Raw genomic sequence first — 60,526 nt, 5'->3', positions numbered from 1 at the left:
GAAGCCCATTTCTGGTGTCCAGCTAGTGATCCTGGTGGAATATTGCTTAAAGCAGAGTAAAACCCAACTCAATCAGTTAACACTCAACTTTATTGTCTCCCAGTTCACAGGTATGCAGAATTGCTCCCACTGCAGGAGCCAGAATCCCCTTTCCTTGAGATTTTGTCAAATCCCAGGGGGATTTGTTCTTGTTGGTTGTTAACTCCATGCATTCAGGTATGTATTTCAAATTGGTATCCTCCTGTATTGAACAAATGCTAATTTGTTAGTGTTGTTTATTGTGGCTGTTAACAATATCCCAGTTACAAGGGATTGGTCTGTAAAAAATCGAGTCTGGATCATACAATCCATTGATCAACAGAATGAACATTGTACATTACTGGGATGCATGGCATGCCGTCAGCCAGGTCAGCGAGTCTGCCCAGCCCACCCGGTCGTAGTCGCCTGTTGTGACAAACGTGGGAAGATCAAATCTAGTCAAAACCTTCACAGGTACCAAACTAAGTCATGGTGAACAACTGAAAGATATATTCATGCAGGGTCAACTTCAACAACCTGAAGTTCACGTTCTTTCGGGAATGCCCACTCTCAGTATTGTCGGTAGTGTGAGCAGTCTTGCAACGTTTTTGTCGTGTACATTGCATGACGAGTTCGGGAGAAAGAAAATTGGCCATTTTTAATCCAGGTCAGTTAAATATTCTTGAAGAATGAAGACACAGTACATCGGATATATGTTCCTATTGGATAGAAGGATCCTCGTTAATATGGCTCCGTACAACCCAGACTACTAACGAGACTTGGTGACAAGTATTTAGTTCATTGAAGGTCATATCAGTCACTGGATTGCCTGGTCATATCATCGTTTCTGAGTTACCGAGATCGATGTTCAAGATATCAATCACAGGATTGTTTGGTCCAGACACCATTATTTACAGATTGCCGTCAGAAAGAGGGATTATTGTGGAACATTTGTGGCGTGAAACAACAATGGGAGTACGTGAGAGTCGCAACGGCCTGTCTTCGTGAACGTTTTTTTTAAAAAACTTAACTGATAAACGGCAGTGTTATGAAATGGTTAAAGGTCACATGCAACCAAACATAATTAAAACACAGTTACCACTTATTCGCGATATCTAAAATGCATTACTGATTAAGAAGAAAAAAACAAACTATAAGCGTATAGTCGCAAATCAAAAGTGCAATATTTTATTCTTGGATTTACCTTCCTGGAAACGAAGCAGTCGCGATACCGAACCCAGTCAGAGCCGGTGGGTGTGCACTCAAGTGTAACGAAGCTTTTTCAATGGCCACTGGTTCATTTGCCGATACGCTTTGCCAGCTCTTTGTTTATGGCTTATGAGCCCGAGAGGTGTTAATTTCAAATTGCAAATGGTCAGTAATTGAAGTTGTGCATTGCACACTGTCATTAGCAGACAGGCAGACATATAAGTGTCAATAAACCCGACATTGAGTTTTTCTCTGTGAAAGAGTCTGCTTATCACAGTCAACATGGTGTTTTTACGTAATGACTAGCTTATTTGCTTATTTGTGTACACAACCAAGATTGTACTGCTGATTAGACCTCACACTCCGGGCAGGCATACTGTTTCAAGCTCCGCGTACCTATTCACTGCGCATGCGTATGAGCGCAGCGCAGCATAGCTGTTGGAACCACTTTTCCCCCCTGGGGAAACCACTTGGGGACATTAGTGAATCGTTTGAACTCGCAGCGTGTTTTCATCGCGTATTTTCATCTTTAGAGGTTGAATTGGCATTTTGGATGGTTTGGTTCTGCAAGTGCATTCCGAAAGGTATCAGAATCTGCAAAATTATTTAACACATGCTCATGTACAGCCGCTAATCTTCTGGAATTATGAGTGAGTGCTTTAAGTTTTACGCCGCACCACAGACATAGTGAAAGACGTCTTTCTCTATTTCTATGACTACACCCCTCTCTGCAGTATCCCAGCTGTATGGCGGCGGTCGGTATATAATCGAGTCGGGACCAGACAATCCAGTGATCATGGGCATTAATCTGCGCAACTGGGAACCGATGACATGCGTCAATCAAATCAGAAAGTCTGACCACTCCATTTTGTTAGTCGCCTCTTTCGACAAGCCCGCACTACTGAATATCACGGAATGATGGGAAGGTTTGGTATACGAGGAGCGTTCTTTAAAGATTTCCTCTGACCCATTTCTGGTTTTCACATGTGGCTGAAACTTCATGTGAGTAATGACACATATGTCTGTGGGTAATGTGGTAATTTGCAACATTGGACTATGTAAGCTATTTCTTTGACAAGCGTTGTACTGAAGGTGTGACATCAGAGCCAACTTTGCACCGGGCAGTGATCAGGTTTTTTCTACTTGGAAGGTCGCACACCAAACAAAACCTTTGATGAAATGAAAACAACGTACAGGGCCCTGTTTCACAAAACTCTCGTAAGCCTAGGATCTCGTAACTTTCCTCGTAGCACTTGCACCTCCTACGTTACAATATACCAGGTGCAAGTGCTACGAGAAAAGTTACGAGATCTTAGGCTTACGAGAGTTTTGTGAAACGGGGCCCTGGAGGATGTCCCATCGTATGACGTAACACCGGCATCACCAGTTTAAATGAGTTCGGAAATCTGTGCAAACTGCTTTCATTCCTTGTCGACCTCATACAGCCATTGCTGAAGACATTGTACGTCAAGTGGAGATCGCCGTTTCACTGTTTGCCAGTTAGACCATGGCGATAGCTGCATAACACGCTGGGAGATGTGTGTGACTCTTGGTGGTTGCTGTGTAGAGAAGGACTAATAAGTGTGCCAAGTGTCCACTGCAAGTGTTTCAGGCGGAAATCTTCAGTGAACGCCCCTCGTTTACATTATTAAAATTGTTTTGACCCCCCCCCCCAAAAAAAAAACAAACAAAACAAAACAAAAAAACCCCCCAAAACAACAAAAACCAAAAACAAAAACAAACAAACAACAACAAAAAACAAAACAAAAACAAACAAAACAAAACAAAAAAACCCCAACACAACATATGTATAAAAAATATAGGTACCTACAAATATATTTTGTAATACGATTTTCGACAATATTATTATATACAACTTAATATCCGTGAGACTGGCCAAATATTAAAGTAATTGTGTTGAAATATATATGAAAGTTTACAAAACATCCGACTACACTTACACGTAAACCTTCCAGCTTCCACACAAACTAGTGATGAATCAGTGATAACGATTATAAGACTGCCATTAGAGAAAACACGAGTAACTTTGCTTTCAGTATGAAATTTGTCGTTTCTGATTCTGATAATCAGTTCTTATCAAACCACAATAAAACAACGAAACTACCACTCTGATCTGGAAGAGCCGCTCTGACAAGAGCGAATATGCTATTTTCATATTAACAGAAATATGTTTAATCAATCATTTTTAAACAATTCTATTTGAAATTACACGTCACAAAATGTACAATTGTGGTTACTGCAATACTAAAAGGATCTTCACCCACATCTTCACTGAAAACACAGCATGTATTTTAATTACTACACGAGGACTACTAAAACATATGTAGCTTGTATACAAGGAGTTGCACTCCAATACAAATCAATAGCTTTCATCAACAATAAAAGTTCAAACGGGTTAGAATAAAACCTTTTCTCAGAAATTAAGACCAACGCACTGAAACCGCTAATCGCTGTATCTCTAACGGCACTCTGCTGGTTGTATAACGCTGGACTGACATCAGATTACACTCAGGTGACAGATTAAGCTGCGATTCTATTTTTGAAATACATTTAGATAAGTACCGTATAATAGATCAAAGATAACAATGCACCATATAAACAAATATATACTTTGAAATATTTTGGCAGAAAATAAGACGACTTGGCATCAATGACTGTCATGTTGGCGACTTTACGGGTGCCTCTTGTGAATCAGAAAAAAAACAAAACACATATGTTAACACAGGCCAGCATTTTAACTGTTCTAATATATTGAAAAAGTGTTAAAACATGTCTAAAATGTATTAAATATAGAAAATTTAAGAAAATATATAAAACATTAACAACATGTTTAACATTTCTAAAAATATCTAAAATATCTAAAATATCTAAAAGTTGTAACTGGATTTGTTTGGGTTTTTTTATCTGAGAGTTAAACAGCAAGAGATTTTTAAAAACGATTTCTTAAAATATCATAGTATGTTTTAAATTTAAATATCATGAATTGATATTTAAATTTAAAACATACTATAAAATGTTTAACTCTCAGATAAAAAACCCACGCAAATCCAGTTACAGGATAGTCTATATGTATTCACTGAATTTCAACCATCCTAGTCATCGAGCCTGACCACTCAACCCATCAGTCGCCCCTTACCGCGTGCATGGGTTGTCCAGGACCAGTTCTTGTCTGGGTCTTCACGTGTGTACGTAAACACAGTGCACACATAATAAATTTCGAAATATATAATTACATGTTCATGTTGATTATAACCTGTAACGAGACAAGTGACATGTCCACGGAGTAACCTTGTCAAACGTTGCATCAGTTCCCACTGTAAGTCTGTAGTCGCCTTGGGTCGTGTCAATCAAACACTGTGAATAAAGATAAGCGACCATCACCACCCAGCGATATAATTACGACAATCGTCAAATGCAACGCTTAGTGCTAAAACAAACACCACTCTACTCTGTCTGCCATTGTATCGCCGAACCACACATGTCCTTCAAGTCTGAAGATTTTTAAACACAAATGGATTACATGTTCACTGCGTCCATGGGCCGCTGACCAGAATGCCGGTCAACCAGCTGCTGTGAGATCAGTCACCTGTGGGTGTCACCTGGAGATAGTCCCTACCTGGAGATAGCCACAAGGAGCGAGATTTGGGGAGAAAGTACGGATATACACAAAATGGCTGGTAAGATCTAAAACACCCATCATTTGAGCAATGCCTATATTTTTATTTTGTATTTTCAGATATGTGTGTGTACCTATGTATGTTCCCTGAGATGACAGCTTGCTTCACACGCTCTGACCACTGGGAGAGGGCTAAAGAACACCCGTGTGATTTTGACAAACTTACTGGATAGCATAATGATGAAATAAACGATAGAAACCATAGAAACCTATAAACGTGTAAACTATAAATAGGTTTAGTTCGGGAAATAAAAGTATTTGTACCGATATGTTGCACTCACGAAATCAAAATTGTTATCCATAACTTTTGTCAATATGGAACTTTCCCAATTCTAAAATGCCACTCAAAGAAGTAAATACCTGTATGTAAACATTCGTCTTTATTTTTCATGGGTTATTTTATACATTTTCTGTATTAGTATATAGAACTATATTAAAAACTAAATTCGTAGAATTTTACACTTACACAAGTCCCCTAAATACCTGTTACTCGTCGATTTATATGTTGAAACAATAGGTTGAAATCAGTACGTCTTCGAAACCAACAAACAACACAGAAATCGTGTGTGATGGTATTGTAAAATGTACTAGGCTTATAAATCAATAAAATTAGAACAAAGGAGTACAGTGACAGCACATCATGTCGTGGCAAAACAAATGAAAATGGCACCAAAACACAACATGAAAACAGTGACAACAGTTTAAAGTCAACCACCAAGCTTGGTCAGGTCTTGGCTAAGGAACCAGGGCGAGAACTGATCTACACACAACTGAGGGTCTTGATCTGACTGTAAAAGCGTCCACAAATTGCCTTACTTAGCTGAACCATTCCAGTTTAATAACTCTGTCAACTGTAACTATTACTGTAGGCTATTCTGAATTTAGAAAAATGATGCAAGGGAGGGTCACAATGGTCTTGTAAACATAAAAAAAGTATGTGCAGGTTAAACACATAATCGCGACAGTCGAGTGATGAACAGAATGAGCATCGATCTGAGCAACTCGGATACGATGGCGTGAGTCAACCGATTCAGCAAATCTGAGCCGATTCCGTTAATCGCTTGTTACGACACCCACGTGTCCATTCTAACCTGGATCACGGGCAGATGTAATCCGAAAACTGGAACGTTTACGCTGTGGAAGAGGGGAATCGAACTGACAATTTCTTGATTTGTCAGGAACCCTAACCGTTAGATCACTGAACTGCTTGAAGGTGAAGATTGTAGAATGTTCGTTTTAAGCGGTGGCGAGAATTAAGATCTGCTTCTGTTGAGACCGGTTCAGCGTAAATGGCCAAACGAAAAATATTTTACGAGCGTTTCATTAGACGTGGCATCACACTTTCACACGAACGTTTATTTGCTTCTTAGGGGACAATAGCTACATCAGGTTAATAATAATTCTTTGTAATTATTCGAATCTGGACCCTGTAATCCACTGATCAACAGCATGAGCAATGGCCTCGGCAATTGGGATACGATGACATGTGTGACAAAAGTCAGCGAGCTTGACCACCCGATCACGTTTATAAGTCGCCTCTTAGGACAAGAATGAGTTCCTGAAGACCAGTTCTATCCCGGATCGCAATGGACATATAGATTTGTTAATATAATAAATTTACGATTAATAATTCTGTAGATTTAACTTTCAGCTAGTGGAGGTGACACAAGACTGTCGGATGTCAAGTCATTCCTAACATATTATGACAAATTATTTGTTCAGGTACCTCAGCCCATACAAATATAACAAAAAACAAGACGACGCTCACTCACTCACTCACTCACTCACTCACTCACTCACTCACTCACTCACTCACTGATATGTATCAGGGCATGGCACTGACCACTACCGGAAACTCCTGGACCGCAGTGACGACGAGTTAGAACTGGACACGGCTGATCGCACCCTGAACTCTCCGTACCACCCACCAGCGGTAGAGTTGCATGACTTGAAGAACAAGACCCGCCGGGCTCGCCTCCATCTGGACATCGACCCACGGTACCGTGCCAGGCCTTGCTGCTCGCCTGCCATATGTGCCGTGGCGGTGGCGTCACTCCTCCTAGGGGTTGGGGTTGGGTACCTAGCCGGCATCTTCACCCGGGTATCACTACAGGCTGTGATGAAGCCGCGCATAGAAGTATTAGGGGCGTGGCGGACTAAGTTCACGGACTATGGTGAGTGAGTTGTTATGAGAGAGAGAGAGAGAGAGAGAGAGAGAGAGAGAGAGAGAGAGAGAGAGAGAGAGAGAGAGAGAGAGAGAGAGAGAGAGAGAGTATCCTGTGTATGACGTCACAGTTACCAATAAGTAAACGCATGCCGGTGATAACTTTGAAAGAGTGGTGCAGCACTGAGTATATTGATGCCGCGGCCGAGAAATTTGTGCTACGTGTGGTGGCGGTCTTCAATAATGGAGTTTGGATAAGACCATTCAGTGGTTAACATAATGAGCATGAGAAGACACGTTCCTCAAGGCGAATTGCAAACATTGTCACTTAAAGTCCCTCACTCAAATTATTAAATGTTGGATAATATTATTATCCCAGAGTGAAAATTATATTTTTGAGCATATCTGTTTGTATAAATATAATTTTAGATTAGATTGTTGAAAAGTGAAAAGATTATTATTTAACCATGGCTTTGGTAATGTGTTGGAAACGCGGTATGTGGAAAAAGGAAGCTTATATTAGATTTTAAGCTGGGGTGTATCGATATTTCTTATCAGCTGTATTCTGAGGCACTTAGTAAATATTCCAGTTTCTCATTCTATTGAAGTAGTAGAATACATTATTCTGTTGTAAAGTATTTGACAGAGTCAGATACTCAAGTTTATAAATATAATTTCGTTACCACAATTTCGTTATTCGGATCATAATCTTATAACAGCAGATATCAGAAAGACTAACATTTCAAGGATGGAAAGATTGTGCCCTCTTTGTAGTATACCAGAGCTGGAAACGAGAGTTGATTTTGGTTTTACATAAAAAAACTCATTACAGTCTAAACAGTTGTGATGACCTGTTTGAACCAAGTCGGCGAACCGGACCTTTCGATCCCGTTAGTCGCCCTACGACAAACACTTCTGAAAATCAAATCTAACCCGACTCGGTCGTGTAAACAAACTGATGGTGAATGGCCAAGTAGGTTGATAAAAATACCCCGTGAAATATGGCTTCATGTAATTTATTTACTGAAGCCATGACTACAGTGGGATGGGGAAAGCATTTATCTGATTTAAGTATTTTAATCCGAAACATCCAACTTCCTTTTTGGGTCCGACTTCATTGTACCCCATTGTGAAACTTTGACATCAAATTAACGAGTGGTTAGCTTTACAATATGGCTGTTAACTCGTGTCCCGTTTAAGTGGGTCATGTTCGTTGCCTTGGTGCTGAGTGGCCGGTGTGATATTGAACAGGCCGTGTAACATAGCTTCATTGACGGTGAGAAATATTCGATGGTACGAACGTGTCTACACAATTTCTCTGGTCGAGCCCTTTACTTATATACTCTCCATAAAAAGTTAAGCATCACAAATCTTTTGTTTAATTTCTTCATATATGTGCCTACCTCCTGAGCAATGCTTGTGTGGAGAGAATTCTGTTACTCTTCTCTGAGCGCCCCAGTTTCTTAAAACAATACAGCGAATTGTGTACTACTGCAACTGCCCTGTTGCATTAAAATGTGAGCTATTCTAAGAAATGAAACAGTTGAATCATAACATTTCCAGAGTTTGTTTTTTCTTCAAATAAATATGTAATAAATGTAACAGATAATACAACATATTTCAGTTTTCTTAACTAAGCGGAAATCTCATTGTCATCTCCCTTGTACAGAAACCTAGCGGAAACCTACATTATCCAAGATCCACAAGATCACCCGCAAGACCAGAATCTTACTCACTCCAGCTATAAAGGTTTCAGTGAACTGAAACTGAATGGAAACTTCCAACTACAGTTTCAGTTGACGGAAACATGACGGAAACTAAGACTTGTTAGTTTCAGTTGTGGAAACTATGCGGAAACTCTCATTGCGAAACTGAAACCTAGCGGAAACCTACATTACCCAATATCCATCAGGTTTCCGCAAGAACGGAAACCAAGTTAATTTTGCTGTGTTTCATCATATTTTCATTTATTGAAATAGCAATTCCTGGAATGGTGCAATAGAAAGGTGAAACATGTGTGCACGCGATTAACAACATTAAATTAAATGGTATTGAGCAATAATAGACTTACAGATCATCAAAAGCATGCGCCCAAACAAATTTCGCAAAAAATGGTCAGCAAAATGTTAACAATAAAGTTGAAGTCAGTGCTGGACAGCGAAGCACTGTCCAGTAACGCCTATGACGACCATTAGCACAACTGCAAGCTTGGCATTGGCCAAATGGCTTTAAAGTTGCTGTTGTGGAACTCTCTCCTTGTAACGCCTGTTCAAGGACATCCGGAGGCTTCCAGAGTCTGGGTGTGAACATGGAGACAGTAAACACGACTATCTATCATGTCCCAAGCATGTTCAGTGTGATTGAGATCAGGTGACTTTGCAGACCAGTCCACGTGTGTGATATCGATGTTGTTGATCTAAATAACATACTAAACAACTCCTCCTCAAGCATTTTCATCCTTGGATGGGCATTAATTAAATTTAATTAGAAATGGGGAAAGGTGAAGTTGTACCAGGGGAATGATTACAGGTAGGTTTTAACGGATGAGACTGTATGTGTGAAATGTGGAACACATTAATGCCACACATTCCGCATGTTGTTTCTGAAGATGGTTGTGTTCGGGTGATAACGTTAATGCCATCAGATAAATCAATTTAACACTATAGATTATGTATGTATTATGTAGGTTATGTATTCTTTGAATGTTTACACTTCAGTAACATGTCGGGAATAATTAATATCGAGATTGATCACGATATTATACTGAAACTGATTGTTGCTTATTTTTTGGTGAGGAGTATACATCTCCAGGTTCTGTAGTCAAGGTCATTATGAAGATATTTCCTCATTAGATCAGATAAAGGGAAAAAAATAAAGATAATTTGATAAAAATACAATAAAGAAAATAAATGAGAGCCAATTTGGAAAGTTTGTTTTGTTTGTTTATTGTTTAACGTCGCTTTCAGAAATATTCTTGGTATATGGTGTCACAAGCTCTCAAACACACCAACATATCAACGTTTCAGAGGCGAGAAATCGTCATTTTCGACATAATTACACCCAATTTCTAATTAACCGTAATATTTCACTGTTATTCTCCCGTATTAGGCACGGAGTCATGTATCCGTTTGGTAGACGCGGATGGTGACGGGTACGATGACGTCATCATTGGCCTCGCATTCGGTAAGGACGTCAGCTTCATGCTGACCGAAGACACAATGGACCAGTTCTGCAAGGACCAAGGTAATATACTTTATAACTCACGTGTCACAACGTTTATAGCACACCCAAATGACGTCACAATTATTATAAGGGTATTTATATGGCGCTCCGTACCTCATTCAGTGTTCTAGGTATGGAGACACCGTGTCACTCACTCACTCTCCTGCACCGTTCTAGGTATGGAGACACCGTGTGCCGGTGCTGTCGTCGCCCTGCGGGGCTACGACGGGAAGCTGCTGTGGCAGGCCAAGACCTATGCTGAAATCTTTGAGCTCAACTGTCACACCATGGACGTGAACAGGGACGGAGTGAACGACTGCATTGCCACGGGACGCCTTGGGGACATCAGAGCCATCAACATCAGAAATGGTAAAATACTGCTACTGATTCTTGATTTTTAGTCTGCAGAGAAATGTCTTAACATACTTTAGTGTTATGCCAAAAATATTAATTTGCTTCGTCGTTTTCTTCTACTACTACTGCTACTGCTACTACTACTACTGCTACTGCTACTACTACTACTACTACTACTACTGCTGCTGCTGCTGCTGCTGCTGCTGCTGCTGCTGCTGCTGCTGCTGCTGCTGCTGCTGCTGCTGCTGCTGCTGCTGCTACTACTACTACTACTGCTGCTGCTACTGCTGTTGCTGCTGTTGCTGCTGCTGCTACTACTACTACCACTGGGGCGGTGGGGTAGCCTAGTGGTTAAAGCGTTCGTTCGTCACGCCGAAAACACGGGTTCGATTCCCCACATGGGTACAATGTGTGAGGCCCATTTTCTGGTGTCCCCCGCCGTGATATCGCTGGAATATTGCTAAAAGCGGCGTAAAACCAAACTCACTCACTCACTACTGCTGCTACTACTACGACTACTTCTACTGCTGCTGCTGCTGCTGCTGCTACTACTACTACTACTCTTGCTACTATTACTACCACTACTACTACTGCTGCTGCTGCTACTAGTGCTGCTGCTGCTACTACTACTACTGCTATTACTACTCCTGCTACTACTACTACTATTACTACCACTACTACTACTGCTGCTGCTGCTACTACTACTACTACTACCACTACTACTACTACTACTGCTTTTACTACTCCTGCTACTACTACTACTACTACTACTACTACTACTACTACTACTACCACTACTACTGCTACTGCTACTACTAGTGCTGCTACTACTACTACTGCTATTACTACTCCTGCTACTACTACTACTGCTGCTGCTACTGCTACTGCTACTGCTACTGCTACTGCTGCTACTACTCAGTCCCTGAAATAAATATATTGACGAAAACCCAGCAATGCTAGAATACATAAAGCAAAGTGCGGAACTTGCGGAAAATAAAGACCCACGCTGCGTCTACTGCATTAATGTAGTGTAATTATTACGTGTATTGTCGATATTCATAATTATAAAAACATTTTCTTTCAACTGATACAATTATAAAATCCCCGACCCGAGAAGGTCCTAGGGTAGAACAGGCCTTCATCAACTCATGCTTGCCATGAAAGGCGACTATGCTTGCCTTAGGAGGCGATTAACGGGATCGGGTGGTCAGGCTCGCTGACTTAGTTGACACATGTCATCGGTTCCCAATTGCGCAGATCGATGCTCATGTTGTTGATCACTGGATTGATGGTCCAGACTCGATTATTTACAGACCGCCGCCATATAGCTGGAATATTGCTGAGTGTGGCGTAAAACTTAACTCACTCACTCTTATTTCTTCAATGAGTGGGGGAATTTTACGCCGTTTTGCAAAATATTCCAGCAACACCACGGTGGGGGACACCAGAAATGGGCCTCACACATTGTAGGGAATCTTCAGCATGACGAGCGAACGTTTTACACCAATGGATTGTCTGGTTCAGACTCTAGTATTTGCAAACCGCGGCCATATAGCGGTAATATTGCTGAGTGCGGCGTAAAACTAAACTCACTCACTCACTGTAAAATCACCAGTGTCTTAACAGACAGTTATGACGCTTCAATCAATCCTGCTCACCAGCAATATTTAGTTCAAGGTAAGATCTTTGTAAATGAGGGTACAGCATAAATGTCTCGTTATATCAGTAAGTAGACTATTATATACCACCCTCCAATTCGGGCTTTAATGAGCATGTTCTCTTTTATGCTGTATATTGTTTTCTACTTAAAGAACTATCCTATTGAAAACTTCATAAGGCAATAGGATCCTCTGAATAATGGACACCGTATTTATGGTGATTGATACAATATATATCAAAAGCCTTCTGTGGAGTAACACCGACATGATTTGTGAAATATATGCAAAATTTGTTGTTAACTGCCAACTTGTCAGGGGCGGATACAGCTTTTTGAGGAAGTGGGGTTCATTTTCACCCTCGTTTCAATGGCTATTAATCAAAATTTTAGAAAAAAAGGGGGAAGAGGGGATTCGCCTATGCTTGTCTTTCATGATCCTCGACCATACCGTTTGTCAGATAAACTCGTCTTTTTGAAGATTGTCTTATTTGTACTGCAGGTGAGATTATCTGGGCCAGTGACGGCAACAACTTCAACCGCGGATGGAACATCTACCACTCGGTCGCTCTACCTGACTTTGATTTCGATGGCGTACCGGAAATTGTCATTGCGCATGGCGGAGATCCAACTGTAGCTGCCGAGGTTAATGGTTTGTTGTTGCTTATAAAGTATGGAAGCATGTTTACATCTAGACCAATACCCGCATAACCAAGACAGCTTAAATGCGTCATTGAAGTCTATTAGTGTACCTGACCGATGAACAGGTGTGTTAGGTTAGCGGAGTGGTCTAAGCCTTTGCTCGTCCTGCCAAAGCTCCGGGTTTGATTCCACACATGGAATTGTTTGTAGCCTATTACTAAGGTGCAATGCTGCAATATACTGCATAAAAGAATCTAAGAAACTCTCTTACAATCACTCTTGATAAACATATATTACTATGCTTTAACCCAAACTTCTGGTGTCATGGTTTATTGGAATACCACTCATTTCTGGGTCAGTACTGAGTACCCATGTTACTGGGAGTGCATAACCTTATGACGCTTTTTCGCCTGAAAAAATCCTTATATTCCCTGTATCGGCAGTATGTCAGTTTTCGCTATGAGTCACGAACTAATAAGAAATCGTTGTTGCCTGACGTCTCTAAAGAAACATAATTGCAGAATTATTTTTGTCAAAAGATTATTGTTTGTTACCGGTTCCTCATGATATTAGGCGCCATGTTGTCCTTTCAGGTCCATACTAGACACGCTGGTTGGCTGATGATGTTGTCAGGGGCAACAGGACAACCAATCGGACGTCCGCTAGAAATGCCCGAGAACAAGGAGACCTATTGCGCACCTGTTCTGCATACTTTGCGAGACGGATCCCAGTACATCTTGTACGGAAGCGGTGGCGAGACAGTGGGAGGTTGGTTAAACAATAGTCAAATCAACAAAAAGAGAATTTAATTTTGAATTTTGATTGACGTTTTGGATTTCTTTTTATCTGAAACCTGACGAAAAGTAATGTTTCCTGACATGAGACGTTTTTGAATAAGGTTTCGAGCCGCTTTTGGCAATATCTGTACCACCAGAAATGGGTTTCAGCCATGTTGGGAATGGAACTAGGGACTTCATAGTAATAAGCGAACACTCTAACTACCAGGCCACAATACCACCCCTCCCTGATGTTATAACACAAGAATACACCGCATACGTGAACCGTCTTTCTCCCTGGCTCAGGTATACTGGGGGTTATTTAAGAAGGGTTCAGCTATTTGTAACACTATTTCTTAAAAAGTGAAAACCTTCGCTCTCTTGTGAAATGTATGCAACTGACTGGTTTACAGACTTTCTTGACAGAATGAGAAAATTTTGAAATGCCATTATCACGTTATTTAACATCCGATACATTCTATTACATTTTTTTATTCAAATCGTCAACATGGAAATCCATCTGCCACTTACAGTCAATGATTTTCACGTGCAAGTGTCTCTATTCATAGAAAGCTGTTGACAATACATATTTGAAAATTGACAATTGAAAATTTGAAAATTGACAAAAGAAATGAGTACACCTTGGTTTATTGCAGCTTCTTAACCGGGCGGCCGGATAGGCTGGTGATTGAAGCGTTCACCTGTTACGCTGAAGATGGGTTCGATTCTCCACAATGTGTGAAGCCCATTTCTGGTGTCCCCTCCGTGATATTGCTGGAATATTGCTAAAAGCGATGGAAACTGACCTCACGGACTCACTTTATACGACTTTCATATTTCATGTTAAGACCCTTGATATTAGTACTCACTCTTAACATCCGCGGCTATGTAGCTTAGTGACGTAGACTCGATTCACTCCTTGGTCGGACTCCGCCACGATGTGACTGGGTTATCGCTAAACAGGCGTAAGACCCAACTCACTCACTCTTTCACTCACTCACTCTTTCACTCACTCACTCACTCACTCACTCTTTCACTCACTCACTCCAAGGTTAACACAGACAATGGAAGTAGAAGAACAGATAATTCCGGAAAGTATACCCGACTCTGGAATGACCAGAGCGACTGGATCCGTGCTACTAGTTCATGAATGAATGGGTGAGTTTAGTTTTCCGCCGATTTCAACAAAATTCCCGCGATATCACGGCGGGTACACCAGAAGTTGGCTTCACACATCGTACCTATGTTGGGGAATCGAACCCGGGTCTTCGACGTAAGGAGCGAACACTTTAACCACTAGAAGTAAGCCTTCTCAGACACTAAATATTCATGTCATCTGACGATTTTCAGGTTTGTTTCTGGCCATATCGGTCCCTGATTTCTACCGGTATGTACTGAAATACCCACGAGAACAGCTCGTGCCCAACGTCATAGGAGAGTACTCTCAATGGGGAGCGAGGAAAGCGGGCGATGACGGTGTAATTGAAATTTTCAGGTACCAGAATCTGTTTTGTGTTTTTAAGTGTGTGAATTAAATGCTATGGGGCCCGGGCGGTGTTGTTGCCCCCCAACCTGATTGAAACGTATTTATTTCCAATGAATGGAACCGGATTGTAAACAAGCATAAGCTTATATAAATACCGCTCCGGATACAGTGGAAAGGGGAGTAAGCATGCCACGATGAATGTACAGTGTGAGTGATATACACTGAATCTGTCCGATTTAGCAAATTTATCAAATAGTCACATCAAATGGAGCAAAAAGGTTAATCTATTTTGTTTTTCATTTATTATGTTTGAATGATTTCAGGTCGCCTCAAAAAGGCGTGATGGTTCCTCCAGTGCTGATCGACATGACAGGAGACGGGGTCAAGGACATTCTCATGTCAGCCTTTGACGGCACCGTGATATTGTTTGACGGCGAGACGTTAGAAAATCTGTGGAAGATAAAATTTAATGGACGAGAGTCTTACAGGTAATCTGAGTGCAATCTGAACTGTGGTTACAGAAATGTTAGATGGTGCACGAAAGACAACCGACTTGCTGAAATATTTGCCAATGGAATTTCAATATAACGCCCCTATTTCAACATACGCCTTTATATTGTTTCCCTGGAGCTGTAAGAAACTGAAAGCCTCTAGTTGAAACAGACCGTTTAAACTGCATCAAACGACTGGACATATCTTAATAGGGAAATGGTCTTGATGCAAATGAAAACTATAAAACCGTTCCTTTTTCCATTTTCCGAACAAAATCTTAAACAGCGTCCATTATTGTTCAGTTACGACTTTTTCTTCAGAATGAGCTCCATAACTATGGCTTCTTCTACTGTGACTTTGCCTAACTAAACTCATACCGATATGTACAGTTGGTTTTGCTGTGGACGTGATCACTATCTGCCTTAATAACCCCCCCTCCCTACACCCCCCACCCCACTCCACACCACCACATCACCACACCACCACCCCTATCTCATCCCCCCGCCCCCTTCTATTCCACGTCCCCTAATATTTCAATGACTAACACGCACTGTCAAAGAGTGAATATATTAGGAATCATTACCTTCCTGATTTGATGTTACATACAGAATTTGGGGTTCTGAAATGACAATTTTATCTATTGGTGGGCAGATTTGTTGCAAATAAACGTGTAGCACAGTCATGTCATAACACGACTGATCAATCATCTGTGTTAGTGTTAGGGACAGTGGTGTAGCCGCCACGTCGATGAACCGTGTTCGATTTCTCTTATCTGTACAATGTGTATAGTCTATTTCTGATGTTCCACGTGGTGATACTGCTGGAATATTGCTAACTGCGGCGTAAAACTACACTCATTGTCTATTTGTTATCTACAGTACACCCGCACCGGGACATTTTAATGACGATGACGTCATGGATTTTATGGTTCACTGGAGCCAAGGGGCGTGGCCGTACTTCAATACAACCGATGTAAGTAGAACATGGACATGTGCTGGAGCATGACATTGTAATCATGTGCCATTACGGAACAGATCAAGTGGAATTTGGTCGTGTGGCAGTCACTCTAGTCAACACTCATTTTGTATTAGTATTTAGCTTAGCAAAACTCACTCACTCACTCACTCACTCACTCGAAAACATCCACTTGTCCACTCACTCCAGTCAACACTCATTTAACACTGGATTTTAGCTAAGAACAACTCACTCACTCACTCGAAAACATCCACCCATCCGCTCACTCTGATCAACACCCATTTAGTATTTTTGTTTTGCTTGGCACAACTCACTCACGTGCTCGCTGGAACCCATCCACACTTTCGCTCACTCACTCTGGTCAAAATTCATTTCGTATTGCCTTTGTTAGCAGTACAACTCACTCGCTCACTCGAAAACGACCACCTGTCCACTCACTCTGGTCAACATCCATTTAGCATTGGGTTTTAGCTTGGCACAGCTCATTCACTCACTCACTCACTCTCTCACTGGAATCCACTCACCCACCCGTCCACTAATAACAATCTTTTACTTTCGGATTTTATCTTGGCACAACTCAATCAACACTCACATAATTTTGGATGTTAACTCAACTCAACTCACTCACTCGCTCGAACCCACCAGCCTTCCACTCTAGCGCTCTGTTCTAGTCCACGCTCACTCTTTGACTTCACCCTTTATCACTGCTAAATGGCTGCGTCCACAGCAACTATGCTATGAAACGTGTTACCACGATTAACCACTCATATGAAGCTTGAGGACACGAATTCAGTGTAGGTGGGGGTCAAAGGGCTAAATCACCACAGTGCTGTCTTTCAAAACCAACATATACGAGGCTAGTTGGCATAGCAACAGCGCACAGTTTGTCCGCAGGCCCGGTTTGGACGTACGCGTACTCACTCCTACTTTACCACGCTCTAATTTATGGGTTGTTCTCTTTGAATACGGGTCCTGGTGATATGTTATATTAGGCTTTAAGTTCAGCAAACAAACTGTTGACGTCTCTGGGTTCAGGTAACGGTCGTGACTAGTCGGTTGGAAGTGTCGATAAAGGATTGCTTTCATCCTGTCTGATGGTCATGTGCATCACGGAGACCCAGCATACACACTGACGAATTCGGGGCGGTGGTGTAAAGCGTTCGCTCGTCATGCTGAAGATTCCCTACAATGTGGGAAGCCCATTTCTGGTGTCCCACGCCGTGATATTGCTGGAATATTTTGCAAAACGGCGTAAAACTCCCTCACTCATTGAAGAAATAAGAGTGAGTGAGTTAAGTTTTACGCCGCACTCAGCAATATTCCACCTATATGACGGCGGTCTGTAGATAATCGAGTCTGGACCATCAATCCAGTGATCAACAACATGAGCATCGATCTGTGAAAACTGATGACATGTGTCAACCAAGTCAACGAGCCTGACCACCCGATCCCGTTAGTCGCCTGTTACGACAAGCACAGTCGCCTTTCATGGCAAGCATGGGTTGCTGAAGGCCTATTCTACCGTGGGACCTTCACGGGTCGACGAAATAAGAATCAATAATAAGCTACTTATTACAGTACTTAGATATCCGGTATTGCTTCATCTATTGTACCGGAACGCTACAAGAACATAATCGTAAAAAGGTGACTTGAAAGCGTGCCATTGTACCAAGACTCCTCGCTCATGATATGAATCATTGGTTTTTATAAGATTAATATGGTTCATTAATCCATGGTTCACTCCCATGAAGAAGGAAGGGGGCAGCGTTCGCTCGTACGCCAAAGACACATGTTCTATTCCATACATGGGTACCCTGCTATTATATTACTGGAGGATTGCTAAAAGAGAAGTAAAATTTAACTCACTCGCTTACTGACTCACCACATGATGACGAAGTAAGCACACTCTTCGAAACAGAAACTTCCATCAATTATCTCACGTGTTGTGAGTGAGTGAGTGAGTTTAGTTTTACGTCACGCTCAGTAATATTCCAGCAATATGGCGGCGGTCTGTAAATAATCGAGTCTGGACCAGACAATCCAGTGATCGACAGCATGAGCATCGAACAGCGCAATTGGGAACCGATGACATGAGTCAACCAAGTCAGCGAGCCTGACCACCCGATTCCGCCTCTTAAGACAAGCATAGTCGCCATTTATGGCAAGCATGAATTGATGAAGGCCTATTCTACCCCGGACCTTCACGGGTCGGGGATTTTATAATTGTATCAGTTGAAAGAAAATGTTTTTATAATTATGCAGTGCCTTTATAAACAACTTAATTTCTATGACTCATCATCATTGGATAACTGACAACCACAATCAATGGTTGTAGGTGTCTATGGTATTTTGTCCTAAGTAGTGGAGTGACTGAGTGAGTGAGTTTAGTTTTACCCCGCGTTGCAATATTCCAGCAATATCACAGCGGAAGACACCAGAAATGAGCTTCATATATTGTAACCACGTTAAGAATGGAACCCGACCTAGGAGCGAACGATTTACCCACGCTACCTTAACCTGTCTGGAATAACGAGGATCAGATCAGGACGTGCCAGTTACTAAGATGATGCGATTCCTACCTTACCGTCCTGTACGGAATAACGATGGTCACATTAGTGAGATTTCTCAGCATGCAATGTTGATGAGTTTGTGGACGTCAGTTACTAAGATCATGAGATTTCCTTCCAGATAGTCGTGCTTGACGGCCGTGATGGTTCCGTGCTCTGGAACATGACCACAAATAAGTACGACGTCAGCTCGGATTTGGTGGCTCGTACATCGACCAGAAACAGAGACGTTTTTTTGTTCCGTACCCAGGGGCGAAAAGGAGCTGATCCCCGGGGTGTTGGTGCTATACATGGGGCTACAGGAATACAGAGGGTGGTAAGGTGACGCGTGTTGTGTTGTAGGTCTAGGTGTCGTGCGCAAAGGTTTGAGTGAGTGAGTTTGGAAAGTTATATCAAAGCATCATGACGTTAGTGTGTTTAGTTTTACGCCGCACTCAACAATAATATCAGGTATATTTTGCGGCAGTCTCTATTCAGTCGACTCTCTCCCAGACAGTCCAATGATCAACAGCATGAGCATCGATCTACGAAACGTAGTTACGATGACATGTGCAACTATGTGCAATGTATCGAGTCTGACCACCCAATCCCGTTAGTCTCCTCTTACGGCAAGCACGGGTTGCTGAAAATCAATTCTAACATGGATCTTCATTGCCATGTAGGAATAACGTCCCATGATCCACCTGGCAAAACCGACGAGCTTGTATGGTACTAATAAACCTGGAAACATTCAGGTATTGCTTATACATGCTAAATTTGAGTACCTTGTCTTGTCCCGTGACTTAACTACTCACAATAGTAATATATAAGGGCGGTTGGGTAGCCTAACAGATAAAGCCTTCACTCCTCACACCGAAGGCCAGGTAAAAGTTGTATCATCTGACAATAGTTACAATATATATGGTAGACCTGTGAAATATCATCGATAAACCGACATATACCGGTCCAAGATCTCGAGATACGATTATCGCGATATTAGATTGTGCAATATATCGGGTCGTCCAGTGTTAGCTCCCTTGGAATTATCTGCCCTTGATTTCCATGGCAACAAAATGCTCTTTAAGTGGGTAGGGTAGCCTAGTGGTTAACGTATCCGCTCATCATACGAAAGACCGGGGTTCGATTTCCCACATTGGTACAATGTGTAAAGCTCATATCTGGTGTACCCGGCCTTGATATTGCTAGTATATTCTTAAAGCGGCGTAAACACTACCAGCCACCTTTCACTATTGATTTACAATAAAGTTTTTTTTCACTTGTATTATGATCGGACGCTTGCCTCATCTATTTACCAAACACTTTGGTGGGTGTGTCCTATGGTAAAGGCCTGTAAGGTGTCAGTGGGGTCGGGTCAGTTCTAATTCATGCCATGACATGAATTGCTTTCAAAGGATGTTCTTTGCTGCACATAGCTCGGTGTTCATCCCACCCGGTCTCCACGAGCCGAAATATTTTTAACGAAGGAAAACGCGCACTCCTCTACACAAACACTTGTTCGACCTCGTTCTGTGTGTTATTGAACGTGTGACAGCAAAATCACTTTCATCTTGACAAAAAGACACGGATTTCGGGTACAGAACTTGAAAATGTTGGATAATGTGTTTGAAAGGTTTCTATATAACAGCGTTTTGTCGCAGAGAGTTGATGTGACTGGGTGCATGTGGCGAATATATATGTTACATCAGACCTAGTTGATAAAAGCATATCAGCTTAACACATTTGCCACTATATCAGACACCAATGACAAAAGCCTTAGACACTATATGACACACAAATGATAAATGCATGTCAGCTTAATACCTGGGACATCATATCAGACACAGGTGATAAATACATGTTGGTTTCACACCTTGGACACTATGTCAGACACAGCTGATAGAGATATGACAGATGATGTCAGCTTAAGACCTTGGACACTATCAGACACAAATGATAAACGCATCTCAGCTGAAAAAAACCTTGGACACTATATCAGACACGGATAATACACACATGTCAGCTTAATACCCTGAGCACTATATCAGACACAGCTGATATACACATGACAGATAATGTCAGCTTAGTGCCTTGGACACTATATCAGACACAGATCGAGAGGGTCGAGAGGTGGCGTGGCGTGGGGAGGAGGGTCGAGAGGTGGCGTGGCGTGGCGTGGCGTGGGGAGGAGGGTCGAGAGGTGGCGTGGCGTGGCGTAGCGTGGGGAGGAGGGTCGAGAGGTGGCGTGCGGAGGAGGGTCGAGAGGTGGCGTGGCGTGGCGTGGGGAGGAGGGTCGAGAGGTGGCGTGGCGTGGCGTGCGGAGGAAGGTCGAGAGGTGGCGTGGCGTGGGTAGGAGGGTCGAGAGGTGGCGTGGCGTGGGGAGGAGGGTCGAGAGGTGGCGTGGCGTGGCGTGGGGAGGAGAGTCGAGAGGTGGCATGGCGTGGGGAGGAGGGTCGAGAGGTGGCGTGGCGTGGCGTGGCGTGGCGTGGGGAGGAAGGTCGAGAGGTGGCGTGGAGGTTGCGTGGCGTGGTATGCTAAGCTGCCTACGCTGTTTCAGTGCAGGACATGTGGGGAGGAGGGTGTTTCAGTGCAGGACATGTGGGGAGGAGGGTGTTTCAGTGCAGGACATGTGGGGAGGAGGGTGTTTCAGTGCGGGACATGTGGGGAGGAGGGTGGTGTTTCAGTGCAGGACATGTGGGGAGGAGGGTGTTTCAGTGCAGGACATGTGGGGAGGAGGGTGTTTCAGTGCAGGACATGTGGGGAGGAGGGTGTTTCAGTGCAGGACATGTGGGGAGGAAGGTGTTTCAGTGCAGGACATGTGGGGAGGAGGGGCGTGGCGTGGCATGCTAAGCTGTCTAGGCTGTTTCAGTGCAGGACATGTTTTTGCAGTCAAAGGCGTGAGGCGTGACTTAGTATGTTTGACTCTGATGATCTGATATTAAAGCTATAAATATCACCAAAACCATTGCAATAAAATGACCAGGTGATCATTCTGTTGAAAGATTTAAATTTGATATTTGCTTCAGATAAACAGAAGATCCCTGAATGGCAACTCTGAGCTTTATGAGCAGGAAATGAGTTCAGATTCCACCCTTGACGGAACTTTACTTCCGGAACATCACTTCCGGGACTTGCGCTCAGTGGATGAGAACTACATTGAATGTGAATCGGACCAAACAGTTTACATCGCTGAATCATTTGCCATGGACAGAACAATAATGAAACGTCCCCTTAAACTCTGGGATTTTGGTTCTCAAAGATATTATTACAGTACGTACAGGTTGTAATGTCTGACATCAACGCTTTAGTCATTTCCGGAAGGAGATGGTGACTAGTTGCGAAGACGTCCAGGTGTTCTCGCAGGGAGGGTGTAATTCTGTCATTTCTACAAAACATACTTCTAAACATATTACTCAAAACAAATACTGACTTATATATATATACTTCGTCACTTTGATATTTTGAAATTCAATATTAAGTCATATGTTAACTGATATTTCGTCATCCGCACATCACCAGTGTTATCTATACCCGTTCAAACGCGTTTGACCTTGACATTTCACTTTGCAGAACTAACAGATAAGGACAAACAACTAGTAGATGAGGTCATCAAGAAATATGGGGAGAACTTCACAGCAACTGAGAACGAGGTACCCTGGTCTCGTGGGAAACGAGAGGTCAACAATACATCAAATACTCCCCACTGTATTCTAATCCAGCCTGACGAGAGAACGACGGGTAAACGTCACTAAAAAATATAGTACAAGATGAAGGCCAAGATGCAAATGATTAAATCGAGAATATTTTAGGCGGATTAAGTAGTTTAACATTCGTTAGTAAATACCGAATGGATACAACATACCGCCTTTTTGCTTCTATGTGCGTTAAGGGAGATAAATGTCTGTATAAACATCTCAGGTTCCCGAAAATGAACGGCTGTTATATACTCATGGAAAGTGTAGCTTGGGAAACAACATGGAGTAGAATTCTGCTTATCGAGTAACGGGTTTATTCCCGTAGCATACCCTCATGTGGCGAGCATGCAATTTGGAATGGAAAACACACAACACAAAGTAGAAACATGCACTTAACATACTGTTAACCACGCCTGTTACACTTTATTCCTTTCCAGATTTCTCCAGAAAGTATGTATTGCACTGTGAGTAAAATTCTGGAAATTATTTAAGGAACATTTGTACTTTCATGTGTTCCCCTATTCGTTTCCCTGAGTATACTTTCACTGAAATCTACTTCCAGAACATGATTTCAGGGATATTGTCTCCGGATGGTAAAAAAATGTTGTCTGAATGATGTCTTTCAGTTTGTTAATACGTAAATAGATATACTGTTATGTTGTTGTTAATTGGGCGACTGTCATGTTTGCTTGCATCACCGTCGTCGTCATCTTGATATTATGCATTTTCACTCTAGGAGCTGTTGGCGACGTGGACGGCGACGGTAAACTCGATCTCATAATAAACGTCGTATCTGTTGGTGTTCTTCGCGACGACTACGCCAGATTTGTGAAGATGAAATTTAACGTGGATATCTTCAAGGTCACACTGAACGACCTTATAGACCAGGAACTGTATACCCCTATTAATGCAACAATGCATGACAAAATGAAGATGTTGAACAATGAAAATTCAATAACGTCATTGACGTTTTTGAAGAAGGAGCGTCAAACATGGGGAGGATATCTTGGAACGTTAGGGGACAGTATTTTCAGAGATAGCAACTAAGAAAGTGCGGTGGCATATAATATCAAGAGGTTTCACCATTCCACAGACTTTCAGGAATCTTGAAACAGAGCAATACTTGCCTGTAAACCTGACAAGACATGACGTGCGCGATGTTTGTTCTGCAAGATTTATGAGAGACTGACTGAGTGTTGTTTTATGCCACTTTTAGCAATATTATTGCAATAACCATTAGAGAAATATGGACTATAAATTATGATTGAGATGCGTATGATTCACTATAGTATACAATACAAATTTTCTACGTGGCACAAAATATGTGAATTAATATTTGTAAGAGGAAGAAGTAACTTACAAAGCAGGTTTTCAAGGTTGGTCATGGTTTCCAGTACTAATTTTATCGGACATTATTTTATTGCCAACTGACAAAGAGTATCATTTGATTTCATATCTGTTTTCCCTTGATAAGATATTCTACTCAAAGTAAAATGAGCAACGTGTGGCTTCAGATTTAACAGTATATGTCCGAATCTGGTGATCTTTAATTTCTTTTGAGTAGTAGTCAACATTAAGCTTTGAAGATGATCTTCACACATTGTACTCATGTGGGGAATTGAATCCTGGTCTTCGGCGTGACGAGCGAACGCTTTAACCAATAGGCTACCCCACCGCTCCGAGCCCACAGTGAGAGATATCATACAAATCTAGATGAATGCTGGCGGGTCATTTCATGAAGCTGTACAGATTTGAGTTTGTATTTGTTTGTTCTTTAACGTCGCGCTCAGCAATGTCTTAACTTTATGTATGTTCGAGTCTGGACAAGACACTCCAGTGACCAACAGCATGAGCATCTATCTCCGCCACTGGGATACGATGTCGTGTAAACCAAGTCTGACGACCCTTTTTATGATAAGTATTTTTTACTGAAGAATAATCCTTTCTATAAGCTTGTTTGCAGTGTATACCAAAAATAATCATTTCGTGGAATAAACGTACATCGCCATCTGTGTTTCTCTCCTCCTTCATATAGGAACTAATTCAAGTAAAACATATGAAATGCGCGTCCTCTTTAATAAAGACGAGGTGAAATGAGGTTTGACGTCGTTCTTAAGATTATTTACGAATTAACGAATGCACCTCTAATGATTTCCTACCAGTTATTCAGCAACGAGTTTTTGATCATGCTTATCAGTATGTCAGTAAGTCAACTGTCCTTACCATCTAAATGCATATCTATCTATCTATCTATCTATCTATCTATCTATCTATCTATCTATCTATCTATCTATATATATCTATATATCTATATGTATCTGTAATTATATATATACGCACGCACGTATGTATGTATGTACCTGATATTCTGATATTTGGAGAGAGAGAGAGAGAGAGAGAGAGAGAGAGAGAGAGAGGAGGTGTAAACCCGTGTTTGTAGCAACGGAGGAAGAGGAAAAGAGATTAGGTGGCAAGACTCAGTGACTTGGTGGACGCTTGTTGTCGTTGCCAACTGCTTAGATCGATTCGGTGTATAAATAGTATGGTATTCATGGGTGTAACAAAACCACTTTGTCCACAACCAAATAAAGCCCTTCTATTACCGGCAACGTAAAGGCCTTGTCTTGTCTAAGCATGTGGACGAGTCGACATAACGGTCCCGAGGGTGTGCTGGCAAGTCGGGCCGGGCCCTGAACCTGGACATTGTTCTGACATGAGTCCTGCTCTCAGGACTATTGCGTTCTCTTTTTGTGGCCATGACGGGTGCATTTTCAAGAAACCACAGCTACCCAACAAGGTAGGTCATGCCTCAGTACGTTTATTCAGTTGTTTCTATGTTTTTTGGAAGCATTGTCCTTGTTTGGGTGGCATTATTGAAGCTGTACGTACTGAACTGAACAATTTTTATGGATAACAATGCGTTTCAAGTAACATTCCTCCTTGACAACGGTACAAGAAACGTCGCACTCACGAGATAAAACGAAACCTTTCCTTTCAATGGTAGGTTCAATAGCAGATTTGACCCTAACAAGTCTATAATCTAAGCAATCGCTTTTCTGACAACAACGTATACTGCCTATGCTTATACACTGCGCTTTGGCTCAGTGTGCGCGTATTGACTGTGACTACACTTATTCTGTTCTACTTTCACTGTATTTGTCCGAAAAGATTTAGCTTACATTCCTTCCTGTTGCGGTCAGTGTTCCTGAATTGATTCTGCCTACATTCATTCTTATTTCACTCAAATTGTCACAACTTATCGTGTCTACATTCATTCCACTTTCACTCAGATTGTCTAAACTTATTCTGTATACACACATTCCACTTTCACTCAAATTGTCTCAACTTATTCTGTATACATTCATTCCACTTTCACACACACACACACACAGAGACAAATTCCGCTTTCCTAACATTGCTATCCATACATTCTGATACATTCTGAAAATCCATTTAGAGTTGATCTTCAGTAACCATGCTTGTCGTAAGACTCGCTCGGCGAGATCGGATGGTAGGCTCGCTGACCTGGTAAACACTGATCATCGTATCTCAGTTGGGTGGATCCATGTTGTTGATCACTGGTTGTCCGGTCCCGACTCGACTATTTACAGAACGCCACCATATAGCGGGAATATTGACTAACGCGGCGTAAAACCCAAGTCACTCACTCTTACCTTAAACAGGGCCCCGTTTCACAAAGCTCTCGTAAGGCTAAGATCTCGTTACTTTTCTCGTAGCATCCGTAGCTCCTGTGTTTCAGTTTAGGGGGGATAGTGGCTGTCAGAAAACTTACGAGATCTTAGGCTTTGAAACGGGGCACAGGACATCAGTGAATCACCGTATGTTTCGTGTACACCAGCTTATATATGTAGAGGAGGGCTACACAACAAGTAACTGATTTCAATACAAGACATGTAATTATGACTTAAGGGATAGTTTACAATAAACCTGAAATTAGAAAAGACAAAACTATTCCCACGTCCAATCTATGCTGGAGGTAAAATCGATTGAACGATTCTGACTGCATGTACATCATGAGCGTGTGTTTGAACCAGTAGTATTACAGCTTCACGACGTAGTTTGAAAACAATCGTGTCTCGACCAGACAATCGAGTGATTGACACTATGCGATATGTGAGTGTACATGTATCATTACCAATGATCATCATACAATGATCATTTTTATGTGTGCAACGTCTCTCTGTCTCATTCTCTCTCCCTTCTCCCTCTCTTTCTCCCTCTCCCCTTCTCTCTCTCGCTCTCTCTCAGAAGATCTGTAGTGAACACATACGTGTAAAAATGTAAATCTTACGTGGAGAATATAAAATCTGCACATCCAAAAATATATCCCATTCAGAAACGTACAGTTTACACACATAATATTCAGTAACGACGTGGGTAAAAACTCTGAAGTAAACCAACTCTCTTGGAGACAGCAATAAAATTTCATTTAAACTTACAAACACGACTCCTGTCACAGTCTCTCCGTAGCTGTAAAACTGAGCCAGAGTGAGTATGTAATTAGAACATTCTAGTTAGCTTATTTCCCCAGCATGACAATGCCCGCCCACTTACAAGGGAGTAAACGCCATACTCACCCATTCGCAGATCACAGTGTAATAACATGCTACGAGATTCCTTCTAATTTTTTAATCATGTATATGAATGTAAAAATAATGATGAACAATGATCAGTTTTTATTGGCATTTTCATAACATGCAACGTGTGTGCGCGTCTCTGTACGGCAAAATAGTCGGGGCTGCATGAAATACATTCAATTATATCGGTTATAATGGCCGAACGTCTGTTCAGTTACATTAATCAATAACCTTACCTCCACGGCATTGTATGCAACTGACGTACATACTCCAAGAAATAAACGTCTCTAGGTATGCTTTCAGTATTCGGATTGTTATTGATATAATAGACTGGAGGGATTATTCTTGTAGGCCAAACCATTCCGATTGTATTTGAAAAAGTCATTGCTGTCACGTGTACGCTAGTCTTTGCAACACTGAATGTCTTCCGAGCTTATTTGCTTTACAGTCACTTCACGTCCCACGCTCAGAGATAACACTAGCATTAGGTCTGCTGACAGCGGAAAACGATTAGAAGTTCTTTATCGCTCTTTCAAATGGATCGTTTCTACAATCAAATAATACATACATATCATTAACTGAAAAAAAACTCTTGCCTATATGACTTTGGCGGCTACTGACTGTTATTGCTATAGAACACTCCATGTTAAAGTGTTTTAACAACAACAACAACAACAACAACAACAACAACAACAACAACAACAACAACCAATTCAAACACTATTTTTAACATGTATCAAAATATTAAACCATGTGTCTGTAACGGCGGAAATTATTCTAATTTCTTCTTGTGTAAACGGGGTGTCCGCCAAGGAGAGAACTTGACCCCAGTTTTGTTTTCGTTATTCCTTAAATGATCTTGAAGATGCTTTAGCATCATGCTGTGGTTTACAACTTAAACCCGGTGATTTCAACAACCGTTTAGGTACGCTCATTACATTTTTTGCATTGCTGTATGCTGATGACACCGTCCTTATATTCTCAGACCCTTGTTATTTGCAAAATATGATAGATTCTTTCACAATTACTGTAAAATATGGAAGCTTAAAATTAACACATCCAAATCAAAAATCCTTATTTTCGGTGGATCCCCAAAAGAACATAAAAGCCGTTTCAATGTTGGAGATAATATCCTGGAAAATGTAAACTGTTATCCCTATCTTGACATTACACTACAAAAGAATAGCAAATTTACTAAAACCAAACGTATACTGAAGGAAAAGGCAACAAAGGCAATGTTTTTCGTATTAAACCAAGGTATCAAACTTAAACTTTAAATTGCTTGTCATTTGAAACTGTTTGATTGTATGGTCTTCCTTATTCTTTAATATGGATGTGAGGTCTGGGGTTCTGAAAACATCTGTTGCTTTCAAAGCGTTCATCTACGCTTTCTCAAATATTTAGTATCACTCAGGAAAAGTACACCTAACTCAGTGTTATATGGCGAGTTTGGCAGATTCCCCCGTGTAAATGTTATTAAAAGCAGAATGGTAATAACTATGCTTTTGGGCTAGACTTTTAATCGGAAAATCGTCAAAAGTGTCCTTGCTAATATATAAATTAATATTCAACGATTGTATATTTGGCAAATGTGAACATAAATGGATAATGTATCCCAAAAGCATTTTTGACGATCTTGGACAGAGCTTCATCTGGAAATCCCAAAAGTTTCAAAGTCTATCTTGGCTTAAAACTGTTATCAAAGGTAAATTAAGAGATATATATCAGCAAACGTGGATCTCAATAATTGAAACTTCCTCCAAAGGAAACATTTATAGCGTTTTGAAAAATCCATCTCTCAAATTTGAACCATACATCAATTTTCTGCATTATAATAGCGTGTTAGAACTTCCAGTCATTTCCTACCAATCGATACAGATATATGGCGACGAATCCCAGCAAATGATTGAAAATATACTCTGTGTAACCTACATGATATTGGTGATGAATTTCATTATTTATTTATATGTCCCAAATTGGAATTAGAAAGAGGAAAATATATTCAAAAGTATTATTAAATAAGACCAAATATACATAAAATGAATGTCCCTTTTAACACCAAGAAGCTAGGAACGTTAAGAAAACTTTCCATCTTACGGATATTACTTCACAGCTCACTTCAAGAAACGCTTGCACATGATGAAAATGGCGTAACGACAATTTGGAAATAACCAATACCAATACCGTTTGTCGCCTCTCACGACAAGCATAGTCGCCTTTTATGGCCAGCATGGGTTGCTGAAGGCCTATTCTACCTCGGACCTTCACGGGTCAGAAAATTAGTGGATAAATTACTAATACCTTTGAAGTCGTATTGCCACTCTCATACACACGCATGCACGACTTAAGAAGAGCGAAATATTTTTTGATGAAATGTTAGTGGTATTGTGGCTAAGGCGCCAGGCTAGTGATCCAGCGAGCTTGAGGTGCCGCGGTCCAGCCCACCGGTGACCAGGTGTGAAAACCTTGGATTCATCTTTCAGTATTGTCACAACCCCTAGTGTACAGTCCACAATCCTGTGAACTTAAGAGAATCCACGAATCTGTTGGTATATGACCAGATGATGGCCATATGACTACGTGCATACACCTAGTTGCGGGTACAGCAACGTGCAGTAAACTTGGACAAAGTACTGTGACTATGTGTTCCAGAGTGGGTACCTCTCAGGGAGGGGAAAGCTGCATTAACTCGGTCCGCCCAGTAGAGTTGAGTTGTATGGTCCCCATGAATGAATGAATGAATTAAATGAAAGAAAGAAAGAAAGAAAGAAAGAATGAATGAATGAATGAATAAATATTAATCCCATCACATGGCTTTGGACCGATTCCCGGTCAGTTGCTGCATTAGTTCCAACACTGAGATTCGAACCTCTAAAAGCTGCACTATGTTCAGTAGTTAGCGAACAAGCTGGCTATAACTGATGCGTACAACGAAGGGGCATATTTCACGAGAAAAGATCTTTCATTCACACCATTGAAACTTCTTCTTGAGAGCCTTCAAATATGTCTTACCGACTAGACTGCATATCAACCTGGTCACCTCGCCCCAACACACCCTAATAAAGGCGTCTTTATTATGAACGTCAAAGATATTGTCAACACGACAACATTGAACAGAGCAGGTGGAGGGCCATGACCAGTCGTCAGCCATATTCGCAGCCAGATATATCTTTTGTATGGTCAAAATGACTCTCAGGTCTGCTACTGAAAGAGCCCAATATACCAGGTACCCTCCAAAAGCAGCTATTGAAATCGTACTTATATTTGACTCCCTGTCTACAGCTTCATATATCTGTCTGTTGATACCTCTAGAAAAGATATTAGATGAATTTTCACCTTTTGTCAGATTCTTACTAACACGTCAAAATTAAATTTTGGACTCATAAAAGTCCAGAAACTCTCCGCACTGTGGCCAATGTCTCCTAAGTCAGTTGACAAATATAAACAGCTGTTATGAATACATGCTAAGGATGAAAAATATTTTTTCGAAAACTCAAAATTTCAAGTCGCTCTCCTATGGACATCGATTCACTCACATACTGGTACACGTGCCTTATTTCGTTGCCTGAGGGAACACATTTTACTTTGTTTTTTTAGAAAACCAGTGTCTAATTCCTTAAAACAGACAGACAGACAGACATGTTTTTAGAGGCCTCAGTGAGTGAGTGAGTTAATATTTAATGTCACATCAGCAATATCTCAGCCATATCGTGACGAGAACATTTACCACTTGAATGAAATATATTATAAATAATCTGTCAACAAAGGACAGTAAAACAACTAGAATATCACAATTTCAATAAAAACTAGCATGAAGAGTTAAAACTAATATCACTATTTAGACAATACAATATAAAAACAGGCCATAGATCTCCAACAACCGAAGGTAGATCACCATACTAGGGACCATGGGGGCTTACAGTACCTTTGCTACCTGCATGGACCCTAGTTGGATTTACTCCATCCCTTCAGCCGCTGGAGAGTGTACAGAATGCTAGCCAAAATTAAAATAACATGAATACTACGATTAAAAACCTGATAGACTTAAATTTACTTTGAATGTTTTGGGACTTACGTACCTATAGAGGCCTCAGGCCTCAAATGCAAACATACATGTAATTCAAATTCAGTCACTGAGCATATTTTACATTGATCCTCTTTTCAGCATGATAGAGGAAATGTGCAACATTATAAAGAGTGTTTGTGTTGGAAGCGTTTAAAATGTTAACAACAGACATAAGGTTCTGTGGATTCTTTAGCGTATTAGTAAGGTATTTCTCTCTAATATCTGCATACAGTGCGGCGCATTCCAGCAAAATATGATGTTCATCCTCAATGGCATTTACATTATACTTTTTGCAGAAGCTACACAGCCTTAGATGTCTATCAGTATTAGTGTATCTTCCCGTTTCTATGGCAATTTTAAAGTTTGAACATCTAAATCTGGAAATAGCAGTTCTTATATGAAGAGATAAATCATAACGTAAGTACTTTTCAACATCCAACAAAGATTTGTAGGATTTGTGGAGATAACATTTAGGTATAGACTCTAGAGAGGTGTACTATACCTGCTGAAATTTCACATAACCGCTGTTTGAGCATAGATATGAAAGCCTTTGAATCTCCAACACCGTGGCTTAACCAGGCGTAACCAAAACCAAAGTGAAATTGTAAATGTTTAACCTTACTTCAAATATACATACATATCTGCACACCTGTATTATTGGAAAATAGTTCTGGAGCATTTATCTTCAACCGTAACTGGTTACAACTTTCTGCCAGAGCAGAAACATCATCTGCAAACATTAAGGTGTAACACAAGTCATCTACATTGTGTGAAATAAACACTCCTCTTCCACCTACATCCTCCAATAATGTATATAAATGATTAATGAGTGTGATAAACATTTGAAGACTTAAAATACAACCGTATCGGGTACCGATATTACATGCAATTGATTGAGACAGACCAGTGCTTGTTCTCACACAGGCTGTCACACTGCTGTACATGGATGATACAATGTTGAAATGTTTACCTGACACGCCAACATGTTTCAAAGCATTTAAGAGAATATGGTGTTTCAAAGTTTCAAGTGCTTTACAAAAGTTAATATATAAACAGTAAAATCTCCCATTTCTTTTGCATGAATATTTTGTTGCAATAGCACTAAGGGTAAAGATATGATCTACTGATAGAATAGCCAGGTCTAAAACCTGCTTGAAAATCACCTAGCACATTATTTTCATCACACCATATCTGCAGCCTAGTGTTCATTATTGAAGTGAATAGTTTACACAGTGAGTCAATGAGGAAATGCCCCTGTAGTTGTTTGTATTTGGTTTGTTACCTGATTTAAATAATAGACATATAAATAATGATGCTTTTCCCACATGCACTTGGAAAGTGACCAGTACTGAGTATGCGAGTATATAATCTTGTAAGAAAAGGTGTAATGTAGTCTTTAGAAACTTTATGAAATTCATTTTGAATACCATCTGGTCCGGGTGGCTTATTGTTTTACTAACAGCTTAACGTGAGACATAACTTCCTCTTGTGTTTAGGCTGGTTGAGTGTACCTATAGAGGATTGAGTGTCAGTAGACTGCTGGCTGTGTTAGAGTTGACTAATGTTGTCTGCAGTGAGCAATGTTTCCAAGTGTTTGTTTACAAGTTATTTGTTGTGAGGTGCAACTGGACATTCTTATAAGTTTAATAAGTTTCCAAAACTGTCTAGGGTCTGATCTAGTTGCAGTTAATTTATCTTTCTGTGTTTGGAAATATTTCGTTTTTTCCTTTTAGTCCATTCAAACAACACCTTTGTCACTACACCAATTTTGACCTTGACTCAAAGCTAAGGTCTAATTTACAGAGCACTTACAGGACTACCCGGTAGACATCACTTGCTTGATAAGTTTAACAGCTACGCCGAAACTCCCACATTATCCGAGGCTGTATATTCGTTTTTCAAATTATCATGACTTTAACATATATTACTCTGTCATACGAATTCATAAGAGATTTTCAAGTTGTAATCCACAAACTGATTTCCAGTTTTTCATCATTCTGACTTCTATCTTCTATCTAACTCGCAAAGACAAAACCACTGAACGGAACGATTGCGTTTTCTGTTTCTCCGCGTTCAGTTACGTAATTAATTTTCCGCAATGCACCTACGACAATTTGCGCCGAAAAGTCGTGTCTAATCCGCTGGTCTTGTGTACTGGAGTAAAATAGCCGCCGCTTTCACGTGTATTTTACTTGTCATGTATATGCAATCCATCCATGGATCACACTGGATCATTAGGTGACACCAACTTTGAAATGAACAAGTGTTCGTGAGTGTATATGGATGAAAAAGACTGTGCATGGTTCATATCGATGACGTCGCATGCTTCATTTATATTTTGTATTATACCGGTGCGGTATTGATATGACCTGTAAAGCTTGTTCACCAATCCCAATCAGTGTTTCATAAATACACAAAAACACAACAACAACAAATTTATTTATACAACAATGAGTCGTTAGAAGCGCCTAACTTGACTTTACCTTGACTGTCGCCATATAGCTGGATATTCCAGAATACATCTTTGAACGTCTTCTCATAATGTGTAAATGAACAGTTTGGTGTCCAAAAAGGTTTGATATTGTTCTGGGTTCCGATCCGCAATGCACTACCATATTTGTAAACGTATGATAATCTATAGAGTTAAGACAGGTAGTATCAATGACGATGTTAACAACTGATGATGTCATTAGCCATTGATGACGTCATATGTACTGTCATTAAAAAGCGATGTGACTGTAGGTCTGAGGTCTTCATCTTAAGACATATGAAGTTTTATACAGCATATATGAAACATTTGCTTGTCATTGCATTCTTTCAGAATGATTTTCGGTTTTGGTTTAAACTGTTTGTATTTTTCAGAATGTTTAGGGGAAGCCGCAGTTTATGCATACTTGGTACTGTCTGTGTACTCATGATTTGGACTATAACGGATTATGTCGTTTCAAACAATTGGGCACGAGAAATATTCTCCACTAAGACAAATGAAAATCGTGCTGCAGTAACGTCCTCAGATGTAAACCTCAGTCCAGTATTAGGGAAGCATGAATGCCCGGATGTAAATACCGGCATGATGAAAGGAAGATGGAGGCCTCGAACTCTGACTACACAAGAGAAAGTAACTATTGACACATTTCTGAAGTCAGCTCGAACTCAACATGATCTACCGACGACAATGCAGAGAAACGACGGAAAATGTGGGATTTTCTCTTATCCAAATCTGGTCCACTTTCGTGCACTGTGTAACCCAGAAGGTGCCACACCATGTTGCTATGGCGATACATGTATAAACAAGAGCCCGGATGACTGTAAATGTCCGAACTGTTATGATCTTCGGAACGAGATTCATGCAGAGTATTCAACGTGGGAGCCTCAAGATTCCCGATGTCAGGTGAAAAACTTCACGGCCCAACAGGCATGTGATCTTCTACAGGGTTTGACGATAGCTTTCGTTGGAGATTCATTAATGCGCCACCTGTACACAGCCATGTTGTTGGTGCTGTCCAACAACAGCTTTGATGGTGCCCTTAAAGCCGATACCCCTAAAGGTATGTACATGTATATGCTTGTTACACTGAACGGTATGGTTGTGCCGGTAAGCTATGGGTCTGAAGCTGCCTTCTGACGTTGTTCGCCGATTTTGTAGATGCTTATTTTAAATGTCCAACCCTGATTAATTACCGACACAGTGAACTGACAGACGGTGATGCCAAACCCAAGACCATTGAAATATCCATGTATAGCTCCAGCTGTAGTAGGCGTTCTCGCTATACCTATGACTCGTGAAGGTCCCGGGGTAGAATAGGTCTTCAGCAATCCATGCTTGCCATAAAATACGACTATGTTTGTCGTAAGAGGCGACTAACGGGGTCGGGTGGTCAGGCTCTCTGACTTGAATGACATATGTCATCGATTCCCAACTGCACAGACCGATGCTCATGCCGTTGATCACTGGATTGTCTAGTCCAGACTCGATTATTTACAGAGCACCGCTATATACCTAGAATATTGCTAAACGCACTCACTAAACTCAGTCGTGTTACGCATATGGCCGTTAGATTTGTCCACTTATCAAACCACGTGTTAAGTGATGTTATACTACTTCTGAGAATATCTGGCCCGAATCAGAAACTGTGAAAAGAGGACAATATCAATATCGATCAAGGGGCATTTCTGTGTAAACGCAAGAAACCCCAACACCCTTTCAACATGTATAATTTTACTCGTCATCGCTCGCTCTAAGGAGACTCGTATGCTTGTCGGTCAGTTTTAAAGGAAGTGTTATTTTAATTGCTTATTGAAGACATATCATTTGCGAATCCTAAATGAATTTTGAAATGAACGTTTGAAACTATAAGATGAATAGCTGGTAATAATTACGTTAGAATATATTTTCAAGCAACATCCTCCTCCTCCTCGTCCTCGTCCTCCTCCTCCTCATCATCAACACTGTTAAGATGGGTTAAAATCTAGACCTTGTCGCCGGGCCTGACAAAGCCCGATCAGGTTTGTCGCCTCTTATAGGATCGTGTGGTCAGGCTCACTGCCTTGTTTGACACATGTCAGTGTATTCCTATTGCCTAGATCTATGCTCTTGGTATTGATCACTGGGTTGTCTGGTTCTGTCTAAGCAGCTTCAAGATAAGCACGCAATTGTAATTTCCGACAGTTTCTGTGAAATTTTGTATGCATTTCACGCAATGTGGTACGATGAAGACGAACAATTTCTTATTGATAGACAACTTAATCATTGCAATAGATGCGACGTTTTGGTGCAGATGGTAACACCGTTATCAGGCAAGTGACTAATTGCTTTTTAAAGGGTAGGTCAAAGATGACTATGTCAGTCACTGGATTATCCGGTCAGGACGCTGTAAATTTGTAGTGTTAAATTAAACAACACTCAAAAAGTCCTACGCCATGTAAGGCGTCAGTAAAATCAAACGCTGCTGTCGTACTCATCTCTAAATTGTGTCAAATTCGATCGTCCTTCACTGCCATGGTTTCATTCATTTGTGGTTTTATTTCGTGACAAGCCTAACGGCGATTCGTGTCCCCATCAGCGAATTCATATTGGCGTATGATCATCAGAACCAATTCAAACAAGAAATATAACTCTACTCCTGTTTCAGTGGGGCGGTTTTTTCTGTCCCTTCATCACAAGTCTCCTGACGGAGGCTCAGTAGAAATATGGGCCTTGATTTTCGAAGTTTTCTTAGCGCTAAGGTAGTCAGTTAGTGAGTGAGTGAGTTTGGTTTTACGCCACACTCAGCAATATTCCAGCTATACGGTGGTGGTCTGTAAATAATAGAGTCTGGACCAGACAATTCAGTGATCAACAACATGAGCATCGATCTGCGCAATTGGGAACCGATGACATGTGTCAACCAAGTCAGCGAGCCTTACCACCTGATCCCATTAGTCGCCTCTTACGACAAGCACAGTCGCCTTTTACGGCAAGCATGGGTGGCTGAAGGCCTATTCTACCCCGGGACCTTTACGGGTAGTCATAAGCAAGTGTTAATAGATGACACTTAAGACCGCCCTCAAATACCTGGATCTTTGCTGACAACAGCGTTAAACAACAAACAAACAATAAAGTTGCCTTACTTGAACATTGAAATATTTTATTCTGATTGTATTCCAGACATCCATGACCAGTGCACGGGAATGTACACTTTCACGGAAAAGGCGTGCAGAGCAAACATCAAGAGACAAGCATCATTCTGTGATGGAAAGGTGACTGTGAAAATGTTGGAGCGCTTTCATCTTGCTTCTGCGGCAAATTTTCATGACGATTGTCGTTCGTTTCTTCACAAAAGTAAAACAATTGTCCTAGTTGGTGTAGGTTACCACGATTCTTTTAATGCTGAGAGAGTGTTTATTGAGTACATATATCCAGTGATAGACGCTATAAGAAAGAACAAAGCGTCATGGCCAAAGTTGATCTGGTCTTCCAATCATAAATTTGGAATCCTGAAATCTCCAAAGACGCCAAGACAAGACAATGACCACGTATCAGCCTTCAACAAACTCATGTCTGATGGGCTAGGAAAATATCACATACCCGTATTTGACACTTTTAATTTAACTTCCGGTGTGATGAGCACGGACGGCGGGCATTTTGGAATTGGTGTAAATGTCATGAAAGCACAGATGTTTTTGAACTATTTGTTGGAACTGAAATCAAAACTGTATTGGTGAAGCCACACTGTAGTGGTTTTATGTCTACCGAAGTAAAAGGTTTGTGTACTTCATATAATGTGGTTTGATTGTCATTTCATTATAAATAACAACATAATCTTAAACATTCGTTCGATCCGTATTTCATGATACCAAAGTCATTGACAGAACCGTACGTTGTAACAGGAGACAAAGATACAAGATACTGGAAAACACCTGAATCTTATAGAGCATGTTTATGACAGTGGTAACAGCAAATACCAGAAAGACCCTCCAGTTCAAAACTGTGATGAACTGGGACCAGTTCTGCATAAAAAAGGGACGCAATATCTGAACGTCAAAGTCAGTGTCTGGTAAGTCAATGAGGAGGGGGGACGTTATTGAAGTTGACAGGGGTGACACTACAGTAGTGTCAGAAATAGAAACAAAGCGACTTAGTTGGTACAGATCATGGCTTTATGCAAATTAGTGTCTGACATCATATTGTATTACAAAAGGCACGTTTTACATGCCAGTTTTGATATTAGACTAAACGTTATTATAAACGATAGTTGGCTTAAAAAATATAACTTCCATGCTGAAATTATTAAGGATGTAGCTACCATGGAGTCTCACGATCACTATAAAAAGAAAAAGGTAGGAGGGGCCGTCTCAAAAGCAAGTCCATTGTACATGCAACTCCAGTCCTGTCGATCTACGGGTGGTCATGCCATCTATATATTTGAAGGCATTTAATACGATGCTTTTCTATGGGTATCGGGTATCATACTCTTTTACATATCTCAGCATACTTCATGAAAGAATGACAGGTAATGCTAATCAATAGTGAGTGACTTGAGCTTTACGCAGCGTTCAACAATATTCCAGCTATATGGCGATGGTCTGTAAATAATCGAGTTTGGACAGGCAGTCCAGTGATCAACGGCATGAGCATCGGTCTGTGCAGTTGGGAATCGATGACATATGTCAACACGTCAGTGTGCCTGACCACCCGACCCCGTTAGTCGCCTCTTACGACAAGCATAGTCGCCTTTTATGGCAAGCATGGATTGTGGAAGGCCTATTCTACCCCACATTCTTCAACACACATGAAAAAGCACAAGATATCTTGGAGATGACCACTTTTGTAAGTAGGCAGTGCATGCATTTCACTTTCCTTGGTCATACCTGACTCAACGACCTATCAGCCATCTACACTCTGATCTATCATTTTCACCTGCTACCCGTATTTTTTACCTAATTTTACGAGTAAATATGCTTTTCCGGATATCCTCTGACGCATCCCACTGAGTGCCCAGTTAGGCCGAAGTGACTCACATGGAAATATACTATTTGCAGTTGTGTAAATTTGATGGATGCAGAGTAACAGCCTAAAAACATATTTTCTTCTATGTCCGACATTGCTATTTCCGATATTGACATTGTACTGGGTTATCGATACTGATGTGAAATGCTTGAAAATTGTACACCATAATGATTAAAATAATCGCACCTTATCAGCACAATAAAAATGACTAAAAATATTTTGTTTTGCTATTTTCATTCCTCTGAATTAACTACATTTTTTCGTTATTTTTTGCCTTTAGATGTGTCAGTTAATTATTCTTTGAGGGTCAATTTATGAAGGTATGATTTTAGGAATTTCTGTGTTGCGGTTAATAGGAACATATCGATAGTATTAAAAATAGGAGGTGTTCCTATGTGTTTCTATGTATATAGCCGAGACACTAGCGCCTAGTATGTGGGAATGTGCAAATAATCATAGTATGTCAACATGTTTGCAGACAGCCCGTTTGTTAGTATTCTCGAACCGGTAACTGAAACTTCAAACAGAATCTGGAGCGGAGGGGTAGCCCAGTGATTAAAGCGTTTGCTCGCCACGTACAAAGGTTCGATTCTCCACATGGGTACAGTGTACAAAGACCATTTCTGGAATTGCCCGCCGTGATATTGCTGGAATATTGATAAAAGCTGCGCAAAACTAAACTCACTCACTCACTCACTCACTCAAACAGAAGCCCTTGTGCAGTACAGCAATGAACGAAGATGATATTAATATCGTTCAAACACAAATATTGTGCGGAAATATCAGAATATTGTTATAGAGTGTGACTGAAAGAGGACATGGCATGGTTTTGATTTTGGGGTACAACTTTTGAAGAAATAATATTGTACCAAATCGAAAGGATAAAAGCATGCTTCTCTGTTTGAGTGAGGGAAGATAACTTATCTCGATAGCGTTTACCGATAAGTTAATCTATGATTTATAAAGAAGGAATTTATTTGCCTCAATCCACTCATAATCAAACTTGACTTGATATCTTATCGACATGCTTTTACTGAGGCTGTCACCAAATCTAAGGAATTTCAATGCTTTTAAGATATCTGTTTTATAACCAGCATACAGAATCCAATGCCTTTTCAAAATCTACAAGCAGTAGCATACCGGGTATTTGTTTGGATTCTGTATGTAGTGGAAGATCATAGATATTCAAAGAAGATTATAAATCATACGAATATTATCCCCAATATATATGTTAGACATAAATCCTGTTTGTTCTTCATTAATGATATCGTGAGCCCTTGTTTCAGTCTGCAGTGACCGAGGACAGAAGTTTGTATGATGAGTTTAATAAAATAATTGTACGCCATATTTTTTTGAGAAATTGATTTATCTCCTTTTGGGGTGCATGTTATAATTTCTTGGTTTTGAGTTATAGACAGATGGCTGTAATTCACTGATCTCAAAAGGATATAGCCATGGTCAAGCCAGAAAAATGTAAAGCATTCGTAAGTGAAACCATCTGAGCCTGGACTCAGATTTTTTAATGCAGTTAAAAGCTCCTCTTTACTAACAGGTCCTTCAGTATTGCTTCGAGTACTGCGGTAGTTCTCAATCTTGCATATGTCTTGGACACAGAGTAATTATTCAGGTCTATATGTCTCTGGATGAGTATGGGTCCTGTAAAAACTCTGAAGCGTTACCACTGGGGTTGAGTACTTTTCCACTAGCTGTTACTATTTCCTTCGTGTTTTTACTTATATAATACTACCCATACAAAGTTTCGACTCACGTAAAACATTCACTGTATGTTACGTTTTATGCATGTGGTTACAATAAAGACGAATTACTCCACTAACTTGGGGGAGACAACTCCAAACCGCATTGTGATTGCACGAGGATTATGCATCAATATGCCCCAAAATATGTGAAAATGTCGTGCATGTGAACAGGTGTGATTGGGTGTAATTTTTTTAAAAAAAAAGAACCCGTCATTTTTGACCGATTTTCATCATTTATTGAACTCATGACAAAAATCTTTTCAACGTTACAAATTCGTTTAACATCAGATAGGAGATCACGTGTAAACAGTACTTTTAAACAGTGTGAAATATTTTGCAAAATGTAGTTCAGACTAGTTTACTGAAGTAAGTGGCTACATTTACACTACTGAGTCTAAACTTTTGATGGGTAGTATAGTTTCTTGACTCTAAGTATACGGTATTTACTGATACATTCCCCTTTATTAATCCACTTCGCACGACTGTTCCATCTAAGTTTCTTTGTCTCAATTGTTCAGCTTATTTTTAGAGTTTCCAATTCTTCTACAATAGATTCTCCATAGTTGCTCTCTAGATTTTCAGTGTTTGTTTTCAGTCTGACTTCTTTGTTTTTTTTAAACTCTTTTTTGAAGAATATGATACTTACTTTCCTCTAATTCACATTAGACGAGTTTCTAAAAATAAACGGTCATTAATTCAAAGTGCAAGGTCAACTAGAAACGTTATGAAGGTTCTCAAGGTTATAAACTGGTTCAGCATAATCTCGTTTGACTGAGAGTATAATATATTTAATTTTCTTTACACATTTCTTACCCTGTCACAAAGAATTATCAAACTTCCAATTTGTCTTTCTTCTAAAACAGTTTTTTTTAAATATTCAAATGAAACTAGCGAGTGTGTGGTACCTTCTATACCCTGAGTTTACCCTGACTTGAGATACATCTTGACATGGAACTTTCTGACATACGAAAATATAATATCCCAAAAAGAAATGCACAGGCGATTTGTATTTTAAACAATCCTCCATTGCCTATTTGGTTCAAACAATCGTCAAAAAATGTAACAAAAGTGTTGACATTCATGCTTTTGCACAATTGCACAAGTAAAATGTTGATTTTCATTAGAAATGCATTCATTGCCTCAAAGCATCAGAAATCACCTTCCTGTTGAGATTGTGCAACAAATAGCATTCACTGACTGACAATAAAAATCCAGATTACTTTCATAAATTGGCATTCGTTTTGAAGGAGTTTCAAGGTCAAATCACTACGTCACGTCTGGAGATTCTGTTGACAGGTGTCTGAATGTTAGTCTCACCAAGATATCATGCCTGCAGCTCGTTGCAACCAAACAGGAATAACATATGACCGTCCCCATACAGGCAGATCTCGGGTTACCACTGCAGTCCAAGATCGGTGCATTCGGGTACTATAGATGCGTGATCGTAGTACCACTGGTGAGAGCACAGCAGCCAGGGTGCCTGGACTTCAGAGGATACCCGATCAAACTGTACGAAACAGGTTGAAAGAAATTGTTCTGAGAGCCAGGAAACCCAACGTCGGGGACGTGCTACGTCGTCACCATCGCGCTTATCGTCTCCGTTATCTAAAAGTATCCACTTGGTTGTATATACGTTACATCCTTCTACACTGGCGTTACATTTCATGCATTAAAGTCTATTCGTGGACAGGTTACACATGTTTGAAAATACAACATTTTCGTAACAAATGCCTCGTCTATGCATTTCTTTTTTTGAACAGTATAATAAAATCTTGTCTGTTTTACGGGTTTTGTACGTCGCCAAGTATAGTGTCTGAACTGAATTATTGTACCGCCATGTAGCAATAAGATTAAGTTTTCCTATAAATTCTAATAGTTGTGCCCTAGCCTTTGAACTGTTAATTATAATTACTACTTATAATCACTAGTATCTTTATCTTGATCAAGAACAAGGACCAAGAACGCAAGGTTCATTGCCAAATTCTTGGTAGTTTGTAAGTGTTATTTTGATTCAGAATGTGACCACATATTAGGAAAGTTACTAGGTATAAACTTGATGTGGCTTGTATTCAGTATTTTTATTTAAGGAAAAACACACACCTCTATACTAGCTTCAATGACAATTGAGGTTAAAACATGGACCCACATGGATATGATAAACGTTTCATCCCTTACCAAGGTCGTCATGTTTCGTGAATACACCAATAAAACACATGGGAAAGGCAAAAACTCCAAACGGCTGTCTCTTGTGACAGGTGTTAGTTCGAGAAATCCAATACAGTAGTCCTACTAAGCCTTGGCAGGGGTTTATGCCATGTAATAAATATGTTAAGTCAGTGAGTGAACGAGTGAGTGAGGTACAGAATCAATACGTGTAACATACCTGTAAGTCACAGTGCCATTACTGTTCGAAAGCATGCCATGAGGGATTTGTTTCATTGTGAAATTGGAAATGCCAAAGCCAAGAGACAGAGATATTGATGAATAGCTAAAACAGGAGAGATATAAAAGTTAGTGTTGGCAGTGCTATAACCACAATTATGGCCTCTTCTGCAGCTTCTTGTTAATGTACTAAACACAACTGTTATGTGTGAAAAATTCCATTCCATTCCATGAATAAACAGATACACAGCAGCTCACACAGTTTGCATTGAAAGCGTCTGATGTGAACTATGTTTGTTTGTTTTTACAGAATTATGGGGACGTCCAAGTGGTACAGCATCGTTATAGTCTCAACACTCATGGTCTGGACTGTAATGGAGTACATAGCTTCAAATTATTATACTCAAAGAGACACGAATGACTTCATTGCACCAGCAAAGAAACAAAATATAGGCCTTAGCGAGTCAAGTGACAGTGCTCGATGCCCGGATGTAAATACTGGCATGATGAAAGGAAGATGGAGGCCTCGAACTCTGACTGCACAGGAGAAAGTAACCATTGACACATTTCTGAAGTCAGCTCGAACTCAGCAAGGTCTCCCGGAATCTATGCAAAGAAACGACGGAAAATGTGGGGTTTTCTCTTATCCAAATCTGGTCCACTTTCGTGCACTGTGTAACCCAGAAGGTGCCACGCCATGTTGCTATGGCGATAGGTGTACAAACAAGAGCCCGGATGACTGTAAATGTCCGAACTGTTATGATCTTCGGAACGAGATTCATGCAGAGTATTCAACGTGGGAGCCTCAAGATTCCCGATGTCAGGTGAAGAACTTCACGGCCCAACAGGCATGTGATCTTCTACAGGGTTTGACGATAGCTTTCGTTGGAGATTCATTAATGCGCCACCTGTACACAGCCATGTTGTTGGTGCTGTCCAACAACAGCTTTGATGGTGCCCTCAAAGCCGATACCCCTAAAGGTATGTACATGTATATGCTTGTTGTGCCGGTTGGAGTGAGTGAGTTTAGTTTTGTAACGCTTTTAACAATATCCCAGAAATATCACGGCGGGAGACACCGGACATGGGCTACAAACATGTGGGAAATCAATCCCGGGTCTTCGAGAAGATGAGCGGAAAAGTGATGGTGTTTCCGTTAAACATGTGTCCCCATTCCACTCAGCGTACCCTGGGCGAGGAGGCAGGGGGCATAACTCAATGTTTTCGAAATCTTATTACGTCACGTGTAACATGACAGTTCTTTGACTCAAACAGTCTTCCGGATACTTTGTTTCCGGAAAGCAGACGCACGAACTCCGTTGCTCAATCCATTGGTAGTTGGAATGGGAACAACCAATGTGTTTGACTTGCAGTCTATAGGGTGTTATCGGGAGTATTCAAGTCTCGACAGTCGGAAAATGTGAATGTTCAAGCACTTCTTGGCGTAGACAGTTTGAAGTGTCATCTTCCTGACAAACTTTACATCCCGTCGCATTAACGACATAGCACGGTTTTCGTTGTGCGCAGTTTATTCCGAGTTGTCGACATCGTAGAATCGGCAACAAGATTATAAGGGTCCACTCTTAAAGTTCAGGTTTGTTTGAAATGATACAATTCATGAAATTGAGACAAATGCGCCACACCCAAACTAATTCTGAAAATGATGAATTCCTTCTATTGCCGGAAAAACCCACTGGTGAGTAATATGACAACTTATGAACACTACTCCAAATTATTATTCCGCCATGTGAGGCGTCCCTCCCATCAAATTTAGCCTTGTCACGCTGAGTCTTCTTTCAGTGTCGTACACCAGTGAAGATGACCTGTTCATATGCAATCCAGGCTTGTCGAAATGTTGAGATATTGAATTATTGACTGCCTTGTATTACTGGATAAACACTACTCGCCAGCAGAACACAAACTTACAAACACTATTCCAAATATACTTCGAAAAATATTATTGAACGTACGAATTCAAGATGAAATGAAGAGTGACCCAAAGGTTTGAGTTGGTTGTTGTTTAACGTCGCACTCAACAAAACCTTGGTCTGGCAATAGTCGAGTCTGGACCAGACAATCTCGTGATCAATATGAGCATCATTCTACGCAATTGGGACATGGTGACATGTGTCAAACAAGTGTGACCACCCGATCCCGTTATTCGCCTCTCCCGACAAGCATGGGTTGTTGAAGGTCAATTCTGTCTTGAATCTTCACGGGTAGTAACCAACACACCCAAAGGTATGTCTACCAGTATGTACCTAGCGTTGATGGCACTGTCGGGTTTTGTCGTCTGGGACACACATCATTAACGCCGAAATTGTGACGACTAACGAGACTGGGCTATCATGCTCACTTTGACGGCGCATTAGACTCACTACAGTCTCGTGGATCTGCTGATGTCAACCACGGGATTGTCTGGTCCAAACTCGATTATTTACAGTCCGCCCTCATTTACCTGGAATGTTGCTGACAACGGGTCAAACAACAAACAAACAATAATGTACCCGAACATTTCCGTTAAAGAATTTATTCTGATTGTATTTCAGACATCCATGACCAGTGCACGGGAATGTACACTTTCACGGAAAAGGCGTGCAGAGCAAACATTAAGAGACAAGCATCATTCTGTGATGGAAAGGTGACTGTGAAAATGTTGGAGCGCTTTCATATTGCTTCTGCTGCAACCTTTCACAATGATTGTCGTTCGTTTCTTCACAAAAGTAAAACAATTGTCCTAGTTGGCATTGGGGTCCACGATTTTTTTAATGCTGAGAGAGTATTTGCTGAATACATGTTATCCGTTATAGACATGATAAAAAAGAACAACGCGTCATGGCCAAAGTTGATCTGGTCTTCCAATCATAAATTTGGAATCCTGAAATCTCCAAAGACGCCAAGACAAGACAATGACCACGTATCAGCCTTCAACAAACTCATGTCCGATGTGTTAGGGAAATATCACATACCCGTATTTGACACTTTTAATTTAACTTCCGGTGTGATGAGCACGGACGGCGCCCACTTTGGAATAGGCATAAATTCCATGAAAGTACAGATGTTTCTGAACTATTTGTTGGAACTGAAATCAAAACTATACTGGTGAAACCACACTATGGTAGTTGTATGTAAACTAACGTGAAGGGTATGTGTGCTTCATACAGTGTGGTGTAGTTGTCACTTCATTATACATAATAACAATCTTTAGCATTCGTGTGATCTGTGTTTTATGATAAGTTATTGACAGAATCAATACCTTGTAATAACAAACGAAAATACAAGATGATGGAAAACATCTGAATGTCATACAGCATGTTTGTGACAGTGGTAAAAGAAAATGCAGAAAGACCCTCCAGTATAAAGTTCATCAAGAAAAGAACGCAACTCTCCACCGTCAAATCCAACAATTCATATAATCAGTGAGAGGTGTTACTGCAGTCTGCGGAGCGTACACTAGCTAGTCAGTGAGGTGGGTCAGAGATGTTACTGCAGTCTGTGGAGCTTATATTAGCTAATCGGTGAGGAGGGTGAGAGGTGTTACTGCAGACTGTGGAGCTTACACTAGTCAGTGAGGAAGGTGAGAGGTGTTACTGCAGACTTTGGAGCTTACATTAGCTAGTCAGTGAGGAGGGTCAGAGGTGTTACTGCAGTCTGTGGAGCTCACACTAGCTAGTCAGTGAGGAAGGTGAGAGGTGTTACTGCAGACTGTGGAGCTTACACTAGTCAGTGAGGAAGGTGAGAGGTGTTACTGCAGACTTTGGAGCTTACATTAGCTAGTCAGTGAGGAGGGTCAGAGGTGTTACTGCAGTCTGTGGAGCTCACACTAGCTAGTCAGTGAGGAAGGTGAGAGGTGTTACTGCAGTCTGTGGAGCTTACACTAGCTAGTCAGTGAGGAGGGTCAGAGGTGTTACTGCAGTCTGTGGAGCTTACACTAGCTAGTCAGTGAGGAGGGTCAGAGGTGTTACTGTAGTCTGTGGAGCTTACACTAGCTAATCAGTGAGGAAGGTGATAGGTGTTACTGCAGACTGTGGAGCTTACACTAGTCAGTGAGGAAGGTGAGAGATGTCACTGCAGTCTGTGGAGCTTACACTGGTCAGTGAGGAAGGTGAGAGGTGTTACTGCAGTCTGTGGAGCTTACACTAGCTAATCAGTGAGGAGGGTCAGAGGTCGTACTGCAGTCTGCGGAGCTTACACTAGCTGATCAGTGAGGAGGGTCAGAGGTGTTACTGCAGTCTGCGGAGCTTACACTAGTCAGTGAGGAAGGTGAGAGGTGTTACTGCAGTCTGCGGAGCTTACACTAGCTAGTCAGTGAGGAGGGTCAGAGGTGTTACTGCAGTCTGTGGAGCTTACACTAGTCAGTGAGGAAGGTGAGAGGTGTTACTGCAGTCTGTGGAGCTTACACTAGCTAATCAGTGAGGAGGGTCAGAGGTGTTACTGCAGTCTGTGGAGCTTACACTAGTCAGTGAGGAAGGTGAGAGGTGTTACTGCGGTCTGCGGAGCTTACACTAGCTAGTCAGTGAGGAGGGTCAGAGGTGTTACTGCAGTCTGCGGAGCTTACACTAGCTACTGACATTGTGCTGTGTTATTGCTACTTATGTGAATTTCTTGAGGATAGCACGCCATAATCGTGACCGCACTTGTTAATGTTATCAACACTAGAAAAAAATATTTTGTTTGGCCATTTTCACTCCTCTGAATAAATTACAGTTTTTCGTTCTTTTTGCCTCTTGTCTTCACTTAATTATTCCTTGAGGGTCATTTTATACATACATAGTAAGTAAATACTAATACCATGAAAAAGCGAAGATGTTGCGATGGTTTTTCAACGCATGGGGTCTATACACAGAAACTAATTCTACTCTGTTATATCCGTCCAATACCAGCGCCTTAGGAATGTATTACATATGTCAACATGCTTCGATACTGTTAGTATTCTCGATTTGAGAACAGAAACATGCAACATTATGTACCATTCATGTGCTATGGTTAACAATTTGTCGTTACAAAAGGGATGTGAAATCCCCTTAGAACCAACAAAACATAACACAGACAAATCTGAAATATTCAATTTTATGTACTAAGCAATGTGAGTCAAACCTAAAGCAATGGATCACAAATATAATATCAACTCACCATAGTCGTGATTTGCAATGAGAGCGAGAAACAGTTCTACTAAATGTTTCGCAGCAAGCAGTCTGTCCTGGATGTAGGTCGATGTTTGTAATCAGATGAAGAGGTAGACAGATGTTGTTTGGCGGAATGATGACAACTGCAGTGTAAGTCCGTGTGTGAATCTGTGTGTGTGTCAACACAACAACCAGCCTTACATATACACAGTCACTGATTCTTGAGCATTCCAGCAAAGTATGGAAGCTTCGCTATCGACAACAGTCAAAACACACTTAAGGGAGGCAACTATAAAGCACTACTTTAAAGGCATGCACTTAAAACACTATTACCGATGATACGAAATGTGACCCATACTTTGACTTGACCCTACCTGATACCGACTGTCCCTTCCTCATAATGACAGCGAATCAGTATCTTAAGGACATGAACGAGGCATACTTGGACCTCATATCTACTTGTGGTCTTGAGTAGATTGTATCCTTGGAGACCCGTGAAGGTCCCGGGGTAGAATAGGCCTTTAGCCACCCATGCTTGCTACAAAAGGCGACTATGCTTGTCGTAAGAGGCGACTGACGGGATCGGGTGATCAGACTCGCTGACTTGGTTGACACATGTCATCGGTTCCCAGTTTTGCAGATCGATGCTCATGTTATTGATCACTGGAGTGTCTGGTGCAGAATCAATTAATTACAGACCGCCGCCATATGGCTGGAATATTGCTGTGTATGGCGTAAAACTAAACTCACTCACTCACTCATTGTATCCTTGCCAACACATGTGGAAAATATTCTCGATGTACTCTTTAATAGGAACCGTTCAGTTGACTCCAACGTCCTAGTGGACCGATCCAAGCCTACACGCTGTAGCATCTACTTATATAAAAACGCCAACATTGCAGAACTTCATGATGACATTACTGTCTACAGTCTACATTACAGTTCTTTCATATCCTTTAAGCCCCCAGCACCTGATGTCGAGTACAGGGTATTTCCAGTGATTTTTACACTTTTTCGAAGAGCAAACCACAAGCTGCTTCTTTGTTTGATGTAGTGGCTACCTTGATCTTGCGAAAAGACTGCTAGTTGTTAAGCATGTGCATTGCTTGACTTCAGCAGTTCATCAATACTATGGAGGGCACAATAACTGGGTACATTGGACATATTCACTGGGGTTAGTAGGAACACTGCTTCTTTACCTTCCTTACCAGTTTATCTCTCAGTGACGAATTCATTTCCTCGCACTGCTCTAACTCAAACAGGTTGGCACTCAACAGCTGAGTAACAAAGCAATATTTGGATGATTTGTAATCATCTCCAGCGGTCTTCTTTACCTTTCCAGGTGGCACTTCGTCTCTTTCTCAGATTTAACATGATGGTGACGACATCTTGCAATGGCTGAACAATTGTATCATGATTTGTTTTGTCACTTTGATTTAGTTCAACTAGACTTTGCAGTATATCCATCTGATTCTTGAACTGCAAATTCCTTCTGGTCAAGGCGTCTCCATTTTCCTCTTTCCCTAACAAATCTATATCACCCTCGTCATTTCTGAGACCTGGGGTTAGCTTTTTGCCATCGAATGACAAACATACACTTGTAGCTTTTTCCGATAAACATTTAACTAAATTGTCACAAAGCCCTGTAGGAATCTTGTGGCCAGTCATTATTAAATGGATCAAAATCCCTCAATATGTCATCGCTTGGAATTGCCAGATTAGGATCAGTCTGGTTGATGTACAGATGTCCAGGTGCAGAATATTTTGTTAATACACGCCAGCACACGAACGCCCACTCAATAAACGGACGGCCATTACGCCACATTTTTTCAGAAACAATTTCCAGAAACATTTTGATTGCCATGAGTATCGCACTTGATTTAATGTACTGGATGCAACGGCGCTGACTGTTTCCGAAATAATTGAATACATCAACCCATCAGTACCAAGTATATTAGACAAAATTATGGACAGCAAATTGGGAGAAAAAATAATCTGGTTCTCCATCACTTGCAAATTTATCTTGCGCATCCTTAAATAAATTCAAGAGTTGATGGTCAGTATCCTGCTTGCCTATTTCTTCACATAAATCCTCCTATAGAAATGTCAATGGAGGACCAACTACTCTTCTTACAACCACCACATCTTTCACAAATTAAACTTTGGCTAAGGTCAGGGTGTTCACATGTAATAGTTAAATGCTTACCACATTTGTAACACAACAGGCTACTGGAATTGCTGTGAAATGAGCATGTCAGAGTCTTCCTTGCTAAATCAGACACATTGCTTTCTTGGTCTGTTGTAGTAGAAAGTTCCTTAAAGTCCTGAAAGTTGGACGCAGTAAAAGTTATCGCCTTTAGTTCCTCTTCCTGAAAGCTGGACGCAGTAAAAGTTATCGCCTTCATGATAATGTGACCTTTTCCTGCGTATTTGTTTGCATGGCGTACTATGACCATAGCTGTGTGGAGTTGGATCGTTAAAATCAGTAGCTCGAATCCTTTTCCGAGACTTCTTCTCTTGGTTTAGTGTCAGTCGGTATCTTGAACGTCCCTTCAGTGCCTTGGTTAGAAGAATAAGAAATACAAATAGGTTTATACACAGTGACAGTAATTATCATTGGTCATTATCAACACAATGGCTGCTTGCACAGGCTGCTTGTAGTTTAATATCATAGATATGTTCAAAATTCAAATTTGTTCACTAGCCTTATGTTGTACAATTGTCTCATATTCTGTCTTCAAGATAAGACTTTGATCACAATTTGGTACCCTCTCTTGTCTGCACAAATGTAAGTGCTTCGTTTTATAATATTCATTATGTGTTTATTGTGTTATGTTTTGTCAGAATATTATGAAACAATGATGCTAGCGACCAAACATGACCCATTAATGATAATAATAATAGTGGGTATTTGTATCTGCGCCTGTATCCGTGCATTCGATGCTCACTCAAGGCGCTACAAAAAAGGTGAATGTATGTTTAACGTACACATGACGTTAGTAATAGAAGAAAGATCCAAGAGGAAGCTATGGAGAAATAATGGGTTTTCAGAAGGTTCAGTGATTCGGCACATTTGATGTCAGCTGGCAGTGAATTCCAAACCAATGCATCAGTGTATGTAAAGTTCCTCAGACCATAGGAGACAAGTCTGACATTAGAGTGAGTGAGTTAATATTTAATGTCACATCGGTAATATTTCAGCCATATCGTGACGAGAGCGATTAGTTACAAAACTACATATTAATTAATGGCACGTTATAAACATCTGTCACCGTAGGTCAGTAAAACCAACTATAATGTCCTAGAGAATATATAACTAGTAATTAGATTAAAACAGTTCAACTATAAGGACAATACAGCATAAAAACAGACTTTAGATCGCCAGAAACTGAAAGTAGATCACCATACTAGGGACCATGGGGACTTACAGTACCTTTGCTACCTGTATGGACCCTAGTTGGATTTACATCATCCCCTCACCTTTTAGCAATTTAGACATATCTAGCCAAAAATTAAAAATACACATATAATACGATTAAGAATAGTGGAAAGTTTGAATATATTGTGAATGTATTTGGACTTGCGTACCCTCTCAGGAGGACAATAATTTTACAATACTTCAACCTCCTTTGAGGGTACAGCCACCACCAATTCCAATTCTAGTTAAAAATCTAAACTACCAATAATTAAAATACATCTATTTACAGAACATATTATTCAAAATTCAACCATAAAATCAATTTCTTTAAAAAAAAAATAATAGAGAATTAACGTTTATAAAAAGATCCTTAACAGTTTTGACATTGAAATATGTATCTCTTGTGATGCAGAATTCAACACAGTCAAGCAGAATATGCTTGACCGTGACTCTCTCATCACAAGGTATACAAAATGGAGGATCCTCACCTTTTAAAAGGTATGCATGAGTATATCTAGTATGGCCAATACGACATCGTCGTAAAATAACCTCTTCAAATCTGGACTGACAGTCCAAGTAGGTGTAACCAATATACGGTTTGATTTCATGTAATTTATTTATACCTACTTGAGTGTCCGACTTCTTTTGCATCAGATCACGTATATAAGTTCTAATGCTCGCTTTGTAATCAGAGAATGGAATAAGAAGTGGTGTCACAGATTTGTTTAGTACTGCCTTGGCAGCAAGATCGGCCATTGTGTTACCTGAAATACCTACGTGGCTGGGTAACCAACAGAAGACGATGTCGTATTGGCCAGTAGCAAGATTATTATACAATTCAAAAATGTCAATTAAAAGTGGATGTTTACATGATAAATTTTTAATCGCTTGAAGACAAGCAAGAAAGAGAGTCTGAATAGATTATATATTGTTTTCGTTTAGGGTGTCTTTGAATGTATTTAAGAGCTGTTAATATGGCGTTAACTCTTGCTGTAAAAATAGAACTATTATCTGGGAATCTAGAAGATATTGTTCTGGATTCAATGACAGTGGCACAAGCCACTGCACCACCGTCCTTGGACCCATCTATAGATAAGGATTTATAACTGTTATATTTATGTTTCAATTGATTATATTCTTGTATATACTGTAATTCATTCGTTTCTGATTTTTTTTAGATGTAGTTAATGTTAGGTCAACTTGTGGTCTAACCAACTGCCAAGGAGGAGAAGAAAGAGGTCGGGAAGGAGCTATATTTTCCAGCTCAATGCTAGAAGCAGCAAGAAATGACTTAATTCTGAGACCAAGAGGCGGAACAAGGGAAGACTTTTTGTTATACAAATCCTCATAAAGAGGATTAAAGACACAATTAAATGCGGGATTAAACTCATTAGAAGCTAATTTTGTGATGTATTGTAAAGATAGTTTTATACGGCGTTGTTTGAGAGAAGGCTCATCAGCTTCGACATAAGACTGTCGATAGAAGAGGTTCTAAAAGAACCAAGACTAAGTCTTAGGCATTGGTGATGGACAGAATCAAGTATTTTTAGGTTGCTTTGACAGGCTCCACCATATATGATGCAACCATAACGAAGTTTCGATCGCACGAGTGATCTATATATGTGAAGGAGGGTAGTCTTATCCCCTCCCCATTTTGAATTTGAAACAACCTTCAATAAATCGAGGGACTCAAAAATTTGGCTTTTAGGGATTTAATATGGGGCAAAAAGGTCAAGAAGAACGTAGCCTCCTTGACAACTTTGATAGGGGTGCCACTTAGAAATAGTTCTGGGTCTTTATGAGGTTTATATTTACGGCAGACGTGTATACAATTAGTTTTTGATTTAGAAAATTTGAAACCATTTTCATTTATCACAATTTATCTATTTTGTTTAAACACGGCTGATCAGACAGGCAAACGACCTCGCAAGCCGAAGTCATGTAAATCCCTTAAAATGCCATGTTTCCATGTTGTATCATATGCCTTCTCAAGATAAAAAAAGATAGATACAACGTGTTGTTTATTAATCAGCGCGTTTTAACAAATGATTCTAAACGCACTAAGTGATCGACAGTACTTCTATTTTTACGGAAACCACATCGTATATCTGTTATAAGGTTATTTGTTTCCAAGTACCAAACCAGTCGACTATTTTCCATGGTCTTGCAAACACAGCTAGTGAAATAGGTCGATAATTGGACGGATCCGTATGATCACGTCCAGGTTTAGGTATTGGTATTAATATGGCGTCACGCCAAGAGGGAGGAAAGTTACCCGATGTCCAAATATCATCAAAATTATTTAGAAGAGTTTCTAGGCAGGATTCTGGTAAATGCTTCAGAAGTTGATAATGTATGTTATCAGCTCCTGTAGCAAAGTCATGAGCTTGATCAAGAGCAGTATGGAGCTCATGAATAGAAAATGTTTCATTATAATCTTCCCTATTATCTGAATTGAAATTGATAGTTTTCTTTTCTCGTTGTTTTTGATATTGCTGGAATTTAGGTACATAATTAGAAGAGGAAGAATGTTTAGCGAGGGTTTCACCCAGTTTATTTGCAATATCTGATTTATCAGTAAGTAATTGATCTCCATGTTTAAGATGGTGGACACTAGAATTAGTACCTTTACCTTTAATTTTCTGGACCATGTTCCATACCTTGGACATGAGTGTCCGAGAATTACTTTTGGATACATAATTTTGCCAAGATTGGCGTTTGTTCTGTTTAAAAGTACGCCGTGCTTCAGCATTTAAAATTTAAAATTTATTTAAATTATGCACCATAGGACGGAAATAACGTTCTGCTTTTTTCCTTGCCTTCCTAGCTTGTTTGCAGCCATCGTTGAACGATGGTTTTCGAATATGTGGAACTGCAGAAGAATGTGGAATACACTCATCAGCTATGGAATTCAGTTCATCAGAAAAACATTTACTATCATCGGGAACGTCAATAAAACGTTCAGGTTTAAGTTTGACAGCACACAGTGTTTCATACAAAGCCCAGTTGGCCTTTTTAACATTCCGCCTTGATGATGGAGGAACATCAGATGGAGTTACAGATTTTAATATAGTAGGAAAATGGTCACTTCTACAGAGGTCATCGTGGATTGACCATTCAAATTCATTTAGTTGTTCTGAATTTGTGAGTGACGAGTCGAGAGCAGAATAAGTCCCTGTACCAGGGTGTAAATATGTGCTGGAGCCATCATTATAAATATATAACTCATTGTCAGAACAAAAGTCCTCCAACAATTTACCTTTAGTGTTTGTATTTACACTACCCCAGAGTGGGTTGTGCCCATTTAAATCTCCCATTATAATACAGGGCTTCGGGAGTTGGTCATATAGAGGTTGAAGATCGGTTTTGGCAAACGTCGAAGACGGCGAAATATAGAGAGAGCATAGCGTAAACGCTACATGTAAAGTAATTCTCACTGCCACAGCCTGCATATTAGTAATAAGTGGAACAGGGCTTTGAATAACGTTTTGTCTGACTAGAATGGATGATCCGCCAGTGGCCCTATCAACCGGAGGTGAAAAACAATGATGTGCATTAAAATGACGAAGGTCAAATGTATCTGTTTGTTTTAAATATGTCTCTAGGAGACATTACGCTGAAGGTGTAAAATCTTGGACTAATAGCTATAATTCATGTAAATTAGTCCTCAGTCCTCTGCAGTTCCACTGTACAATATTATTGGAATAAACTATCTTTTGGGGGGATTTATTGGGGATCTACCCCGCACTCTTTTGGAGGGCGACAAGCTATGTGCCCTAGAATGGACGTTTTCAGAAACGTCCGTGTCTTCAAGACACCACCCATACTTATTGAACAATTGTATTTTATTTTGTGACCCTTTAGGAGTTCTGCCAATTTATTGTTTTGAAGCATCCGGCTTAAGCTTAGGTTTACTCTGAACAGTTTATTGACTATCAGCTGTTGATTGAGACTTTGAGTGTGACTGAGATGATGATGATGTTTTGTGATCGGAAGAAGACTATGATGTACTAGGAAGTGATTCCTCAGTCTGAGATGACATAGCAGGGGACAAAAGCTGTTGAGAGTCGCAATTTACCCAAGTCAATGTAGTTTGGCAGCTTGTGGATGATTTTGTTATTTTAGAGCTGTACACAGGTGATGTGGCTGGTACTGTACCATAACTTTCTGTAAGGTCAGATCTCTTCACCCGTTTTTTTGCTTCAGAAAAAGATATGTTTTGGGTAAACTTTATTCTGTTTATTGCCATTTGCTCTTTCCAAATTGGACAATGTTTCAAAGACGATGAATGGTCGCCTGAGCAGTTGGTGCATTTTTTTTAAAAATCGCTGTCACAATCTTCTGTTGAGTGTGTCTTCTCAGTGAGCACACACAACAGACAATGTACAGGTAGATACACTGTGTCCATACTTCTGGCATTTAAAACATCAGAGCGGGTTAGGGATATATGTCTCAACTTGGATGTTACAGCAACCTGCCTTTACTGACTTTGGAGACCTTCAGATAGGTGTTTGTTTGGATAGTTTCATTGTTTTTCCGGTTTGAAAAACGCTTGACATAAAGCACTCCTTGATTTTTCATTTCGCATGCTATGTCAAGTTCTGACATATCAACAAACAGTCGATCACGATCTCCGACAATACCATTACTTGTGTTCAGGGTTTTGTGAGCAGAGACCGTGACCGGAATGCCCAAGAAAGATTTAATGATCATCAGGTTAGTTGATTGTTGTTTTTTCGCGCACTCAACTAACAGTGCACCCGAAAGTAAGCGTCTAATGTTTTCACATCCCCAACAATACCTTGAATACCCTTGGATACATCAAAGGGGTTCAGCTTTAACGGTGTCACAACGAAACGCGGCCAATACTCAATCGATGCAGACAGTCTGTGGTCAGTATCATCAGGGTCTGTTTCAAGTAAACGTTTTGTTTTTTTTGGGTGGAATTTCATAAGCCATGGTTAGTTTAATTTGATTCATCATCCGAGCTCCCCACCCACCACGGAGTATCACAAGGACAATGCTAATGTAAGCGGGCCTCCAGCTTCCAGCACCAAGGATACTCGGATGACATACTCCAGCAGAAGAATTAAAAGATTAATAATTCCACCAGATTGGCCCATGAGCCACCGCCTTCTGGGCATACGACTGTAGGCAAAAAACATGAATTTGTAAAATTGAAATTCAGAAAGTTACAAACTCGGCCAAGACCTAATAGTATACACCAAATAATATAATATCAAAATTTTTGCAACATTACATACAGTAATGCTCAGGGTTTGGCGTGACTAGCCGATTGGTTGAACCGGACCCATTCAACCACCCGTCTAGGTGAAATTAGGGCCGAAGTGGCGTGTTGAGCAATAGGAACACTTGTCCTGATCCCATGCCCTCAACCACCAGGATCCCCTCCTCCACCGACACAGGGCCGCAAAAGGGTTGTTGGACCAAATATCGCCCCGGGTCCACAATGGGGGTGTCGGCGAGCTCTTAGCGTTACCCAGTACCCACCACGAGGAGGTGGCTCGCCACGGGTGCCCATCTTGCTTCTGCGGCAAACTTTCACAATGACTGTAGTTCGTTTCTTCACAAGAGTAAAACACTTGTCCTAGTTGGCATTGGGGTCCACGATTCTTTTTAATGTTGAGAGAGTATTTGCTGAATACAAGTTTCCCGTTATAGACATGATAAGAAAGAACAACGCGTCATGGCCAAAGTTGATCTGGTCTTCCAATCACAAATTTGGAAGATAATGGAAAAAGTCTGGTTCTCATAGAGCATGTTTGTGACAAGGGTAACAGATAATGCCCTTGTGCTCGGTTATTGATACTGTGTGAATTTCTTGAAGATTGCACGCCATAGCCTTGAACATGGCCGCTTTTCGTTCCTTTAGGCCTGCCAGGTACTTATTATTTGAGGGAGGTTTGTGCAGTTGAATTGAAGCTTGAAGTGTCTTTGCTATGGCTAATGGGAACTCAATGACTCTATGAAAATTTAGGATGTTACTCCCCCCATCCTCCAAGGAGACAACAGCGTCGTGTATGTGCTAGTGTGAGGATAATGACACCAGGATCTGGTTTCACAAATTGTATCAATGTGGAAAATCGAAACCGGTCTTTGGCGATACCAGCGAACGCATTAAGCACTAGGGTACCCCATCCCTCATTTTCTTGGATATCACTCAGATACCTGGCTCTCCTAGAAATGATATACGTTCCACTACAAAAAAAAATTGATTTTGCTGACTGGCATTTGAATTAGTAACCAAACTTTCGTAAACTTTACAGATGGTGGGCGAATGGAGACATACGAGAGAGTGCGTTCAAATTTAAAGTCAAGTCGGTCATGTTTTAGACATCGTGAAATAATGGACGGATCTGTTTCCCGATGAAAACGATTACTGCAAGCTGATTTACAGACAACTAGAGCTCTGCAACAGGAATGGCCACACCGATAGTGCTCAGCATTTAATATACATGTACATGAAGGAGCAGAACACCATATTAATGCATATTGTGGAAAGGTTAAACAACCATGGAACGCATTATTAAGTATTTTGATGTATCTATTTTAGATTGCACATTTGAAGGTGTTTTAGAACCATGGCTGATATGACCAACATTCACCAAGAAGTCTGTTTATATAGGCATAACGATAAATACATGAAAACATTCAAGATGTTGTTACAGAAACAAACTGAGAAATCAGACCAGCAGCTACCTACATTTAAGTTATTAGTGTTGTGCGAAGCCACAACGCAAGAAGATAAAGTCTGCCCATTTCATTTGCAGACTGTGTAATCTTTAAGGAAACATGAATGTGCCCGCGTAATGGGACGCAGTTAACAAGGTATTGAATTGTGTACATACTTCCATTTATTGTTGTATATTTCATATGTTGCTAATAAATAAACTGATAAACCTCATCGTGAGACTTTTTATGTCCCTGCGATACCTAATGCTAAATATTATTATCTTATTTCACAGGGATAAAATGATCTGAGAGACAGGGGTAATAAGGTTGTTATACGTTAAGGTTGTATGTTAAGGTTGTAACAACTTGTCCCTAATCCCTAATACATTAGTACTAAAACGTATAAGCCAAACTAGAGGTTACAGACAGTCAGTCATTGTGGTCGCATGTTCGTTGAATTTGTCAGAAATGACAAAACATTTTGAAATGAAAATGCTGTGTGCAGTGTTCAGTGTTGTATACTGTAAGACTCTGGTTTGATGTTAGGTGAGGTCTAATCTTCGTCCATACAGGACCCGTTCAATGTTGAACTCGTATTATGAAGACTCGCCAGCCTAAAACAGCCTAACACCTCTGATATACTATTACATGTAAATCAACTGTATGATAAGCTGTGTTACAACATTTATATTTCGTATTATCACGGCACGACAACAAGCAAAATTATTTACACAATAGACGTATTATAAAGACTTGTCAGCCTTAGTTTCTGAATTAAGAAACTTTGTTGCGTGATTTGGCTTACTAGCCAACTCGTACATACAGAACACAGTGGAAATTGGGGAGTAAACCTGGGGAACGTGTCAAAAGTAGTTTTGGAAAAATACTTAACGCCCGGCAAGATGATTCTGTTATTTCCAGCCTGTATTTCATTACTTCATAACACAAATAAGTACATTTCTTACATTTGCTCGTTCATTTAGTCATACAATTTATCATTCACAAGTAGTTTTCATACACATTTTGGGCAATTTACGTATAAAACACATATACTTTAACCGCTTTTGATAGAGGATCAGAAGCACGTCTCATACATATATTGGATTCATTCCGACATTCCTGTTGATCCATCAGATTTGTACATTTATTTCATTCACATATCCTGCTTTTGTACATGAAAAGTGCAAGCATATGTCGCAACTTCCTTCATGAACTGTATTGGAGTGATTTGGCTTGAAAGTCTGTCCTTGAGAGTCAACCGGGAGTCCAAACTACTGCATCAGTATTTCAACGTCTTTGGAAACGTCTTCCCTCCACGGACCCGTGAAGGTCTACCCGGGGTAGAATAGACCTTCAGCAACCCACGCTTGCCATAAAAGGCGACTCTGTTTGTCGTAGGAGGCGACTAACGGAATCGGGTGGTCAGGCTTGCTGGCTTGGGTGACACATATCATCGGTTTCCAACTGCCCACATCGATGTTCATGCTGTTGATCAATGGATTGTCTGGTCCAGACTCGATTATTTACAGACCGCCGCCATATGGCTTGAATATTGCTGAGTGCGGCGTAAAACTCACTCACTTCCCTCCTCTGTGGTACTGTGAAAGAGAGTTTCATTGTCCCTTTGCGCCCGTTTAAAAATACAGTGAATTGAAACTCTGATGGGTGAGCTATGCAAAGTTTTAAGCTGGTTGTTGGCCTTTGGCCCGTCAGTTTTATGATTGTTCCACTGTGTTGGTTAGTCAAATACATATACAATGTATATCATTCCTTATTTATACCCCCTGTGACAGGTAGTTACAAATAAGCAGTCCTTTTAAATTCATTAAGTGGTGAACTCGTCATGAGCTGACATCAACCCCATACTATACAAGTTATAATGATAACTGGCTTCATTACACCAAAGGACACCGGCAGGTCGGCCTGGCGCACCTATCTGTATGTCCATGTGGGTGTCCTCACAGGTCGTCGACCTTTGAAATGTCACGGTTCAGCTGAAAAAAAGGTCGACGACCTGTCCATTTGACATTGTAACGATTAACAGGTGAGTTAAAAAGTTTGAAAAAAACA

The 60,526-nt window shown here is 40.5% G+C and overlaps 3 protein-coding genes across 5 annotated transcripts; all 3 read left to right on the top strand.

Moving 5' to 3' along the window:
- Positions 1-4,607: 4,607 nt before the first annotated feature.
- On the top strand, positions 4,608-24,939 carry LOC137261510 (protein FAM234B-like). 3 transcript variants are annotated; one of them, XM_067799265.1, is made up of 14 exons: positions 4,641-4,925; positions 6,754-7,098; positions 10,197-10,331; positions 10,488-10,679; positions 12,821-12,963; positions 13,554-13,728; positions 15,087-15,231; positions 15,546-15,710; positions 16,593-16,686; positions 19,378-19,572; positions 22,259-22,502; positions 22,803-22,970; positions 23,365-23,391; positions 23,664-24,937. In XM_067799265.1, coding segments are annotated over exons 1-14 (2,037 nt in total). In that variant the 5' UTR covers positions 4,641-4,918; the 3' UTR covers positions 23,666-24,937. The 3 variants fall into 3 exon arrangements, with proteins under 3 accessions (XP_067655365.1, XP_067655366.1, XP_067655367.1); XM_067799264.1 differs by lacking the exon at positions 23,365-23,391 and having other exon boundaries at positions 4,608-4,925; positions 23,664-24,939; XM_067799266.1 differs by lacking the exons at positions 6,754-7,098; positions 23,365-23,391 and having other exon boundaries at positions 4,869-4,925; positions 23,664-24,939.
- Positions 24,940-25,501: 562 nt separating this feature from the next.
- On the top strand, positions 25,502-37,850 carry LOC137262170 (uncharacterized). Its single transcript, XM_067799954.1, has 3 exons — positions 25,502-25,724; positions 34,454-35,139; positions 37,239-37,850. Exons 1-3 carry the CDS (start codon positions 25,684-25,686, stop codon positions 37,793-37,795), a joined length of 1,284 nt encoding a protein of 427 aa, XP_067656055.1. The 5' UTR covers positions 25,502-25,683; the 3' UTR covers positions 37,796-37,850.
- Positions 37,851-43,535: 5,685 nt separating this feature from the next.
- LOC137262148 (uncharacterized) lies at positions 43,536-47,936 on the top strand. Its single transcript, XM_067799930.1, has 2 exons — positions 43,536-44,200; positions 45,769-47,936. Exons 1-2 carry the CDS (start codon positions 43,579-43,581, stop codon positions 46,323-46,325), a joined length of 1,179 nt encoding a protein of 392 aa, XP_067656031.1. The 5' UTR covers positions 43,536-43,578; the 3' UTR covers positions 46,326-47,936.
- The last annotated feature ends 12,590 nt before the right edge of the window (positions 47,937-60,526 follow it).

The sequence above is a fragment of the Haliotis asinina genome, chromosome 14 (genome assembly GCF_037392515.1).
Source record: "Haliotis asinina isolate JCU_RB_2024 chromosome 14, JCU_Hal_asi_v2, whole genome shotgun sequence".
In the NCBI taxonomy this organism is placed as follows: Eukaryota; Metazoa; Mollusca; class Gastropoda; order Lepetellida; family Haliotidae; genus Haliotis; species Haliotis asinina.
This window is presented reverse-complemented; position numbering and strand designations above follow the sequence as displayed.

What these genes read in the sequence shown, in the direction of transcription:
- LOC137261510 (XM_067799264.1), top strand. An exon ending in CCAGTTCTGCAAGGACCAAG is followed by an intron (nt 10,332 to 10,487) that starts GTAATATACTTT and finishes GCACCGTTCTAG; the next exon opens with GTATGGAGACACCGTGTGCC. An exon ending in GCCTGACGAGAGAACGACGG is followed by an intron (nt 22,971 to 23,663) that starts GTAAACGTCACT and finishes TTTTCACTCTAG; the next exon opens with GAGCTGTTGGCGACGTGGAC.
- LOC137262148 (XM_067799930.1), top strand. Translation starts at nt 43,579, where the DNA reads ATGGTCTGGACTGTAATGGAGTACATAGCTTCAAATTATTATACTCAA. An exon ending in CAAAGCCGATACCCCTAAAG is followed by an intron (nt 44,201 to 45,768) that starts GTATGTACATGT and finishes ATTGTATTTCAG; the next exon opens with ACATCCATGACCAGTGCACG.
- LOC137262170 (XM_067799954.1), top strand. Translation starts at nt 25,684, where the DNA reads ATGACGGGTGCATTTTCAAGAAACCACAGCTACCCAACAAG. An exon ending in AACCACAGCTACCCAACAAG is followed by an intron (nt 25,725 to 34,453) that starts GTAGGTCATGCC and finishes TGTATTTTTCAG; the next exon opens with AATGTTTAGGGGAAGCCGCA. An exon ending in TAAAGCCGATACCCCTAAAG is followed by an intron (nt 35,140 to 37,238) that starts GTATGTACATGT and finishes ATTGTATTCCAG; the next exon opens with ACATCCATGACCAGTGCACG.